This window comes from the organism of the source record quoted next, unplaced genomic scaffold, assembly GCF_019419815.1.
Source record: "Pyrus x bretschneideri cultivar Hongxiangsu unplaced genomic scaffold, Pyrus_bretschneideri_v1 Contig11, whole genome shotgun sequence".
NCBI classification, from domain to species: Eukaryota; Viridiplantae; Streptophyta; class Magnoliopsida; order Rosales; family Rosaceae; genus Pyrus; species Pyrus x bretschneideri.
In genome coordinates, this window is record NW_025999402.1 from 655,842 (window position 1) to 727,930 (window position 72,089).

At 36.3% G+C, this 72,089-nt stretch overlaps 4 protein-coding genes across 6 annotated transcripts in view; 1 reads left to right on the top strand and 3 right to left on the bottom strand.

Annotated features, from left to right (window-relative positions):
* Nucleotides 1–6,218: 6,218 nt before the first annotated feature.
* LOC103931084 (short-chain dehydrogenase TIC 32 B, chloroplastic) lies at nucleotides 6,219–11,586 on the bottom strand. The gene is made up of 8 exons (XM_009340498.3): nucleotides 11,153–11,586; nucleotides 9,841–10,072; nucleotides 9,575–9,654; nucleotides 9,309–9,462; nucleotides 9,142–9,220; nucleotides 7,586–7,670; nucleotides 7,329–7,375; nucleotides 6,219–6,599 (listed from the first exon to the last, which is right to left on the bottom strand). Exons 1-8 carry the CDS (start codon nucleotides 11,268–11,270, stop codon nucleotides 6,417–6,419), a joined length of 978 nt encoding a protein of 325 aa, XP_009338773.1. The 5' UTR covers nucleotides 11,271–11,586; the 3' UTR covers nucleotides 6,219–6,416.
* Nucleotides 11,587–57,460: 45,874 nt separating this feature from the next.
* Nucleotides 57,461–60,366, top strand: LOC103931081 (ADP-ribosylation factor GTPase-activating protein AGD7). 3 transcript variants are annotated; one of them, XR_007254221.1, is made up of 4 exons: nucleotides 57,461–58,300; nucleotides 58,394–58,483; nucleotides 59,268–59,853; nucleotides 59,955–60,366. XR_007254221.1 is itself a non-coding variant. In XM_048573553.1 (4 exons), exons 1-3 carry the CDS (start codon nucleotides 57,476–57,478, stop codon nucleotides 59,754–59,756), a joined length of 1,404 nt encoding a protein of 467 aa, XP_048429510.1. In that variant the 5' UTR covers nucleotides 57,461–57,475; the 3' UTR covers nucleotide 59,757; nucleotides 59,952–60,366. The 3 variants fall into 3 exon arrangements, 2 of the variants coding, with proteins under 2 accessions (XP_048429510.1, XP_009338772.2); XM_048573553.1 differs by having other exon boundaries at nucleotides 59,268–59,757; nucleotides 59,952–60,366; XM_009340497.2 differs by having other exon boundaries at nucleotides 59,268–59,757.
* A 107-nt stretch (nucleotides 60,367–60,473) lies between these two features.
* On the bottom strand, nucleotides 60,474–64,000 carry LOC103931080 (cation/H(+) antiporter 20). Its single transcript, XM_009340494.3, has 4 exons — nucleotides 63,642–64,000; nucleotides 63,319–63,517; nucleotides 62,336–63,150; nucleotides 60,474–61,915 (listed from the first exon to the last, which is right to left on the bottom strand). Exons 1-4 carry the CDS (start codon nucleotides 63,819–63,821, stop codon nucleotides 60,794–60,796), a joined length of 2,316 nt encoding a protein of 771 aa, XP_009338769.2. The 5' UTR covers nucleotides 63,822–64,000; the 3' UTR covers nucleotides 60,474–60,793.
* An 805-nt stretch (nucleotides 64,001–64,805) lies between these two features.
* Nucleotides 64,806–72,089, bottom strand: part of LOC103931079 (cation/H(+) antiporter 20) — an 11,347-nt gene continuing 4,063 nt past the window's right edge. The window contains 2 exon segments of the mRNA XM_009340493.2: nucleotides 64,806–65,480; nucleotides 65,799–66,695. Coding sequence (XP_009338768.2) covers nucleotides 65,085–65,480; nucleotides 65,799–66,695 — 1,293 coding nt within the window. The 3' untranslated portion in view covers nucleotides 64,806–65,084.

Below are 72,089 nucleotides of genomic sequence, written 5' to 3' on the forward strand. Positions count from 1 at the left end.
GCTCTCTAAATTTTTCCAAAGATAATCCCTTGGTCATTAGATCGGCCACCATCTCTTCGAAGGGTATGTAGTCGACCTTTACCTCTCATATCTCCACTATATCTTGTATATAGTGATATTTAATATCAATGTGTTTTCCTCTAGAACTATTTGCTCTACTTTTTATCAGAAAAATGGCAGGACTTATTATCACAAAACATATTGACGGGCTTTTTAAGTATACCTATATTTAAACTATCAATAAAGCGTTTAGTCCCATACTGCAATACTTACCGCTGTGCCACAAGATATATATTCTGCTTCCATGGTAGACCTTGCAACATAGGCCTATTTCTTACTTAACCAAGAAACAGTTGTTCCACCAAACAAGACAATGTTACCACTTGTTGACTTTTTGTCATCCAAATCGCTTACGAAATCTGCATCACAATAACAAACTAAATCTAGATCACTTAATCTGAAACAAAGTTTCATACCTTGAGTGCCTTTTAGGTATCTAATAATTCTCTTTACTGCTATCCAAGGTTGCTTTCCAGGGTTTGATTGATATCTACTTACCAATCCAACTGCATGACATATGTCAGGTCTTGTGTTGGTCATAACATACATCAAACTTCCAACTGCTTAGGCATAAGGAACATTTTGCATATCAATGATGTCTTGCTTTTGTCCCGGACATATATTTTGGAAAGCATCATTCCTTTACAAACAGGTATACTAATTGGCTTGCAATCTTGCATATTAAATCTTTTAAATATTTTATCCAAATAATTTTGTTAATCCAAATAGAGCGTTTTGGCATCTCTATCCCTAGTAATTTTAATTCCTAGAACATAAGATACTTCTCCCATATCTTTCATTTCAAATTTGGATCCCATATATGACTTAGTCTTTTTAATCATATCTATGGAGTTACCTGCAAGTAAGATGTCATCTACATATAATGACAACATACAGAAATTATCTTGGCACTCCCAAGAGTAAACACAATGATCTAATGGATTTACTTTATAGCCCATTTCCATAATGGCTTGGTGGAATTTTAAATACCATTGTCTTAATGATTGTTTAAGGCCATACAATGACTTTCTTAATTTGTAGACTTTGTTTTCATGTCCTCTGACATGATATCCTTTTGGTTGAATCATATAGATGTCTTCCTTCAAATCTCCACTTAAGAATGTTGTTTTGACGTCTAACTAATGAAGTTCTAAATCCATTCTAGCAACTTCGTAATATGGATGTAAACTTCGTAATTGGAGAGTAAGTGTCCACAAAATCTATGTGGGGTTTCTGAGTAGAACTCTTAGCTACAAGTCGAGCCTTAAACTTATCTAAGATATCATCTGATTTGTACTTCTTACGAAGTACCCACTTATAATCGATGGGCTTTCTTCCATCAGGTAGATCAACCAATTCCCAAACTTCAATTTTTTTTATGGAATCTAGTTCTTCATTCATGGCTGGTTGTCATTGTTCAGACTCAAAACTATCAATTGCTTCTTTATAATTCCATGGGTCTGGATCTCCCACTAAATGATCTACCTCCTCAAGATTGAAAACAAAGTGATCTTTTAGTCTTCTAGATGATTCCCTTTTTCTTTTACTCCCACTAATTTTTATCATTTCTCCCACTATTTATATCTTCCATGATAATATCATGATTATCATCCATGTGTGTGTCATGATCGACCATTGTTATGATCATCCATGTTTATGTCTCCCACTTGATCATTGTCAATGTCATGATCATGAGACAAGTCTAAATTACAATGGAAATCTTGATCTTCCATATGAGAATTTTCTTCTTCTTCCAAAGATTCCAATTCTTGTATATGATAAACCAAATTAGTAGTTTCAATAAAATTAGCATCTCTACTTTCGATCAATCTTATCTTAAGATGATAAAACCTATATCTGACACTATTATCAGGATATCCTATGAATTCACATTCCAAGTCTTTGCATATAATTTATCTCTTAATGACTTTGGAATGAGGACATGAACCTTACAACCCCAAACTTTTAAGTTTGATAAATCGGGTTTTCGTCCATGCCATAATTCATATGGAGTCAATGGCTTTGCCTTTTTATGAACTTTGTTCAATATATATGCTGTAATAGACAAAACTTCACCCCAAAATTGTGGAGGTAAGTCAACATAAGACATCATAGATTGCATCATATCCATTAGAGTTCAATTTCTTCTTTCTGCAATTCCATTTTGTTGCAGTGTATAAGGCATAGTATAATTATGCCTAATACCATTCTCTTTGCAGAAATTATCAAAGGCTTCAAATTCTCCACCTCTATCACTATTAAGGTTATTTATGGATCTTCCCAGTTGGTTCTTTACTTTCGCCTTGAACTCTTTAAATTTGTCTAAGGCTTCATTTTTATGCTGCAAGAAGTAGACAGTGTCCATAATAGAAATAATCATGGATGAAAGTCACAAAATATTTCATTCCTCTATGAGTTTTAGTTCTCATTGGTCCACATAAATCTATATGCACTATCTCAAGTAATTTATAGAAGTCCAATGCTGAGAAAATGATTTTCTAGTCATTTTTCCTTTAATACATGATTCACATGTATCAAAATCATGTGCATTTACTTATGGCAACATTCCATTTTTACTCATGCATATCATTTTATTTTTATTTATGTGACCTAAACATAAATGCCATAAATATGATAAACTTTGAACAATAAAGACAAGGGCATACTTGGAAGAAATACTTTTATTAATACAAACTTAGTACATATCATCGACTCTTATTCCCCTTACATAAATATAACCATTTTTCTCAATAGTGACAGGCACCATTCATGAACCTTGTCTCAAAACCTTTCTTTTCTAGGACAGAGACAGTGACAAGATTCGTTCTAATATTTGTTGCAAGTTGAACATTTTTAAGCACAATGGTAGACTTACTATTGTTGATCTTGCAATCTCCTTCACCCAAAACATCAACATAAGTATAGTTGCCCATGTAGAGACAATGTTCTCCTAGTGCTTTCTCCTTGAAGTTGACGAAGCAACTTTTGTCCTTGCCTACATGACGAGTTGCTCCTAAGTCTATCCACCATTTTCATCAATGAGTGCTTTGGAGACAGTCAAAATCAGTTCTTTAGGATTTTTGTTATTCTTGCGTCGTTTTGGGCACTTGTACCTAAAGTGACCAATCTCTCTATAGTTGTAAAATGCACTCTCTTTTCCTTTGAACTTGTTCCACTTGCGGTGTCCAAACTTTTTGAAGTTTGGGCACTTGTTACTACTATGGGGCTTGTGCATGTGTTGCTTGTTTTTCTGAGAATCTTCCGCTATGAGGAGGTTGGCTCTGCCTTGTCCAATTTCCTTTATCCTATAATTTTTATGAACTTCCTCAATACCAACATTGCAGGCAATGTATCCATCATTAATTCCACTTGACTATAAGTCATGGAAGTAACTACATTGTCCTAAGAATTTGGGAGACTACCCAGAAGAACACTAACTTGCATTTTATTGGAAACTGGATGGCAAGCATTGGCTAAGTCTTTTGCCATTACCTTCACTTAGTAATATGATCAACCATAGAATCAGTTTCCTCCATTTTTGTCCCATTGTATTTCTCAAGCAATAACTGAATGTATGTTTGAGATTTGGGGCCATACTTCTTTTCAAGTACATCCATGATTTCTTTGGCCGAATCATATTCTTCATAGAGATGTATTAATTTATCTTCCATGTAATTTAGAATTGTGGCCTTAGCCAACTCATTATCTTCCACCCATTTATTATAAACTCGAGAGGGCCCAAGCGGCCCTCGCCCTTGATAGTGTATAAAGTCTTGTCATAGGTTAAAAGATAAGTGATCCTTCTCCTCCATATTCGATAATTAACATTGTTCAACCTCTCTATTTTAAAAACTTTGGATTTGGAAGATTTAGTTGCCATAGCTCAGAAAATTACAAAACAAACACAATACTTAATACAAACTTAAATACAATACAAATACAAATACTACTAGTGTACTTTTAATTATTACAAGCCACAAATACTAAATGTTCTTAATAAATTAAAGACTAAAAAAATAAAAATAAAAATAAAAGATAGAAACTTATTTATTTTTAGTAGTAGATACCGCACACACTCACAAAGGCTTTGTCCAATCAGTGAAAGATGAGTACTTGTTTAGCCGATCACATCGATAGAAGGCTTGTGGATTTCTTGCTTGTCTACTTGGCCAGGTGTGATCAATTCTTCCTTTATTTTTGTACACAAAAGCAGTCTCTTCTCGTCTACTGGATTCTTTTTCAATTCTCAGTGGTCTTGGTCCCCTTAAATTTCTTGCACTTGAAATTTCTCTTTGTGCCAAATCAAGATATATAAAACTGTAACGAGTATTATATTGATCCAAATAATTAAGCACCTTGACTCTAGAATTCCGAAAATTAAACCCTTGCTTCCATTTTTGATCTTTGTGACTATTATTCAAAGTATTCCACAATCAACCTTATGAGTGAAATTATTGGGGTAAATAGAATTAATATCACCTGAGTTTGAATGGAAGAGAGCTACCAAGGTTGTAGGAAAAGGCTGCAGGTGGCTTCTCGAATTGAGCCTACTTGAAGATAAGCCCACCTTAAATGACCAGCGAATTTGACTTTCTGATGGACAATAATCTTTATTATTGTCTCCTAGTCCTTCACATGCACTATCATAGTGCTCAGTACTAAAACAAAATCCCCTATTTCTTTGAACCACGAAATCTTGAAAAATGGAAGAGTTCCTTCCTTGATTTCGACTTTGTGAATCACGCTTTTCCTTCTAAAACAAGATGCGATTGTTCCCCTTTCTAAAGAAAATTTGTCCCGCAGCCTGGTGGGAAATCACAAACGGTGAAAACAATTCGTCTTGAAGGAAATCGGTGTTGTCGGTGTTGTGTATTACCGCTAGAGGACGAGACCACGGTTGGATGAACACGAACATGCTACTTTCTGCTATGGGTCAGTAGGGTGCTAAGGTGAGTCCACGGCGGAAGGCGAGACCACCGTAGAAGAAGGCGCGAAAATTGCAAGTTCAATCTCAGATTTGCAGTAGTCAGCAAATGATTATGAATCAATCGCGATGGTGCAGGTATGACTCTTGGGTTTTGTGACCAAATTTCAGGAAAAGGTTCAGAAAATATGGGTTCAATGGGACATTGCAAGTCTTCGGGTTTCTGTGCAGGTTTGGTTTTTGCAGCCAACGATGCCCACTGCAATTTTTCTAAGGTTCTAATAGGACTGAATAAACCTTCTGGATGTGATTCGTTCAAATTCTGATAATGGTAATTATAGTCAGGGAGTGAACTTAGTGAATTTGAACGCTGAAATGGTTCAAATGCAGATTGAGTTTTGTTCTCTGTCGAATGAAATGGTGTGGGGGAATATAGTTCGAATTGTTGGGTTAATTCAAGCCTGGGTTCAAGGGGATTGTAGGATGGGATTTCAGACAGGCTACAATGTTTAAACGTTTGGGGTATCTTTGTGGGTTTTGGGTTCTGCAAGAAATTTCTCAGATGCCAGTTTTGAACTTTCAATCAAAATCGGTTGAATATTTTCCTTATCCACCAATGTCCTCTTCCCTAATTTCTTCTCAAGTTGAAACTTAATAAGAACATTGTTGGATTCATTACTTGACGAAAAGGAAGTCTCAAATGTAGTTCGAGATGTCCTCAGATGAAAACTGGGCAAATTGTTTTGATTAATGAAAACCTGGCTCTGAGGCCAATGACGGAAATTGAGTAGTTCATAGGATCAGAAACGGATGTCGTTTAGACTATTGATCACAATATGGTGTGAAGAATATGAATAGAGAGTGAGAATGGAATGGAATGAATCTGACATAAAGGGATTTGACAAATATATAGAGATGGAAATAACCTTTCTAGAGGAGTTGTATTCTTCAGGGGAAGTTATAACTTTTCACGTTGAAATACAACTGTTCATATCCTTTTAGAATTAATTAATTAATTATATTTTTTTATATTATTTTCTTTATTAATTAATTAACTTATTTCACTACAATCATATGTATATTAGTACACCAATGTTATAGTGTACCTTCACATATAATTACACATATTATGAAAATCATGTTATCATAATCATTTATTCCAACAATTTTTACACTAAATCATCCAATAATTGGTATCCTTAAATAATTAACTTGATTGTTTGGCACAAAAAAATAATAATAAACTTTGATTAATATATGCATATTTGTCCTCAAGAAAAAAAATAGTCCACGTGTTAATCATTCACATTACCATGATAGAAGTACGTAACGACGGATAAGTTAAAAAATAAAGTATATATCGACAAATGACGAACAACAATCACTATATGACACCAGAAGCAATATATAAGCAGAAATCAAATGAAGTTTCTCATTCAGCTTTTGGAACGGAAGCTCCATCAATCAGTTTGTTGCTGAAGTCCCAAAGTTTATTGGCCAACTTTTCATCTCTAGCATATGAGCTGGGTTTCATCTCGTTGCAGTCGACGTAGTATTTTCCGGTCAAACCTTTCAGTTTTGGATCCAGAGCAACATACAATGTTGTGGCTGCTCCCTGACAAAGTGACAAAGTGAAAAGCGCGTACCATTCAGAAAATGCAGCATGCAAAATATATAGTCCAGGAGCCAAAGTTTTATAATACTAGCGTCATAATATAAGCTCTCAAAAATTGATCATATTGTTAGTTATAATTGTCAATGATGTATTCTCATATTTTAAAAATGCCACACACGCCAAGAGACAAATAGGAAAAAATTACTAATATAGAGCCAAAAAGAAGACTAGCTATGAGAACACACAATAAAGAAGGACGGTGGAAATCTTTTTTCAAAAGTAGAGAGTGATTTTAACATATGCCTTAATAAAAGTGTAGCAAGTTGTATGTTCTTTCATAGTTCTTACAAGATTCAAAGGAGATTGAGTTCAAGCTAAGATAAATCATAAGAATTAGCTCGGATAGTGTGTTTAATTTGAGTTTTGAATCAAGTTCAAGAAGAAGGAGAGAGAAGAAAATATAGAAGTAAAGAGTTGTTGTGCCACAAAAGAGAGAATGACCGAGATAAGATGAGGTTGAAGTATAGTATGTTGGCCAAAAAACGCTGAAAATCACCTACAAAAAATGCTTTTAATGAACTTGTTATAGGGGTCAAGACACATTAACAAAGGGGATTACATTGAGTTGTTATGGACACTTAACGCCCACATTGTAGCCCCGCTATTGCAATTAACTGCCTTTTAACCGTTTAACCCCTCTATTAAAGCAAAGAGTAATTAGTTAATTACCTGAGGTACATTCTTCCACATCCAAAAGGTAAACAACTTGAAAGTTTCTGCGTAAAAATAGATGGCAGAAATTAATTAAAGGCATAATTCATTTTGTATGAAAATATCATGCGTGAATGAGATTTTGTTATTGGCATTTTAAAAATATAATCCTTCACTTTAAATATATAAAAATATAAAGAAAAAAAAACACTTGGAAAAATGCAATATATATAAGTGTAGATTGCAGGGGAATATGGGGACGTTAGCATGCGTACTCATCAAAAGTGTCGAATGCCTCATGAGGGGTGTCATTATGATTCCTGGGTGGACCGAGTTGACAGTTATGTTCACACCTTCTCCCTACACAGTACGTCAAGCAATCTGTTAAAATTTTGTTTACAACTTTATCGACATACACACGTTTAATTAATAGTAAGATAACGTAACATACAAAATAATTGTTTAAAAGTACATAATGATAGAAAAAGGTTTCTTGTTGGATTCTTTTTTTAAGAATCTTAGAGATCTTACGATTTAATCCGTTTATCGTATATCGTGTTTTCAATTTTTGTTAAGTACTATTTATATTTAATTTTAAAATAATTTTTTACTACACCATGTATAATAAATAAATGAGATCACGAAATCTTTATAAAAAAAGATCCGATGATGGTTTTCCCCGTAATGATCATACTTTTGAATATGGGGGTATGAGTCCATGGGACCCTAAAATTTAATTTTTTTACCCTTTTAAACTCTGTTATGGACCTCTCTAGTCCAGTATTTATTTGACTTTTCATTTTTTTTGGTAATCTATTTGACCATTTTTTTTTCCTACAGACTGCAAAACATTGAAGGCTCTTAATTTAAAGGTACCAATCTCTTTGGATCTACTCTTGTAGCTTGTCACTTCAACGCCAGGGAATATTTTTTAGAGTAGGATTCTCTCTTCTCTTATTCTCATTCTCTTCCTTTCTCTCCTTTCATATATTATTTTTTATCTTATTATCTCTATAAAAAAAATTAATATAAGATGTTGATGTGGTTAAACCGTAACCGTTCAAATTAAAAAGAATGGAAGGGGAGAGAGATTAGGAGGGAAGAGAATCCCTTCCCCTTTTTTTGGGGCAAAATGAGAACGACAAGGCTATTTAATGATAAAAATTAGTTGTGACGGTTCACATGTTATAATATATATATATATATATATATTAAAATGAATTTTAACGAAAAGCTTCCGGTACTGTTTACTTTAACGAAAAATCACATTTTTACACTAAAAAGTCAATCCTGATACTATTCAATTTACCCTTTACTTTGTCCTTATCATTAAATCTCAAAGTTTTCAAATCTTTTTCATTAGTTTTTCTTATATTAAAATGATAAAGGTTGATGTTATTGAGCAATACACATTTTATAATGTAATTAGATTAAACTGGTAAAATAGTGTGATTTTGAGACTCATAATGTAACAGTATATATATGTCATGGGAGACTCATTACATAACGGTATGTATGCAGTTACAAATGATCGTGTTTGTACATGTGTAATAATTGCTAGGACCTTTTGTAGAGTGAAAATTAACGTAAGAGAATCTCGTGATTAAAAAAAAAAAAAAAAATTTTAACGAAAAATTTTCAGTACTGTTTCACTTTAACGGAAAAATCATATTTTTACACTAAAAAATCAATCATAATACTATTCACTTTACCCTTTATTTTGTTATTTTCAATAAAACTCAAAGCTTTCAAGTTTTTTTTTTTATTAGTTTTTCTTAAAAAATAATAAATAAAAAAAGGGTAATGCGCTTGATGTAGGTAACAAAATCACCTGCAATCGACGAGAGAGCTCATTGGCATGAAGTATGTTTGCTAATTTGGATTGCCCATATGCCCTTTTGTCTGAGTAACTAATAACACAAAACAAGAACTTTATGTATTGTGATCCAGCTGGTTTATAAATGATCACAGTGGATTACTCAGATCGTTACTTATTACCTGCTTCGATTATTGATCTCTTCGAATCGAATCCCGTCTTCATAAGAGTGTATATGAGCAATTGATGACAAGTTCACAATCCTTCCTTCTACACCAGTAGTTCTAGCAGTATGCTTCATTTTCTCAAGTAGATGGTTTGTTAAGAGAAAATGACCTGTAAAATAGGTAATTGGCTCAACTTGAATAAAATAACTAAAAAGGTTTTTATAAGTAATCATCAACGACATCTGATAGATCTCAACAAAAATATGAATCATAGTAATTACCAAGATGGTTGGTTGCAAATTGCATCTCAATTCCATCTTCCGAAAGCTGGTGTGGGCAGAACATAACACCAGCATTGTTTCTGCATTATAACATGAACCAAATTTTATGAAAGTGAATAAGATGCAGAAATGGAACTGGTTATGCAAAACGCCATGGTGTCCCTTCAGTCCTTTTTAGAGAAAAGTTTGTAACCAGTTCTGTTTGTGTATATTTTTTTCTGATACGGTGACTATTTTAATGATCAAAGAGAGAACGAGATGATCACATTAAGAGGTTGAGCGGGAGATCAAGAGCGCTGAAGCTATCGACGAATGCTCTAACAGACTTGATAGAGCAAAGGTCAAGTTTGAGAACATCCACTCGTGCAGTTTTATTTTCTTTGAGAATAAGTTGTTTAGCTTCGTTTGCAGCCTCAAGGTTTCTAGCAGCAATGATGACATGGGCTCTGCGAAGTGCCAACACCCTTGCAGTCTCAAATCCAATCCCACTTGCCCCTCCTGCATAATCCAAGAAAGAGGCATGTTCGATAGCTCTTTATATACATATTACCACAGTTAATAATTTCATTTTTCTACAAGATATTCTTAAACTACTCGTATCTACGAGGAGAGGATTGAAACTTGGGTGCAAAAACTTGGCCAGAGTATCTTAGTCAACCGGCCCTAACACATTATCATAGTTAATTTCATGAAAAGTTATTTCATGTTTATTGTGCCATGTAATTTTGTTCCCACCTAAAATAAATGGTGCATGGTAAAGTTTTATGTAAGAGAACTACAAAAGGACGAAATAGATAGATACTCGTATACAGTCGATGATATGACATATTTTTCTTGTTGCTAATGATAAAATTTTAATGCAATTTATCTCTAGACATGACTATCTAACTAGATTTAGTATGCTAATTAATTACTGAATGCATCTAAAACCAACCATGTGTGCGGACGAAATAGATAGATACTCGTATACAGTCGATGATATGACATATTTTTCTTGTTGCTAATGACAAAATTTTAATGCAATTTATCTCTAGACATGACTATCTAACTAGATTTAGTATGCTAATTAATTACTGAATGCATCTGAAACCAACCATGTGTGCTTAGACTATTACTCTCAAATTGGGGATAAATTTGTCTACACCTGGAATGTCACAATAAAGATATTCCCAATTTACTTGATTATAAATGCGTGATTTACTTGAAATACCGTAATTAAATCCCACAATATAAGAAAATTCTCCAAAAGAGACCAACAGATCAACATCCTGTGAACATAAGGACAAAAACAGTGACCAAATATAGACTCGTATAGCTGTCTAAGATTTACTGTGCTAATTAGTCTCTAATAGCGACAGGAGATAAACCTTACAATTCCTGGAATACCAGCAAAATTTACTTACACAATAACAACATTTCAAAGTCAATTAGCACATTCTACCATACATACATGAATATGCACTATATATTATCTTTGCAGACGTGATTGACTTGAAATACTATCGTTGCATCCAAAGTGCAAATAAAAACTCTCCAGAGAAAAACATAAGTGAAAGAGGAAACTGCAGATAGACTGACCAGTCACAATAGCAGTAAGGTTGGATGCATCAACTCCTTCAGTAACCTGCTCAGCAGTGGAAGCTGATCCAAATCCACTAGGCCCTGGCCTTCCTGTCACCGACGAAAAGATGCCCATTTCCTAAAATCCCAGAAAACAACCAATCAGAAACTCACACAGAAGCACCGAGCTCTTTCGTCCCAGACCAGAATCTGTGAGAAAAAACAGAAGGGGTCTGTGGTTCTTTAAATGGAAACAAAGCAATGGGGAGGGCCACATAACAAGGGTGGCTGCTCAGAGGATAGGATGAAGAAAAAAGGAAGGAAATGCATGGGGAATAAATATCAGCATGGAAGGTTGAATGTAGGTAACAAATATTAATACTCCCAACAACCCCTCAACAATTTGCTTTCTTTTACTTTTACTATTTCTGAAGCTCTTTGGATATTTTGGTAAACTGCAAATTCATCAATTAGGTCAATTGGTTTTTCTTGTGATTCAACCATAACTCTTTTGAACACTTGATGACTAAAGGTGTGCCGTCCTACTTCTAAGTGGGACAGTCGTGGGGGCATGGACAAGGAAGAAGGAAAGTGAGTAGTCACATTGTGTGATATGGGTATGAAACCGAAACTACCCAGCAATGCCCACTATTGCTATAACTGTGGAATGATCTTGATCCAAGCTGGTCCCAGCTTGGAAAGATAAAACATCATCAACTTTCGGTGGGGATAATTTTTTTTCTTTCGTTGCTATTACTCAAGGTTCTATAAGACATTAGGTACTAGTCAGTGGTGGATTGAGGCCTAACGCCTAGACGGTTAGACGGGCGCTTAAGCGCAATGGCGTAGCAAGGAATTATTCGGTGGGTGGGCTAGTAGTTTTAATCTTTTGTTGTGTACATAAAGTAATAATTTGAAGTAATAAATTTATACTATGTTTTCTAGGCTTTTAGTCTTCAAAACTTTCAAGTGAATAAAGGAAGGAACCATTTGTAGTATGGAAGTTTTAATTTATTACAATTAAATTATAATATTGGTTAAAGTGATTAATTTACTTAAATAAGTTTATTAATAAAAAAAATTAACAATTTATAACAAAAATTAATAATTTGGTTGTTAAATGATGACGTGGTGAAGGAGTTCGTACCTGCCACATCATCATTTAATAGCCAATTTGACAGAAGACTTAACGGAGCTATGCCATTGCAATATTATAATTTAAGTGCCTAAGCGAACTTGGATTAAGTAAACTATTAAATTATATATCGTGTAAATAAATGTCTATTTATGCTTAAAAAATACATATTTTGTCACTCCCCGATCCCAACATACGTCGAGAATCGACACGTGACAAGGAAAATAACGTTCGTTGAATACGGTATAATCGACTGAATAAACTACTTTAAATGATAAACCAAATTAATATGAAGGTGACTGAGTTCTCCACTTGATATTTACAAATATGTACATTTCAAAAAGAAGTACAACCTTCGCCAGACTAAAAACAAGTTCAAGGTGCTCAAAAGAAAGTCCCAAAATAAAAAGTACAAGAGTGAATCAAGGGTAACCTAACGCTCCAAGTCTCTGATACCGCACTGCTACCCCCACCTATGAACGTCTCGAAGTCTACTCAACCTGTCACCTATATGGCCAGTGCCTACACCATCGAAATGGTACATCGGCAACCATCAACACAATATAAGCTGCGTAGCTCGTGTGAGTGACAATAATACCAAGTATGTGAGACAATTATTAAAAACCATCCATCAAACACAATTTATAAACATTGAATGTAATTCCTTGATAATAATCAATACCAAACCTTTGAAACTCCGAATGAGCCACCCGGACATCCAAAAGTTCATTTGAAACAACTATAACATCTCACACCCATATTCACATACACACAATGAAAGTAGAATTAGGGTGACACAGTTTATCCAAAGCCTACACCTTTGCAACTATCTCAAACCAAACTCAATGAACTAAGGTAGATACAATCCTGGACCATCACTCAACGGGATCGCGGAGTAAGAGGGATTCCGGACCATCTCTCAACGGAATCTGAATGGGTACGATTCCGGGCCATCACTCAACGGAATCGTGGAAAGCCAACACCCATAATGTACAACGGTTCAAAGAACTGAGACCAGCACAAGTTACTTCATTTACAAAAGCTCAACCAAGAGAAGTAAGGCATAAATACTAACTTTTAGAACGGATCAACGAAACGTAAATGAAACAATATCGAAGCATTAAATCCCCAATGGGTTAATGACCCACCACTAGCCCTCACATTTCATCACATCATGCCAATCAAACAATTTACATCATATTTCAAAATGTAATTATCAAATCTCATTCCATAATCTTAAATCAAAACTAGGTATTAACATAATAATTCAATAGAAATATATTTATAACACTAAGTTACACCCTCACAGAGTAGTAATTACAAAAGCAAGGTAACCACTAATATCACATATATTAAAGTCACTCACCTGGAACCCACGCTAATGCACCTTAGCATGAGAGTCAAGGCATCACGTTCTATCACCTCCTGGGGCAGAGTCCAATTTGGCTGGGAAGGCCCTCAAATTGGCTCGTACCCAACGAAACCCTAAGGTGGGTGTTCTTCAATTCGGCTTCTTTGGTGTTCCAACGCCCCAACCACCAGTTGGGTCTTGTTCCTGGGTCCAAGGGAAGTTGAATAAGGGTGATGGTGAATGGTGACACTCATCGGAATCACGAATCACCGTTGAGAACCCCTGGGTTCTCCGGTGGAGTTCTACCTGAAGTAAGCCTCAAACAAACTTGATTTTTGGTGGAGATGGAAGGAAGAAGATAGTCAAGCAAGTTACAGGTGAAGTATACAAGAAGGTCAGCTGAGAACCGGAGGAATTGGCTTGAAATTAGCAGGTTTGAAAATATGTTAGTGAAGCATACGGGTCACTAACTAGGGGGGGAAAATGTCCACTTCTCACCTCCCTCAACGGTCCTTTTATAATCCCAAAAAAAAAACTGATTGGTCCCTTAACAAAAAAGCTAACTTAACCTTTACCCACATGTGGGAATTTAATAATTCCCACAATCTAAAGTTCACAATTCAAACGTCCGTAACTATACCGTTATAATTCGGACTCGCAAACGGCTTTCGCCTATGTATTCGTGGGTTCGAGATCTATTAAAAAAAATTAGTTGTAAATTCCAAATGTCAATGAGAGATAAAGATTGATTATGAAACTTCCAACTCGATGCCAAATCAATTTCCAAACTTAAAATTAATGGAATTAAATTAACTAATAAAGATCACGTAATCACGAAATACGAATTTAAAATACGGGGTACATAATGCATGGTGAAATTCCGGGGATGGGATTTCACATATTTGTACTGGGACATATAAATTGAAAAAAAAGGATGACATATATATTAGAAAGTATTATAACATATTGAAAACATGGGCAACCAGAATATAATTAATAAGTGTTCATCAAAGTATTCAACTAGTATTCAATAAATCTCTTATAGTTGTATAAAAACACCTAAATTGAAAAAATGATGACATATATATTAGAAAGTATTAGAATATATTGAAAACATGAGCAACCATAATGTAATGAGTGATCATCCAAGTATTCAACAAGTCTCTTACAATTTATTTAAAAAAATAAAGGGTAAATCTCAGTTTACTACCCACATGTTTCGTGATTTTTAACATTTAGTACATCAAGTTTTTTTTGTCCCAGAGTCATGCCTTAAGTGTAAATTTTGGGACAATCTCATACATCCGTTAGTCAAACTGTTAAGTCTCCCGTTAACGACGTGGCGCTTATATGGACAATGACTGGGCACCACATGTCAATAGTAGCCCACTTGAATATTAAAAAAAATTTAAAATTTCAAAAATACAAACAAAAAAAAAAAATCTCCCTCGTCTCCTACCTCCCCTATCCCCACCTTCCTTCCCTTCCTCTGCAACCCGCACCTCCTTCCCTTCCATCTCTCATCTGCAACCAGCAACACCTCCACCATTCCTCTGATAACCCCCACCCTCTTCTTTCTCCTCCTTCTCCTGCAACCCAACCCTCATCGTTGGCGGTCCACAGTCAACCCGTCCCCAAGCCATGCGAGACCAGAATCTCCCCCGACCCTAGAGACAAAGCCATTTTCCATTTCATCCAACGATTTCATAAACCCAAGACCCATAATTTTTCTTCTCTCTCTGAGGCCCTCTACTCGAACCCTAACCCTCAAATTTCTCAGCAAAACCCCGGCTTTCTTGGAGAATCACGAAGGAAATGCAACATCAAAAACTAAAGCAACAACAACAACAAGCTCTGATGCAGCAGGCTTTTCTCCAGCAGCATTCTCTCTACACCTTGGCCTCTTAACTCCTCCTCAGGTTCGACCTTTCTTTCTCTGTCTTGCTACTCCAATTTCCCGTCCTCCGACTTCGATTATGTTTTTGGGTTTGATTTTGGTGTTGGTCTTCCATCTCTGATTGTGTTTGTGTGTGATTGCAGTATGAAAGCTAGGGCTAGTTGAGTTCCTCTTCCTTCTCGTGTTTCGGAAGTACCGATTCCGTAAGATGGGATTTTCGGGAAATTTCCTTTTGTGGGAAAGTTTTGAATTTTATTGTTTTGGTTTTTTATTGCTTCTCGATAGTGAAAAGGTGGAGGGTCGGGGGCGATTTTGGTCACTACTACAAAATTGGCTTATTTTGTCGGTTAGTGGTGGCAGTTTTATACCATTACTGTCAAATAAAATGTTTTCCAACAACATGTTTAAAAAGTGTCGGAAAATAAAATATTACTATTGGTTATGTCCAACAAGAATATTGAAGTGGGCTCTTAACTCCATTAGATACATTTAAAAAAAAAATTAACCAATTCTGGTGGATATATCCGACATGAGTAAGTAATGTGTCAAATTTGTCAATTATTTTCGAATTTTTTATACTAACTCTGGCGGTTATAACCAACACAAATTTTTTCAAATTTTTTATACTAATTCTAGAGGTTAATAGTGATTTTAATGTTTATAACCGTCGAAATTTTGGGTCCCAAAACCTAATCTTTGAATTTTTTTTTTTTTTTTTTTTTTTTTTTTTTTTGCGATTTTCTACACATGCTATCTCGAAGTATATACAAACATATTGACGGTTGGATCGTTGAAACTAGTTTCGTAGAATGCATATCCTATCAAATTGATAGATTTAACAAACACTTAGGCCTCTTTTGGCATGCCATAAAGACCACCGAATAGTATTAATAGTACAAAACGGTTGTTTGGTGAACTTCGTATTAAATAAGCACCGGATTATTTAATCCAGGCCCACTTATTTTATACACCTCCCGCCCGCTTGTTTATCCCAACCAAAACCTTTGGTGTGCATTTGTTTGGCTTCACTACCCTTCACTGGACTGGACTAGACTAGTTTCTAATGCAATCTCATGTTTTTCTACACCAAGGACTAAGTTTAATGGTATTACGTGGGACTCGCGTCGACTAATTCCTTCGTTAGAAGGTCTTAACAAGGCCCCCCAAATACGAGAGGACTAGCTAAGACCATCCTCTTCGTGCTCGCTTGCTTCTTCCTGCTCGCTATCCTCGTCCTACTAGCTCGCCATGTCCTGCTTAACTACTTCAATTTCCCCTTCTGCTCGTCCTAATTGCAAGTTTCCCCTTCGATCTCTCTTTCGATTTCCCTTTCAATTTCCCCTTCTGGGTTGTTATGAAGTCTGGGTGCGTTTCATGATGTTGTTGTATGGATTTGATTTCCCCTTCTGGGTATTTTGTGATTTCCCTTGGTTCAGCTTTCCATGCTTAAAGTCATCATTGGCAAAGCCCCAATTTCAAAAATTGGTGAGGCTGTGAAGAAGGAATCGAAACCTGCTGCCTCCAAATTTGTGGGGTGATGAGGTTTGAATTTTTAACAATTTTGGGACATTTAAGTTGCTGATTAAATTTAAACAGTTAGGTCACTGCTTTCAATTTAAATTCTTCAATTCAACTATGGAAACAAACTGAGACAAAAGGTTAATCGAAAAAGGGAAAAAAAGCTAGAGGCATTCATCGAGCTCGTGGTGTGGTGTATGAGGTGAATAAAGAAACCTAGAAAAAGTATGAGATAATAACCTTTTATGTTTCTCAACTATGAATTTTCATCTTTTCCCCAAAAAAAGCCTTCCATTTTCTTCCCCAAGTCATTATTTCTCAGCATTGCAGAATCTAGGTTTTGTTCTTTATACTCTGTTTTGGTGAATTATGAAAAAAAATTCTAGATGGGTATTTGTTGTTGTAGTGATTGATTGGTTACAAAGAAAAACTAGAGAAGGAGGATAATTTTTGTAATTTTTTTGTGTCTTCATGGTGGCTTATAGTTGAAAGGGTAGTTTGTTTATGCAAATTGCAATGATACAGTGCACAAAAAACTCGATATTTTCTTTCATTTCCAAGCAATTGCAATTAAGTTTAGTGTAATTTTATCATTTGATTTAATTGTGGGTATTGTGCAGTTGAGTTTGATGCTTCAATTGTTAATTTGCAATTTCACTAATTTTTATTTTCCTGCTTCTTAATCCGACACTACACCAAACGCTTCACTAAGCTAGTCCAGCTTAGTCTAGTCTAAGCAGTTCAGCTTAGTCCTTGAAGCTAGTCCAGTCCGAGACAGTGCGGTGCAACAAACGCACCCTTGGATAATTAGTCGAGTAGAATGGCTCTCCCGCTTACTTCGTCCCTCTCTATCGCTTCTTCGTCCCTCTCCTTCTCTCACATCGCCTGCACTCTCTTGTCTGGATCCCAAGTTCATCTTCGCCTTCTTCTTCTTTTCTCTCTCTGTTCCTCCCTTCTCCTTACACACGCACACACACCTCCCACCTCCTCCGTTCGCCTTCGATCTCTAACAAGTGACAACAAAACCTTCCATGGGTTGAAGGAAGAAGAGGATGATTTGAATTCTTCCGATCTAGGCTCTGACGAGGAAGGGAGCCGAGCTCCGACAAGAACGGGGATAGCAATTCGGATCTGGGCTCCAACGAAGAGCCTGTTGGTTTATTACCATTGAAAATATTCAATTTGGGATTTTAATTTTGGTTGGTGAATCGATGAGTGGGTTCGTATGGAGGGTGGGATTTGATAAGTTATAGTAAATATTTATGTAAGTTTGTAAATATTTCTGATATTATTTTCGGTATTTTACTATTTGGAAGAGAATTACTTCGGCGTGGGACACAGGTTTACTATCAAATCTTGTTCTTATGTTCAATGCATCTAGTTCTTATGTAGAAACCCTAAATCTTGTTCTTAAGTTCAATGCATCTAGTTCTTTAGCATGTATTTTCCGAACTTGTTTCTTCTTGCCAAATAACAAAAGGCATGAAATTTATTATGAATGCTTTGTGAATGAGTTGCCTTGCTGAGCATTTTCACATGCTCTTATTATGCAAGTTGTGTTGGCAGCTAATGACTTGCCTTCTATCAATGATGTAACTTACACTGAATTGATTGAGATTATATCAATGATGTAACTTCCCTTTTCTTATTCAGTTCAGTACCAAACACTATAAATAATACAGTCATTATCTGATACTGCACCAAACGCCGAACTAATTTAGTCAGTACTACCCGGTTGCTATTTATCCTATCCGACAGAAATAGTCAGTACAGTCTGAGCCGCCAAACAAGGCCTTAAGAGTTAATGTTATACTTCCATTAAGTATAAAATAAGATTTATCCACTAGTGTAAATATTTTAAATGGAAGATCGAATTCATTCATTGCATTCTTATAGGGTCGAGGAGTGTAGTTGTAAATCATCAAAATCGAAGCTAAAATAACTGTTAAATTATGATTTTTCGTTTATCAAAAACTTTTGTTCGGTTACCTAATCTATCAATGTTGGTTTTTTGTAATTTTTTACATATGCGATCTCAGAGTATGTACAAATAAGTTTGATGGTTGGATCATTGAAAAATGTTTCGTAGAATGTGTATCGCATCAAAACGGTAGATTAAATAAACACTTAAGAGTTAATGTTATACTTCCATTAAGTATAAAATAAGATTTTGTGGTATCCATTAGTGTAAATATTTTAAATTGAAGATCAAATTTATTTATTGCATTCTTATAGGGTCGAGGAGTGTAGCTATAAAAAATCATTAAAATCAGAACTAAAATAACTGTAAAATTGTGATTTTTCGTTTATAACCGTCGAAAACTTTTGTTCTATTACCTAATCTCTGAATGTTTGTTTTTTGTGATTTTTTACATATGCGATCTCAGAGTGTGTACAAACAAGTTTGATGGTTAAATCATTGAAAAAAGTTTTGTAGAATGTATATCGCGTCAAAACGGTAGATTAAATAAACACTTTAAGAGTTAATGTTATACTTCCATTAAGTATAAAATAAGATTTTGTGGTATCCACTAGTGTAAATATTTTAAATTGAATATCAAATTTATTCATTGCATTCTTATAGGGTCGAGGAGTGTAGCTGTAAAAAAATCATTAAAATCGGAGCTAAAATAACCGATAAATTGTGATTTTTCGTTTATAACCATCGAAAACTTTTGTTCTGTTCTGTAATGTCTAAATATTTGTTTTTTATGATTTTTTACGTATGCAATCTCAAAGTATGGACAATTAAGTTTGACAGTTGAATCATTGAAACTAATTTCGCAGAATGCATATCTCTGTTAAATTTGCCTAAATTTTGAAGTGGGAAAAGTAATTTGTGCTAAATTTTTACTTATGTTTTTCAAGTATTGATTAGACAATATTTAGTTTGTGTGATGACATTTTCATTATACAATTATCTTTTTGTTTCTTTATCGCATATTTTACATGGGTTATTATCTATTAAACCAAACAATTATTTATTTAATTTTTAAAATCGTAACAAAATTTTGGAGGGGAATTTAAAATTTTGGGAGGGAATTTAAAATTTTGGAAGGGAATTTTGGATGGATATTTGCTGCCATTTTTTTCTGTTGGATATAATCGACAGTAATGAAAATTTTCTGTCAGTTTATATTTTTAAAAATGTTTCTGTCGATTTTAACCGACAATATTCCAAAATAAAACCCCTCAATCTCTTTCTTGCGCCGGTGCCTTCTCCCTTCCCCCTTTTCTCCTCTCCTCATTTCCTTCTCCTTCTCTTCTCCCCTTTTCCTTCTTGCTTCAATCACCATGGATGAACAATTCAAAGAGCAATATTCTGAAACCAATACGTTTTAAATTATTTGTATTACGTTCAGTTTGTGTTTTAAATTTTGATTATGTTGTTAAATCGAGTTTGTATTTTGAATCTTAACTTGAGATACCTTATCAAATATTATGCATAAATTGAAAATTGGTCTTTGTTTAGAGCTTTTATGTAGGTTTTGTTTTTGTAAATATGCATCACCAATGTTTTTTTTTTGTTATTAACAAATAGTCCAATTCGTACTGCCAATTTTTACGATCCGCCATCTCCTCCACAGCATCCACGCCAGCAGAACGCACAGCAGTTGAGGCAGCTGGCACACGCAAGACCAGTGAAGAGCTGAGTGAATACGGTTGCACATTAAGGATTTACCTTGGAGCAACACTGGATGCAGGCCATGCAGCAGCATTTGTTCCATATTGCGCCACAACACTTGAAGCTGCTCTCACAAAAATTTCAGCAGCTTCCGGGAGTTTTTTCTTTTTTCTTTTTTACAAATTGTATAATTAGTAAAAGATTATAAACATAATTAACAAACTTATATATATATATATATATATATGAATATATGTTTTATTTTTAGTATTATTTATTCAATTATTAGTTTTTGTTTATGTTTATTTAAATTGTCCTTTTTATATTTTTTTATTATTAATATATTTGATGTTTATGTTTATTTAAATTCATTTCCTGACGCTGGCAATTCTGTTGCTTATTATATCCGCCACTGCTTCTATTTTCTGTTGGATTTTGCTTAATATCCGACAGTAATATATGTTTTTTGTCAGTTATCATAGTGACACTAATAAATGGTTTTGTAGTAGCGGGTCTCGTGGGGCGTAGGAGAGGAATGGTGGAGGTGTTGCGGGTTGCTGAGGAGAGAGGGAAGGGAAGGAGGGGGATGGGGGAGGTAGGAGATGGGGTGATTTTTGTTTTTTTTTTTTGTTGTATTTGTAAAATTTTTAATTTTTTTTAATATTCAAGTAGACCCCTATTGACACGTAGCGCCCAATCATTGTCTACACAGACGTCATGTCATCAGTTAACAGAAGACTTAACAGTTTGACTAACGGATGTATGAGATTGTCCCAAAATTTACATTTTAGGTATGACTCTGGAACGAAAAAAACTTGATGTACTAAATGTTGAAAACCACAAAACGTAAGGATAGTAAACTGAGATTTACCCAAAAATAAATTACAAAATAAAAGTTATCTATTTTCTTTCTGAGTGAGAGTCGCGACCTAAATGTGTATCTAGGTAAGTCTATGTGAGTTAGGCGGGTGCCTAAGTAAGCCTAAGTGTCCTAGGTTAGGGATTAATTAAGATAATTACCAGCCATCTAACATCTTGACGACAATTTTTTGCTTAGATCGATGCAAGGACCACCCCTCCATTATTTTCCTTGGCAAAGGATGGAAACACAGGGAAGTAGGTATATTTTAGACTATAGCATGTTTGGCACTATTTTGAAACAGTTAAATATCGATTTGATTATGTTTGATTGTGTTAAGAACTTTTTGGAATAATCTATCCTTTTGGAAATGCTTTTTAAAAAGCAATTTGCTCAGTAGCAACACTTCTGTTAGATACCCATCGATATTTTCAATAAAAATACAAGTGCTTCTTTCTAGAAAAAACACTTGAAATGTTAGTGCTTCATTTTTTAGAAGGTACATAGCAAGCGCTTCTTCTTGGAAGCACTTGAACTATTTATTTGAATTTTTAAGCACTTTTAACTTTTTATTTTAAATTACCATAAATATTTTGAATAATCTGAAAGTGTTTTCTTAGTTATTAAAAATAATTATTAGTACTAAAGGGAGTAGAAAGGGGTCGAAACTATTACAATAATTTATGGATGATGAAGTTTCAAACCCAAGATGTATGGATGGAAACCCAGCACCCAACACCCAAATTATTTTAAAAACACTTTCAAACAAACAATCAAAAAGTCCTTATTTAACCACAAATATAATTATTATACACGACGATTAAACAAATGTACATAGCACCTCTTATCACAATAAGTTGTACTCCTCAATAAAATTGTTGCATGGACGGGTGACTTGTCCATAAATTTTTCCTCCTAAAGAAAAAAATGAAATTTGCACGTCACTTTTGATAGTTTCCCTACCATTCGAGAGCCCCTTTCAACCATTTGTTAGTTGAATTGAAAGAACATATGTACTAATTAATGTCTATCAATAATGGGGCTGAGAGCAATATCCTATGTGGGTCTAGCTCTCGTAATGTGTCACTTAAGTTTACATTTAGTGGCCGAACTGAAAGAGATTTTATAGTGGTCATTACTTTTCGTGATGATAAGGACACGTTTGCTTACCAAGAATTAGTACGAGGTGAAATTGAGGTATTTTAATTTTTACCTTTCCCTTGTTTATTGATGCATAAGGTCTTCTACAATGCTTCACGCGAGTTTCATATTTTTATATATAATGTTGACTTTGATTTCTATAACACAATTGTTGAAGACTAACGAAGTGTTTACGTGTTAGTAATTGAAATCAATTTACAGAGTTGGATTCTGACTATAAGATACTTCTTTGTTTACTTAACTTTGGAGAATCAAGATGTACATGGATTTACATGAATCTAGAAATCCAACTCTTCATTTTGTAGAAATTGAACTCCCTAGATGAGGCCTATGAGGGAGGCATTTGAATTCCGACACATATGGGGAATTAAGACTGGATTTCTTTTGCCAATTACCCTCATTTGGTTCTTACTATTCCAGCAGTGCCCTTCATTCCACCAAAAACTCACAGCGCTGCTCAATTGTTGGAAAATGTTTTCTATCAGTTAGACCATAAAATAATTTATTTATCAAAAAAAAATCTTTAATGACCAAAAAAATTATAAGATAATTTATTAACCATAAAAAGAGACTGTAAAACATTTATATGAAATATATGGGTAAAATGAATAAAACTAATCGAAACCATACTTCCAAACTATCAGACAAAATGCATTGTAAGCCTTATCTGAGATACAATACTTCTAAATATGTAAAGTTTGCAAATAGAGACCAAGACTAGCTAAATGATCTGCTACAGAATTTGCTTCCCTAAAAATGTGAGATCATTGGATAACCTCAAAAGAAGAAGCCATCCTTTGGATGTCTTCAATGATTGAATTTAATTTCCAAAACTCCACTCAGACCTTGAACAACATTGATCACTAATTTTGAATCTACCTCCACTAAAGTTCGAGCAAATTCCTTTTGTCTTGCACATTTCAAAGCTTTCCTCAATGTCATAGCTTCTCTACCCCCGGATAATTGTCTCCTCCAGATTCATCGCTCCAGCAATGCCGCTTTGTTTTCGACCCCGTAATCATCATAGTTAATTTTGATAAAAGGAGAGTCCGGAGGGATCCATTTAATCAGTTTAGAAGGCTTCAAAAACCTCTGTGTATTATATTTAGCATTAGCTTTATAATATGATAGACCTTCTGTAGCAACGAGTGTAATGTACGAGCATGATTAGATTGTAAGTTTCTAAACATAACAGCATTTCTATCACTCTAGATTTGCCAACAATTTAACAGAGCTTTATTCACCGCACAGACCTCAACCGACTTTGAATTCTGTAAAGTTTTCATCCAATCTAGAATATAAATATACGAATTTGAAGTTTCATTAAAAGGATTATCAGGAGCTAGGCACCAGACATCTTTAGCATACTTGCAACTAAGGAAATGATTTTGTTCTTCTTCAATCACACCACAGAAAGGACACTTGTTATCTATATCCTTGATGAATCTACTTAAACATTTTCTTGTTTGAAGTCTGCTTTTAATTAAAAGCCAATTAAACATTTTAACTTTAGGAGGAATGGTAGTTTCCGCTCCTTATTTTGTCTTACTAAATGTTGCTAAATATCATGCTGGATCCAGGTTGTAGACTTAACTGAGAACATACCATTAGTATTAGCACCCAGACAAATATGTCTTGAGTTCTCTGTAAAAGAATAGGGATGCTGCAAATCTTCCTAGTCACATCAAAGTCTACAACCTGATTTAGTTTGTTTTTATCCCGGCAGTTATTTAAAAACCAACTTAGAGGTCCTAATTTAGAGAAGACCTTCGGTTTCCAGGGATCAAGTAAAAAAGTGGTAAGGAAAAACACATTGATGGGTCCGAAACAAAATGTCACTGCTGCCATCACCCACAATCCATCTCATCTGAAAGGCCTAATATCATCGTTGCCCGCGCCATTAGCTGATGGCAAAACTTCCGATCTGTCTTTATCACGGTCCATCATGCCCAGCAATCTGGAGCTGTCTCCAAGTGGTTCAGAATCGCCAATGGGTTTCCTCAAGATTAACGTGGGTGGGGCTTGGCGTGAATCTCACAAAGTTGGGGGTAGGGTTATTATCCATGATGGGGATGGGTGTTTTGTTGTTGCCTTCTCCAAGTCATTTAAGCATGTCTCGTCGCCCATTCACATTGAAGCTCTTGCAACTCACGAAGAGTTATTGTTGGCTTCGCATTTGGGAATCAAAATTTGATACTTGAGAGTGATTCCCTCCAGATCGCAATTGCCTTGCAATCGAGTTCTCCCGATTTGCCCTTTATTGGTCACATTGGGGAAGACTCGAAGGCTTTGCTTCATGAGATCACTGGAGCTACTGATGCCCATGCGCGTCGCCACGCCAACGAGGTTGCTCATCGCCTTGCTCAATATGCCCTTTTCCTCCCCATATGAGTGTGAAATTAGTACCAGATGAAATTTCTACAAATAAAAAATTTAACTTTGCATAGTAGACTAGTCAATTGAGCTAGTCAACTAGTTACAGTTTATTAGTGATAGAAAGTGCAGTTGCAAGAACAAATCCTAATTGACTAGTATGTCCAACTATTCAGTGTATGCCCATATCAACAACAAATCTTAAACTTGAACACATTCACATATCAGTTCATTATGCAAACAACAATGACAAAGCAATTATGAAGTAAGATATTCAAGCTCATCAGTCAACTAAGCATAGATTAGTCAGTTAATCAAACGCAAATCTACGAATCAAAATTAGTTCACTACAAGTTATCCTAGTCAACGACGTTTTAATTCATTGCTCATAAAGTAAACTTAGTCGCAAACACATATCAAATAACAACTCATAGTATGCATGAAATATATGTTAGTAAATAAGATATGCAAACAAGTTTAATAGACAAAGAACATAAGAAGTTTTTGGCCAGAAAAAAAAAAAAAAAAAAAAACCCACCTAGACCGGATACTCTATACTAAGTCTAATCCACTAGTATAAACAAGATTCATACAAAGTATCCACAAAAGCTCAATTCGTAGATCCTAATCTACAAAGAAGCTTATACCTTTGTGCAACATTGCCTTATACAAGAAGAGGATTCCTTCGGTCTTCACAAAGTGGCAGCTCCTCTTGAGCTCTTTACCTTATGGCACCAAAATGGAGTCGCCTCTAGTCTTCATAAGATGGCAACTCCTCCTGAACTCTTCACCTTGTGGCACTGAGACCAACACCAATAAATGCACATGATATGATAATGATGATAATGTGCAATTTGGATTCAATGACTAGTGTGTTTCTTCAGTCAAACAGAAAAGAAGAAATTGACGAGAATAAAAAAAAACTAGTCAATAAGCAGATTTGAAACTTGAAAACTTGACCACAAATTTAATGCAAAACCATGAAGAACTATGCAACCCTATTATGCAATGATTGAGTGTTTAATGCATGAACATGGTTTTATGGTTAAGGTTTCTAATGAGGAACACAAGAGGCAATCCAAGGCTTTAAAAACACTCTTTGAAAATGTAAAATTTTCTAGCCAAAACAATTGAGCATATCAGAAGATTTAAACAAGCATTTTCAGAGATAGATTTATAAACATTTAAAGAAGAGTATTACCTAGAAAAATGCTTTGATGCTCCTAGAGAGATCTGAGATTGAGAGAAAGAAAAAAAAAACCCTCTAAAAATATTATAAACTTTCTCTCCAAGAAGGAAATGAAATCATCTAACCCCATTAAAAGAAAACCTTTAATTGCTGCAAACAAATTACAAAGAGACACTTGTCAAATGTAAAAGCAATCTGACTAGGTCAATGGTGAAAAGCTCAATCCCGTATAAAAGGTGTCAGTCAACCCATGTGGGTTGTCTTAAATTGCATGCCTAGCTAGTTGGACAACAGTGAGAAATTCTGACAAGACAAGGTCACTAGTTGAAGTGCATCAGTAAGTTAAACCTGAAATGCATATGCATGAACATACCCTTGAGGTGATGTGCCACAACTTGAACACTTATTCCCAGCAGCAAAAGCCCATAAGAAATATTCTAAAAACTAAATGGAGCATGTGTGGTACAATTACAATATTGACAAGCAAAGCCAAACACAAAATTCTAGACTTCACAATCTCCTCCTTTGGCTTTCCTTGACAAAATACCCCAAGTCTAAAACTAATTTCACTCGCCCCACACTCAAGAGAAGAACCAAGGAACAAATCCTGCACAACAACTCTTGACAAGAACAAGTGAAATTTATCGTGGGTAAAAAGCTTGTAAGGTATGTAACACAACTAGAATTTTTCTCCCCCTTTTTGCCATGGTAAGACAAAAACAAGGTAGAATATCGCACACAAGATCCAAATTTGCAGCAAATACACAATGCAAGGATGGCAAAAGCATAGCAGATAACAAATAGTAATATATCATATGAGTACGTCCAAGCAAAGTGTAGTAACGATTAGACTAAAAACAAGTAAGCACAAATCATACAAATAATCTCAATTAAAGCACAAGTTATGCAACTTAGCACGAAGTCCTAAAAGAAGAACCACTCCTCCAAAATTAGTGCTCTCATAAGGCAACATGACTCCACCGTAATACCCAGATGTGAAGATGGAGAAAAAGACATAATATCAACACAAAGTGATAGAATGATACATATGTGCAACTACAAGAAAATGAATTATTAGAGGCAATTTTATTTGCCTCTATTTGCTATTATTAAGGGCATTTATTATCAAATTCTGCCTCTTAAAACAAGGAGGGGCGGATAAATGATTCGCCCCTAAAAAATGTGTAATACCCCGTATTTAAAAAAAAATGATTATATATGTGTGGGTGTGTGGATAGTTATTTTTAAGTAATGATTTTATTAGATTTGTTTTATACAAGAATCTTCTTTCAATATGTAAAATAGTCTCAATGTAAAATCCTTTTTGCTACAAAATTATTTCAAAAACTAGCTAGCATCACTACAACAAAAATGGACTATGGATACAAAATTGAGGACACAGATGAGTAGTTTGTGTCCCTTTGAACACTAATAGGGTGGAACAGTGCACATTTTATAAAGGGCATCAAGTATTGTGCCCAAATGTAAAAAAAGTTGACACAAACACATTATTGGGCACGAAAACCAAGACTTTTGTGCCCAAATGTCCTCCAACTTTCACGTGACCCTTTAATATTAGAAATGAAAATTTAATATTAATTTACAAAGACACGATAGCAGTTTTCGTGCCCTCTAATTTAATATATTTAAATAAAAAGTATGTTCTTTGTGTCCTCTACATATTTACTTTTTCCTATTCCACAATAATAAGATTGTTTATTAATTTCAAACTGACACAATAATACTTCCGTGCCCTTTGTTTTAAATAAAATAAGAATACCACTCTCTCTTTAGACCAAAAAAAAAAATACCACTCTCTTTCTCTTGTCAGTCTTCACTCTTCTTCTCAATTCCTTCATTCCGCCTCTCCTCTCTCTTTCCCTTCCTTTTCAACCCCAGCATTTCCTTTCAATTCCTCTCGCCTCTCCTCTGTCTCTCCCTTTCCCAATCAACCCAAGCCTCTCACCAACCCCGGGCTCTCCTCGTCAACCACAGCCTCACTTAAACTATCCTCCATTTCTTCCTTAATCATCTTCTTCCCTTTCGTATCCTCTCTCTTCCTCTTCTCTTTCACGCAACAACGCCGCCATCCACTAGTCACCAACGGCCGCCAAATTATACCTCCAAAATTATCTTCCGGTCCTCTTTCCAACCCCTAAGTTTGTTTCTACAAATTTGTAACCGAATTTTCTCAATCTTAGATCTAAGAAACGGTGACCGCGGGTTTTCCGGCCAATTTCTGGACAAGCCTGCGGGAATTGGACCTCGACCTAAGAGGTAAAAATGATCCTCTCCTCGTGGGCTGTCCTTTAATGTAAGTGCTTTTCCAAAATAGAAATTTCAGTTTTGGGATCAATTCTAGATTTCAAATTTTAATTCCATTATAGATGTCAATTAGTATTGTATCCCATATCTGAAATGTTGTAAATTGCTTCTGTTGATCCCAGATTCAATAATCTGTGATTTTTTTATAAGATATATGTATAAGATTTGCTAGTGGGAACAAGAAACTTAAAGTCCTTTAAAAAAAAAAAAAAAAAAAAAAGCAAAGCACAAAAATAACGAATGGAGTATTGGTAGTCCATCCTGTGGGAATGGTTTTGCATTCGACTATATTTGTCTTGGTTTCTGATGAGTGATGGCAATATAATCCATGTGTACCCGATGAATATTGTAGTCTGTTAGCCGAGTGGGTCTTTTAGTCACTAAGATCAAGCATGAAATGATTGATTGCGTTTGAAAATTTGTATGAAATGATTGGTGGGTTTTGGAATTGTTGACGGAATAAGTCATGGGTTTATGAATTTGGGGTTTATATGTTGTCAGTCTCTGGCGTATTTTGATTTTGTATGCATTGGTATTAATGGTGGCAACTGGAAGACCTATTTCTCCAGTCCAGATGAGCTATTGGACAACGACAGAGTTGCAAGGAGGACAACTTCTCACTCCTCTCTTCCTCTTAGACTTAGATATAGTGGCAAGGCTCTTCATTTTTTCATTATAATCACCCATTCCACTTCCAAATAAGTCATATTTTTGGGTATTGTGTTTATTCATCTGATTGTTTTTTAGCTTTTAGCTCATTTGTTTCTAATATAGGAACTGGGAATTGTTCAGCTGGTGGAAAAAGTGCAAAATGCTTTGTGTTATGTTTCTATGAAAATGGGATTTTTTTTATTTATTTTATTCTGGATTTGATGGGCTCTTTTCTTGCTTTGGTTTTCAGTGGGAATAGTTGTGGTTCACGTTTGTCTTTTAGCAACAATGGAATTTTCATTTTTGTTGTTGATTATTTTCTTTCAACCAGTTATGTTGATGTTCCTTGATCTAGTTTTTTTTTTTTTTTTGTACTTTACCAATTTTCAGACCGTTAGTGGTCTGGCTCTTTGTTTAATTATGCTAGATTTTATGATTGTTAGTGAGTCAAGGAGTGAAGCTGAGATGCTGAGAAAGATCGGTGCACTATTTGAGTATTTTTTTGTGGAAACTTGGAGAATTTACTTCGAAACATATGAACTTTTTGTAGATCATATCTGTGGTAATGTAAAGTCAAAATGAAGATGATAAGATTTATCTATGATGAATTTGAACCTTGAGCAATGAGCCATGTAACCTTATGCAAAGTCTTATAGGACTGAACAACGTAGTAATGCATTTTTAAGTTTTTTGTTTGAAAGTTTTGGTCATTGAACATCACTGGAAATATGTGGTAGTTTCCCCTCTTGTTAGTTGTGTGAGCTGCTTTATTTGTTTGTTTTTTTTTTATCTTGAACACTTGTAAACTTATTTTTTTATGAGGAGCGCTTGTATACTTTCACTATTAATCTTCCGCTTCCGTTGTTGGCTGTTTTGGAGGGTTGAGTTGTGATATAAGAATCATCTTTAAGCAAGTGGTGGAAAGGCCCCTGAAGCAAATAAGAGTCCTCCCACAGGTATTTCTTTCTTTATCCCTTCATTTTCTTTGCTCTTGTAAATTGTGTGGTTTTTCTTTATCTTTGAATTTGATATTTATTCATGACTTTTGTGAGAGGTTCAAATATTGCACATGTTATCTTCATTAATTCGTTTCTGGAGCAGCAAAGGCTTGATGAAGTGCAAGGCTTGTTGGGGAAGATGCATCTTTCCGAAAATGTTTGTTTTCAATTCTTTTTGTATTAGAGATAAAATATGTAACATTATAATATATGTTTGTGAGATTGGAAAGTGAAAGTTGGTTTCATGGCTGTAGGTTGTTTTCATTTTATGAAAATTTAAATTTTTGCATTTCCTCAATTCAGTTTGAGTTTTTTAAAATTTTATTTTATTTTTTTTTTTTTTTTTTTTTTTTTGTGTTTAATTCCTGTTGGCACAATTATAATATAAGTGTCAATATGGATGGAAAAAGTCTTCTGATAAAGTTGTCAAAAACAGGCACAAATAGTGGTCCATTTGTGCCTACCTTTTTCAGCACCAAACGGTGTATTGTGCCCTTTTGGAAATGGTGACGCCCATAGAGGGCACATACACAAAGATAGCAGCTGCATTGTTGCTATTGGTCTATGAGCACAATTGTTGGTGCTTTTTGGCCTCAAAGGGCACATATAATTTATTGTGTGCAGTGCTCATATTTGTTGTAGTGTATTATTTTATGTTCATATGTAATTAGAGATATTATTTAGTTTGAATTGGAGAAGGGAATTATAATGAGTTTGGCTTGATTTTTCTCACAAGGGCAAGGTGTCATTTTGACAATCATTACAGACTAAAGAGTAAGTATTATTCATCACTCTAAAATAAGAGGTGGAAGTCAACATAAGGGTGAGTTGGCAAAGTTGATAATCAGGAGGATGATATTCACCACTCTAAATAGAGGAAGATGACAACTTGTTGTGGTTAGAACATTTCACGTGGCCTTTGATGCAAGAAACATCTTGCATGATATTCATTAGTTCATGATTAACTTAACACTTGTTGTTTTTCCATTGGAACACATATCATTCTTAATTATTAGGTTAACATTTGGTGTGTTTCTATTGGAACACGTATTAGGGCTAATGATTAGCTTAACATTTGTTGTTTTTCTATTGGACCACATTTCATTCTTAATGATTAGGACAACAATTGTTGCTTTGTTATTGGAACACATTGTATGGTAATGATTGGCATCACACTTGGTTTCTTTCTATTGGCACACTTGGAAGATTTTTTTTTTGGAGATGAAGATGTCATGCAATCTTTATAAAGGAATGAGCAAGAACCAACAGAAGGGACATGGAGAAAAAGAGAGGAAGAAGAAGAAAACAAAATGAAGAAAGAACCACTCCAAAAAGAAAGCCATTCTCCCTTTCATATTACCTCCTTATCTTTCTTTTACATGTTCTTAGGGCTTTAAGCCATCTTTCATTGTATTTGTAAGTCCCTTATATATATAGTGAAATACAATGAAAGCAAACCCCAGTGGATATAGTCGATTTGGTGAACCACTTAAATCATGTGTTGCTTATGCATTTACATTTGGAGATCATTGCCATAAGATGCACTTCCAACAAACTATCGAAAATCTCTATTTATTTCCCTTGAGAATGATGTACAAAAAGTGTGAGACAAATCCTAGAAAAATATATGAGACCTTACCCAACAAATCTCCACCAAACTCACCGTCATTTTCATCTATCAAAAGAAAGATATCCAAAAAACTAAAAATTTGTCCAACCTATTTAACAGACCAAAACACCATCATCCATAGATTATATCATAGTACTTTCTTCATGAGAATTGTTTGTCTGTCTCTCTACCGTGATATATCCAAATTTCAGGAAAATCCAACGATGCAATCGTCCAATATGTTTAAAATACCAACTCAGTCTCTAATCCTGCAGAAAACTGGACAGCCATGTTATGAGCACCAAAACCCCCATTTTTATAGCTCCGATCAAAACGCTCCTTCACATTGTTCCCTATCATCTCATCTTTAATCTATCCAAAAACCACAACAATCCAATCTATGTGCTGACTTGTACCCCAGTTCGAACAGCTGATGTTCGGTTGAGCTAGCCTTCTCTGCCAACCTCTTTGCATGGCCAACATCTCCAGTTTCTTTCTCTCCCTTTCATGGAAGTTTTTCAACAATCCGACTCCTATTACATATGTAGAATTTCAGCTATATTAAAGAAGAGGAAGGGAAAGTGCTGAAGGAAGAAAGAGAACAAGAGGGAGGAAATGAAATTAAAACAATAAAAAAACGAGGAAATGGTAACAAATTGCTTATCATTTACATTAAAGAGTATTATTTTGTTAATATTATGATTATATTACTCTTGTTACTAATCAATGTTGAAGCTTGCAGGCTTGTTTGATAAAATGTGAGTATTGATATCTATGTGCACATGACATATAAATATGCATTGCAAAGCAAGAAAATGAATTGTGTTGTGTCTAGTACTCACTTGTGTAAAGTGTTTGAGTTGTGAGAATATTCAAAGGATGAAGTTTGCCTTGAATATAAAAATAATGAACCTTATAATGTCACGCGTAGGGTGCAGGGCTTAAGTATACAAATTGATGGATTATAAAAATAATGAATCTTGTATATGTCAAGTATCAAGGGAAGGGCTTGAATATACAATTGGGCGTCGGGGGAAGTGCATGTATAATAAAGTGGAAACTGAGAATTTAATTACAAAAACTGGGTTTAAGGGATGAACGGGAGTTAATTCATATTCTAAGGTATTCGGAGCTAAGTGGTACAAGCATGGTATGGGATGTGCAGGCTTGGGTGTTTTAGGTATGTGTTCACGGGATTAGAAGGGAGTGAATATATTCATGCATCTCACTTGCATATATTTTATGCATTTGAAAGAATTGTTACAATTTAATTATTTTTAATTGGTAATTCTTGTTGTGAATTAATTTGTGCACCATAGTTATTCCGCTGCGTATTTGATAAATTTTATGTAAGATTTTGTTACACGATGTATTGTGTAATCGTTATAACTTAATTTAATTTTTCCACCATATCTTGGTTGTAGAATTTATTTCTATAGCTAAAATATGAATCACATCCTAATTCGTGAATAGTCTTTATTCGCGGGTCACGGCGTGACAAAAGGCGTTGCAAATAGAATTAGAGGCAAATATTTTCTTATATCCGCCCCCATTGTTTTTACATACGCATCTAATGTTTTCCATGACACGCTGGAAATTAGCACTTTAAAGGCAGAATGTTCCGTCCCTACTTAATATTTTATAATTATAATATAAAAGTACCATTTATTAGCCAATATTGCATTTTGAGAAATTGTTTCAATCGGAAAAGGTTTTCTTTCCACAATTAATAACCTACAAGAACTTGATAAACAAAACCCAGAAGAAGCTATTACCAGCAAATATGGGGAAAAAAATTCCGATTTCATTTCATTAGATACAAAACATACATGAACATGATAGATTGATATTTGAACTACAAATCCAGTACATGAACATGATAGATTGATATTTGAACTACAAATCCAGTAGTGTACATAAGGCTTTGAACAAAATTTAAAACTAAATCTAATGAAGACCCATTCTCTAATCCGAACACACAACTGATGTAGATTAAATGTCTGTCTTTCATCATCCCAAGTCAAAGCACAAAAAGTTACAAATTTTCAATACATTTTGGAGAGATGTTATTCATACCATGTTTTTATACCACATTTCTATACCATCTTAGGTGGCATCTGATGTGGACAGCCACATCATTTGAAAAATTTGCAAAACCTACCACAATCATTATTTAATTTACTTGTTTTTTTAATTATTAGGTTAATAAATAATGAACTAAATTTAAAAATTTAATTAATTCAAATGATGTAATATTAAATAACAATATGTAAAGAACTCACCAATATGAAATGAGCAACCACTCTTAGTACTGGTTTGGTAGTGTTTTTATAAAAAGTGGGTATAAAAAAAGTTGAACTTTGGTAAACACATAAAAATAGCTTATTTTCACAGTTTTGGGTGAAAAAAACTGAAAACATGAAGCATGACACACCCCAACCCAGAAAGTTCACTTGGACCCTGAATCGAGCTGTGCTGGCCGACACCTGGAAGGTGACGAAGCCATAAAATGTGATAGTGTATAAAAAGTGAATGAATTTGAATCTAAAAGTGTCTAAATACCAGAGTGCGCTATGAGTGGGAGCGAACCCATTTCACACGCGATGTCAGAGCATAAGTAAGGTACAGTAATGTGGGTAAGAATCATACCCTCAAAAATATCCATCAATACTAAGATTCGCCACAAATTCTTGTCGATACAAACTCAGCAGCTAAAACCTGGAAGGCACCAAACAGAAGGTGTGAGTAAGCAATAAAACCAAGCTTCCCAAAGTTACTACCTCTCTAAAAGTAATGCCCCTAAATGTAAAACCCGTATCGTTTTCCATAAGACAGTACAACATATATACATATATCCAAACCATACTCAAAAATGACCAAAACCACGGTTTGCCATCAAATCCACCATACATTAATAAGTAGGCCAAGTGAACTAAATCAATACAAAGGGATATATCAGTCAGAGTCATCTAAAATGACATGTACAACTTATCCGTATCTCATCAATCATGGCTAGCATATAAGTCGAAGTCACCTATAATGACCTGTGCGACTTATCCATATCTCATCAATCCTGGCTAGCATATAAGTCGGAGTCACCTATAGTGACCTGTACGACTTATCCATATCTCATCAATCCTGGCTAGCATATAGCTCAATAAGCATACCTGCACACGAGTCGGAACCACCTAAAGTGGTCTGTACGACAGGACTGGGTGTAAATAAATACGCTCGAGTGCTACGATCACGTGAAGACTGGGCGAATAATCGCGGGTCACCTACGAGTCGGAACCACCTAAAGTGGTCTGTACGACAGGACTGTGCACCTACCTTGGATCCAAGGTGAGCGTAAGGTGCGGGAGGTGAACATCACGTGAAGAACTGTGCCCTGGCCACGGGAGGGAGCACTAACACCGGGGTGCAGGTTTATGAGCTCTCAATGCATCTCAATATAACATGTGCAACTCATGGCAACCAGTACGACAATATCGAAGTTTCCTAACTCATAACTGTAGTCATGCTATAACGCAATCGATTCAACTAGTACCATAAACTCACCTGAACTTACCTGGGTGTCCTGAGTTCACCTTTGCACTTGAAAGCATTCCCAATAATTATATGCAAGTAATATACATATGGATATATCATGATGCAATCTACTACTCAACCATGTCGTAGCATTTTCAATTATAAACAATATGGTGTGAAGTGTACAATCAGTAACGCCCTACTCCCAAACTACTTATTTTCAGGGATAATTATCCATGACAACCCAATTAACTCTAATTTAACTAACCAATTCACAAAACTAAAACTTGTCTTTACCAATTTCCTTCGCATTACTCAATTTCCCAAGCAAGGCTTTTGTCTCAAATATTTTATGGCTGCATCTAACGTCTCGTTAGACTGCCTACGTACCCTAAATAGGGATCAAGCCATTCGTAGTTCATATAGGTACTTCAAGCATTCACAATAATTATATGAAGGTAATATACCTAACCAATTCAAAAGTGTCGATAGAACTCTCCATAATATGCACAATAAAAAGGAAAAGATCCACTCACCTGGAGTCCACGCTATACTTCTCTAGCGCACGCATCGAGGCGTCCTGAATAATCGGTCCCTGTGGCCAATTATCAAATCACATCTCAGAACTCTTATCCGCAGAATACATAATTCACATAAAACACAACCTCAATGACATTCTAAGTTTGATACCCATTGACCACAAGTCAACCGTCGATCAAAGATCGACGGTAGGGTTTACAACCCTGTATAACCTGACCCGGAAGATCCGCATATCAGATTTCCAATCCTCAACTCCCAACGATCCACAATATGTTTCTAGAATAACATATTAAAATTTCATTACGATCCAACGGTCAGATCTCCGCCAATTGCCTAAAACAAGTGGCCGTGAACATTTATTTTACTAACTTACAAATCCAATTCAAGAAGATCCGTAAGTCGGATTCCCAATCCGTAAATTCCTATGATCTTTAAATATTATGTATTATAATGTATCCAATTTTGATGACGATCCAGCGGTCGGATCATCGATTCACATTTTTATCAAGTAACGTATCATAACGAATTTAAGTTCCAACGATCAACCTACGTCATTCAAATGACAAAACTGAATTCAAAACATTCAATATAGCCTAAAAATAGTATTGGCGGCTCACTGGCCACGCGCCGCCGCACTCGCCGCCGCGGATGGCGGTCGGCCGCCCCGACTCGCCGGAAAATCCAACTATTTCCAAAAATTCTCAAACTTCACAGAAATGAAGATCTCAGTGAGTGGAGAAACTTTCATACCTTCCACGAAGTCCAAAAGTGGATGGAAGATGGTCAATTTTGCCCACGAAGCCGGCGGGTGCCTAAAACTTCCCGACGTCAATTCGTCGTCTACGGTGGTCCAACGGGGTCAAGGTTGGTTGGGTTTTTCTCCTGGGATGATGGGCTACAAAGCCCAAGTGGTGGCATCGGCCATCGCTTTGCCGATTTTCCGGAAAATCGAAAAGGGTGGCCGGAGCACCATTGATTTTCGTCAACTTTCGTGGCCTCAAACCGCCACATACCATGGTTAATCAAGGTGGTTCTTAGGTGGGTTTTGTAGAGGGGAATGAGAGCTTCAATATGGTGGTGGTGGCATCGAAAAACTCCACCGGAGTTGGCCGGAATCGGCCTTGGAAAATGGGCCCGCGGTGGTGCGGGTATGGGTGCACAGGAAGCTTTCCCCCTTTTTTTTTTTTTTTTTTTTTCTTTTTTTTTCTTCTTTCTTTCTGATTGGCTGCAAGCTTCACTTCTCTCTTCTAATTGATTCTTTGTCCCTTTAATTTAATTGGTCCACTAATCCCACAAGGTGGGAATTCAAATATTTAAATAACCAATTTCAAACGTCCATAAGTATACCGTTATAATCCGGACTCGCAAACGGTTTTCGCCTATACGTTCGTACCAATGAGTACTACGAGGATATGCTAAAAGAATAAGTCCCACATCTCTTGAGTCGATGGTCAACGGAAGTCAAAGTCCTTGCCTCTAGGGCAATTTTGTAAATTCACGCTTTTAATATAAAATAAAAACGTAAAATTTGAAACGGGTTGTCACAAAGCAGCCAAAATAAACTTATTCAACCTGGGTTTGATCGTTTTCATTAGTAACAAACAAAATATATAAAAATAAAAGTTTTATAAAATAATAACAAATAAATAAAGGAAAATAATGGGAATTGTTACCTTCATGAACACGAGGAAAGAAACAGGGAACTCAGAAAATAAAATATCAAAATTTTAGGAACCCTGAATCATCTCCTAGTCTTCGATTCAATCAAGTAGCTTGGACCAGGAAAAAAAGAATTAAGGAAGAAAGAAGGAAGAACGAAAGGAAAGCTGGTGAGAAGAAAGAAAGTGGTGGAGAAAGTGAAGGAACGTGGTTGAGACAGTGAAGAAATGGGAATGTAAACGGCGATTTAGGGTTTTTAAAAGTTAGAAGTTGGATTACATGCTAACTCTACATTTAATAATATAAAATTTTGAATTACAACAGAAAATAAACATATTTTTTCAATAAAAACACAAAAATAAATAGTTGTGGCCAATATTTTCGGATTTGGATCCTCTCCGGATCCTCTTCCTGGGATCTCGGGGATCAAGATACAAGGATCGTTCATTAAAGATCATGCGGTCATAATAAATGTTTTTTTACTCAAAATGAGATTGTTTTACTTTTAAACATATAAAAAGCATTTAATTATGACCACACGATCTTTGATGAACGATCCTTGTGCCTTGATCCTCGAAATTCCCAGGAAAGGGATCCGGAGAGGATCCAAATCCAATATTTTCACCCCTAATGTCCCTAAATTAATGCAGGCAATTTAATTCGCCTCAAGTTTGCATGTAATCCGCCCCTAATGCATTTTCACTAAATTCGCCTCTAATGTTTATTAATAGGGGCAATTATTTTTTTCCGCCCCTAGTATTCTGCCCCTAATAATCACTTTTCGTGTAGTGATTTAGTGGTGTCAGCATAAGTGATGACAATGTAGTCATATGGTAAAAACCCGAGAGATGTGACTGAGATGATTTCATATCAAAAACAGATAAGAGCATTTCTTGCAAATTGACAATCCCAAATGACCTAAGGAGCCTAAAAATTTTCACTTTTGACAAGAACCAATTACTCGACAGACAAGAAAACATGTCCGTTTAAAAATCATTTTGTGCAAGAGCACACAACAATGTTAAATACTTACAATTGAACTTGTATTCAATCAGGATTTTAAGATAGTTTATTAAAATCCTTAGAAATCCGGGTGGTGGAATTTTAAAGAAGTTTATAACATTCTAGATGTATTCAATTAGAATTTGTTTTAAAGAATTTAAAACATTGAGGAATTTGAGGGAATTAAAGAGATTTTGGAGTGTATTTTAAGTATTCACAAATCTCACATTTTCTTCTGAGATTTCGAAAGAATTGAATAAAAATTTTACATAGAATCTTTACAAATCAATTAAACTCTATCAAAATCCATGAATTTATAAACCCATTAAAATCCCTTAAAGGCTCCATTGAATACGCAAAAGTTGAGGAAGTTGATGGAGTTAAAGGAATTGGAGAAATTTTGTAGTGTATTTTAAGGATTCACAAATCTCACGTCTTCTCTTGAGATTTTAAGAAAATATAAATCTATTAAAATCCCTTAAAATCTCAATTTACACGCTTAAAATCTCAATTGAATACATCCTAAATTTTCCAATTGCTTTGCTTCTCTCATTTCCTTACCTGCTAAGTGCACATACCAAGTCTCATTTTCTGTCCGTCCAAACACTTTTGATTGCAATTTGATCATGTTATTGGAAAAGATGAAAACACACGTTACCCATTCATCAAAGTGCAGTTATTTCCATCGTTCATTAAAAATAGAGAAGGGTGCAGGGTGGTGTTGGTATACGGGAAGTTGCAGAACTACAGGCAGGATGCATGTGAAGTTACTTCTAACCATTAATTCATCCATCACCCCTCCCATCTTACTCGCCTACTTGACGAGGCGAAAGTGTTATCAAAGAAAATGATTTTCGTTCTTTTTAATTTCTCACACGATTTTCTTATTTTTGTCCAGAATAAATAATACAAAAAGCATTTGCTTCTTTTAATATAAATAATACCGTTTGTTAAAAAAAATCAAACAAAAAAATTATCATAATTAAACAATATTATTTAGTCAATTAATTGCAGCAAATAAATAGATATTTCATAAAGAATGATGACGACATAGGTGAATAAAGCTGAAGTTTCACCATAAAACCAATTGATAATATAAAGGATAATCCTACTACTTATAAGCCCAAACAATATACCTTATTACCTGATGTTGTACTCTCAACAATTGAAATCATCTGCTAGGCAGTATAGATCCGATCGAAACTCTGTTAGCAAAATGTATCTGTTTTATTAAAGAAGATCCTGAATTTAAATTTTATGGACGAAAATAGATACATGCATAAACATTAAATACTTGTCAAATTCTTTGATGGGCAAGACAAAGAAACGAACTGTACATTCATTGTCAAGCGTTGCTATAGCTGTCTGTACACATTTAAGATGCCACCATTGACACTCACTTCCAGTCCTTTGAGGGCCAGTAAAACTCCACATGGGATTGGACCCTGCAAAACAGATTAAACAACAGTGACTGCTATAAATGTATAGAGAATGACTGATAATTTGTCACTATTAGTTGCCCATACCCAAACGGTGAGGAGAAGCACTTGGATGTCGCACAAACACAATCGGAAACCAACATTAATTAGGGTTCATCTGGTGTATTTCCCTTTATTTATAAGTGAATGATATTAGATTCGAATTTCGTAAATAGAAAGTTTGAAATTAATTTATTCATTCACTCTTTAATGTAAATATATCGTTTGTTACTCTTTCTTCTTCTAAAAACATGAGTTTTCAAGGCTGTTTTATTATCCGAAAATGTATTTGGTATGCAATTTGAAACTTGAATTTTAATAAAATAAAAATTGGATTCGCACAAACACAATAGGAAACCACAATGAACGACTGCAACCTCTCTTCTCGATTGGTATACTTGCACCTCCACATTTGAAGTCAAATATAACTTTATAACTTTTAACTTTATTTCTTAGATTGGAGATAGCTTAAGTAATAAACATAAAAGAAAAAACTACCCGCATGACAACTTTTGCTCGAGACTTAAAATCAAACTCACAATAAACAAAGTTGTAAGAACTGTTACAACCCTAAATCTTTACCACCACCAAAAGTCAAAGCAACGACGCCATAGAATTTACCGCATATCGCCATAAAGAATTTGTGAAAAATTTGACGAATTTGTAAAATAAACTCCTATTTAAATAGACCTAAATTGAAGAAAGATATTGAGAGCATGCTTGTGCGTACGAAACATTCTTCAAAAACCACTTTTATCAGCAAGGAAGTTGTCCCTTGCCTCAGGCTTTGATTAAGTATTTAAATCAGCATTCTACCTAAATCAACGACTACATTAATGGGGTTTAAATCAACGACTCCATTTGGAATTTTCTTTTGAGTCAGTTTTAATAGCAATTATCGAGATTAAGAGAGTCATCAAGTTTCAGGAAAAATTCTTTTTACACTTAGTGTCTCGCCACTCAATACTACAATCTGGTGGTATTCATCTTTACTTGAAAATGAGAGGTTTTAGGTTCGAATCTCATGGATGGCGAATTCGATACCAAATTAAGTTGCCCATTGTGTGACTTAGCCAAACTCTTCCTCCCCTTACTGTAAAAAATATCGATGTATTTAAAAAATAAAAATAAAAAATAAAATAAAAGTGTCTCAATACACCAATAATTTAAAATTTTAACACAAATTCCTAGTTTTGCATACATAGCTTTCATCCAATAAAGTATGCGTATAGAGTTGGAATTAATATATCTACCAGTCGGATAAATTATACATATACAAAAACTCAGTTTGCTTAGTATTGTTTTTTATTGTTCATGAACAGTGGGTTGACGAGTTTGCCCTTTACTTGGTACTCATTTTGAGCTTTTTAACGTGTGTTGAACAGTAAATTTACTTATTTGCCCCTCCTATACACGTGTTACTCATCGTGCAAGGCAAGAAGGATGTAAAAGCCAGGGCTCTTCCATTTCTCAAGACCCAAACCCCCGGCCTCCGTAAGAAGGTTCATCTCTCTCTCACACCTTTTTTTTTGTCAATTTGTGATCAAATTTCCTTTGCATGAATGCTTCTCTAACAAATTTGTTTCGGGTTTGATTTTTAGATTCTCTTTTCTTTGTTCAAATTTTTGTGATTTTAATTTTAAAAATGTGGGTTTTCTTTGTTCAATGGTATGGTCCATCTTAAGTTTTTTCACCAGAGATCTCTGCTAGCACTGCTCCTCTCTCGGACCATGTACGACTCATCATCAAGTACTCAAGGTATCGATTCAACTCTGAATGTCCCATGTGAACTGTTTTCAGTTTTTCATCTTGGGTTTTTTTAATTGCAGGAAGTTTGCTTCTGCATAGTCATCGTTTGCTTCCATTTTTCCTGCTTTGGCTTCAAATCGAACAACTAAACCCCTCTACCACTCTCAACACTTTCGATTCCATCCCCCAAGTAAGATTAGTTAAACCTCTATGCTACCATTCCATGTTTTGAATCTGATTCCAAAAAAAAAAAAAAAAAAAAATCCCCAAAATTTCTTTTTATTTTTATCTCAGATTTTACCTTTCCTCAGTCCCCTGGTGTTCCTTTATTTGATTTTTTTTTTTTAAGATTAATTATTGATATTTTGTTGACTTTAATTGATTCAAGCTCTTTGTTTGGATGCAGCTTTCCGATTACGTAACTTACAGCCCCAATTGCTCGAGGGGTTGTGGAATTTGAAATGTTTTGAATGTAATGATTTAGAATTTGAATTGTTTTGAATGAAACCAGGTATCTTTTTATCCATTTTACTTCTTTTATGGAGACAATTGTTAATTTGAATTTGGTGGCTGATTTAAGAGGCATTTTTTTCTTAATTGCTTGAGGGATTTGCTGCATATTTGTGTATTTCAATGTATTTATTATGGTTTGTACTTTCTCTACCTTTCATAATGGGAATAGGTATTCTAAAGTTATTAGATACATACTATTTGAGCAAGATAGAGGAGATTGTTGATAATTTTAATTTTTGATAGCTCATGTCATATGCTATTTTTTTCATCGCTTCAAATATAGATTGATTACTAAAACACATATACTGACCATCCTCCTTTTTGCAAGTCCTTTTTGGGATGTTCCACATTGGCAAAGTTAGACTCACGACAGGAATGATACTTGGCAATAGCCTCGAGGGTAGCTTTGCATACACGTGACCAATGATCATTTGATCCACAACGGTAGCACATGTCCATTTCAATAGAAGTCGATTGAACGGTGGTTTTTTCCCTTGTTCTTGAAGTTTGGGGCATTAGGTGCAAGGAGTTAGCGCTTCTGGGTCAAATTTCCTCCCTTGAGTGGACCTTGGCTCTGTTGACCTTGGGCCCATGGGTGGGCTTGCCACCCATTACCACAGCCACAACGATTTTTCCGTCATTTGTGACTGCTAGAATTGGTCGCATGCGCTTCAAGCAAAGCGTTCGAGCCAGTGGGTCAAGCTTGATGATTTCTCATCAAAAGCTGGTTCTATTTTTCAGCAAGAAGTAAAACAAAGATCAAATCCAAAAATTTGGTGAACTTCTATGCCCTATATTGTTGCTGCATGACAATATTGGTGGCATGAAAGGTCGAATAGGTCTTCTCCAAGAGATCTGCATCTATTAAGTCCACTTTACAGAACTTAAGCAGTGATTGAATTCTACAAACTTCAGAGTTGTATTCATTCACAGACTTAAAGTCTTGAAAACGTAGATGCTATCAGTCGTGTCGTGCTTCAGGAAAGTAAATGTCTTTCTGGTGATTAAAACGATCAACCAGAGGGTGCGTGGGTCCTCCTCAGCAAAGTACTCGGTCTGCAATGCATTATGGATGTGTCTTCAAATGAAGATCATTGCAGTAGCTTTCTAAGCTTCATCGACGGGGTTGGTAAGTTCCTTAAGGGTGGCTCTAATACTCTTTGCAGTAAGATGGAGCTTCATGTCTTGAACCCACTTCAAGTAGTTTCTTCCAGATACTTCCAGAGCGGTGAAATCGAGCTTGCTCAAGTTTCATGTCCCTAAAATGGAGGGTACAATAAAACGTGGTTAGTTATATGGTAATTCATAGACATGCATCGTAGAACATTTGGGTTATATGGACATGTATTGGTTTAATTTAAACATGAAAGCTACAAGTTTCATGTGGTAAGTTTTGAATGAAAACTTCGGGTTTCTAACCCACTAAATATGAAACTACATTTTCAATTTAGTTTTATGAACGATTAGTTCATAAAGAGAGGTTCATGTAAGAACACAGAATTCAATATGAAGATTTAAGTTGCTTCGGGAACTCAAGTGTGAGGGCTTGGGGACCATGAAAGGATGTCAATAGCTCAAAGTAGAAAAATAAATTATTGAATCGTTAATGTCCAAAAGTGATCTTCAGGTCAATAATTTTGGATTAATTATCAGATCAATGGATTGCAGGTCATTTTTAATTAATTCAATAGATTAAAACCAAATGGGGTCGATCGTGGAAGTAAAATAATGACAGACGAGTCATATTAGCTTCGGTTGGTGATAAACTAAGTGATAATTAAATTAGAATTAATTGGTATAACCTAAAGTACCCCAAAAAAATATTTAGGTATGCTAATTAATGCGGGCATTCCAAAAATTGGCTTTGGGTCAAAAGAAATGACGCGACCTAGCCAAAAAATAGATTGGTAAAGACGTGAGGACAGGCCATGTAGTTCGGCTGTAAGTCATTGGGCCTCGAGAGGGCTGCAGGCCTCTGGGCTGTGTGGTCTGGGTAAGCTGAACATCAAGTGATGTTGGTTTGGGCCAAAAACAAGGCACAGGTGCAGGGAAGCCCAGCCGAGGCTGGGTTTCAAGTTTTTTGGGCTGGGGCAGGTCAAGCCTAGGCAGCGCAAAGGCTACTGGCGAGTTGGGCCAAGGCATGGGCGAAGCCTAACAAGCAACAGGCTTGCTGCAGGTAGGCCTGGACATGGGACAGAAGGTCCAGCAGCTTTGGGCTACTGATGTTGGGTTAGGGACACATAGGATAAGTCCAAGAAAGCTTCAGGCCTTCTTAGGTTTGGCTGGGGTTGCAGGCTCGTGAGTTCCTTTCCAGGCCGAGGGCTTGGGTTGTCTTGCATTAGCAGCAAAGCCCAAAAGGCTGCTGCCGTGTTGTCCAAGGCGTCAAACGACGTCGTTCCCATGTTTGCTCCAAGCGGCTGGGCTGCAGGCCAACTACGATGGTCAGCGATGGTGCCTGCGATGAACTGCAGCCATGTCGTATAATTCCCAGTTTTTTTTTCCAACTTTTCTAGGGTTTTAAGAACCCTAAATTGCTTCTAATTTATTTATATGCTTTGACTCACAAATTCCACATACCAAAATAATTGTTTAATGCATGATATATATTGGCAAATATGTGAATTATATACAATATATCGAAAGGAAAATATAAATATAGGGGGTTCATGCATCATGGGAAATATTTTCATGCTTCGTGGATGTTTCAAATATCTTATTTTATTTTAAGCGTACCTGATTAGCAGAAAACAAATAAAAACCTTTGAATTTTGTAAAAGAAAGCCTCCTCCTACGATCCTTCAGTTCCTTAGCTTTTGGCAAGAACGTGCTGATAACATGTTGTAGGCCTATTTGACTGAATTGTACTTAGGACTAGAGAGGGAGAGAGGCCAGCTACAAGAGATAGAAGAGAGATTTAATTGTGAGGTGTGTGTTGTATCACCCTATTGTGCCTTTATTTATAGTAGTATGATAGGTTAAATCCTTACCCTAATAGGATTACAACTCCAATAGGATAATATCTACTAAAAAGAATTTTCCAAGGTATCCCTAGATACACTAGGATTTACACAATCACATTTCAACTTCGGGGCTTTACTGACCCTTGATCTGGGTCGGGACAATAATGTTAGCTACATGCCATCAGTTGGTTGGTGGCGAAGAGGTTGAAATCAATTAAAATTTAGTTTTAATTTTAATTTTTACATTTTACTGATTAAAATTCATATATTCAAAATCGATTAAATTATATAGGCACAATTGTGAACTATGTAAAAAATTGATAGATGTAACGACCCGTCTCCAATTATTACGATTTTTATAATTTTTAAATGTGAATTTACCAAAATGCCCTTCGAGGCAAAGTGTTAACTTTTGTTGACTGTCGTGTTATGTCACGTAAGGTTCATTTTTTTTGGTGTATCATCGTAGTACTCGTCACTACGGACGCATGGGCGCAAACGGATTGCAATTTGGAGTTATAATGAAAGGGTTATTAATGTTTAAAGTTAGGGACGAAATGGTAAATTGGTTGTTATTCTGGAAGGCTCCAGATTTGTTGGAGCTTTGATCCGGAGCCACGTGTGGGACTGAGATAGAAGGAAAGGAGAATGCAGGAAAGAAAAAGGGTTGGAACTGGCCAATGGGAGAGGAGAGCAAGAAGGGGAAAGGAGGAAGGAGAAAATGAGGGAATCGAGTCCTTTTGAAGACCCGTGACCCGACCCGCGACTTCCATGGGTTCTGACGGCTTTTCACCCATTTTTTTGGCAAATTACACCGCCTAACCACCTAAAACCACCTCCACAACCTTTCATATATTTATTCCACCCCATATTTGGTGAGATTTGGCCTTGAAAATGAGAGAACCCGCACGGTGGGATGTAGCGGTTTTGGGTTCGAATCACCTAAATCCAAAACTAATCACATCCATCTACACCACCAATATACTTCCCTTGAGCCTAGAAACAATGCCCAATCATTGGTTAGAGCATCGGAATCGATTTGAGGACGAATCAAGAATCACCCTTTATAGGGTTTCCGACAGATCGAAGGGAATTTTAGGTGTTTCCCGGCCAAATTGGCCTTAGTCACAGGTACGAAAGTTGCTCTACTCACTGAGATTTTCATTTTTGTGAAGTTTGAGAATTTTTAAAAATAGTTAAATTTTCCGGCGAGTCGGGGCGGCGCGTGGGCCGAGACGTCCCCTGACCTTCCTAGGTTAAATTTGAATAGCTTGATTCCATTTGTGAGGTCTGATTGATGAATTTTCGTCATTTAAACCTAGTTTCATTAAGGTTCGCTACTTGATTATTATAGCAATCGACGATCTGACCGTTGGATCGCCACCAAACTTTGATACATTATTGTCACATCCCGGCCCGGGGTGAATCACTTCCCGGGCCCACTCCACCACCGTAGCACGATATTGTCCGCTTTGGGCTTACCATTCCCTCACGGTTTTGTTTTTGGGAACTCACGAGCAACTTCCAGTGGGTCACCCATCATGGGATTGCTCTAGCACACTACTCGCTTAACTTCGTAGTTCCAATGGAACCTGAAGTCAGTGAGCTCCAAAAGGCCTCGAGCTAGATAGGGATGGGAATATACATATAAGGATCACTCCCCTAGGCGATGTGGGATGTTACAATCCAACCCCCTTAGGGGCCCGACGTCCTCATCGACACACTCGCGGCCAAGGTTAGGCTCTGATACCATATTATCACATCCAAGCCCGGGGCGGATCACTTCCCGAACCAGCTCCACCACCGTAGCACGATATTGTCTACTTTGGGCTTACCATTCCCTCACGGTTTTGTTTTTGGGAACTCACGAGCAACTTCCCAGTGGGTCACCCATCATGGGATTGCTCTAGCACGCTACTTGCTTAACTTCAGAGTTACGATGGAACCTGAAGCCAGTGAGCTCCCAAAAGGCATCGAGATAGGTAGGGATGGGAATATACATATAAGGATCACTCCCCTGGGCGATGTGGGATGTTACAGTTATAATACGTAATATTTGAGGATATTAGAAACTTACGGATCGGGAATCCGACGTACGGATCTTCCCAATTAGGACATGTAAGTTATATGTTCTATTGATAAGAATTCTAAGACATGATTTGATAATTGTTTTAGGCGCCGATCGTTCGTGAGGCCTTGATGTTGTGCTAGGGAGTTGTAGCACGGACTCCAGATGAGTGGGCTTTTGGTTTTATATATATATACATATGTATACTTTACGTTTTTCCCACAAATTGGTTTAAAAGAAATGTGATTGAAATGTCATGTCATACTTGTGTTATATTTTAGTATATGCATTTGTGTAGTCATGTATAATGTTGCATGATGCTGCGGAGCCCAGGTAAGCTACAGGTGAGTACATTATGATGGTAGTGGTTGTGATGTATATGGTTATGCCTGGATGCATTTGGTACTCATTATCCTGCACCTTCGTGTTAGTGCTCCGTCCGAGGTTAGGGCTAGCCTTTACGTGATCGTTTACCTCCCGCACTGTACGCTCACCTTGGATCCAAGGCAAGTGTCCAACCTATCGTACAGACCACATTAGGTGGTTCTGACTCGTAGGTGTCTTGCGATATTTCGCACAGCCTTCACGTAATCGTAGCACTTGAGCGTATTTATTTATACCCAGCCTGTCTACAGACCACATTAGGTGGTTCCGACTCGTGTGCAGGTTTAGAGCCATACATGTCATGTTGAGTAACTCCTACTGGCATATCATTTTACATTGATTTATTTCACCTGGCTTACTTATTTTATTGTTGAGATACTTGACATGGCATATACTTGGTTTTCACTACTCTCTAGCATGATTTCTATATACGTATGTATTATTATTTTCTGGAAAATTATACGGGTTTTACGGCGAGGGGTTATAATGTTTTCAAAAGTTTTTTTATTAAATACTTTATTTTCAGGCTCACTCACCTTGTTTTTGCGCCCCTCCAGGTTTTAGTTGTTGGATGTTCGTATCGACGAGGATTTGTGGCAAATCTCAATATAAGTGGCTACCTCTGAGGGTATGATCCTTACCCACACTATTGTACTTTACTTATACTCTGACATTGCATGTGAAACAGGCTTGTTCTCGCTCGCAGTGCACTCTGGTCCTTAGGCACTTTTAGGGTTAAATTTATTCACATTTTCCACATCACTATACTTCATGGCTTTGTCACATTCCAGGTGTCGGCCAACACAGTTAAATTCGGAATCCTAGTGGACATTCCGGGTCGGGGTGTGTCCGTTTAGTATCAAGCATAAGTTGGGCAATATTGCGTTCATCACACACGTGATGAAAGCATTCTAGGTTTTTGAGCTTAATGTTTGGATCTTGCCACCTCGTCGAATACGAAAAATGTGTTAGTTTTTCCTAAGTTTTAGGTAGTTTTGTCGACTTGTCGACGTTTTTGAAGAGCACTTTGGCGAATGTCCTTAGACTTAAAGTGAAGAAATCCCTGCCAAGGAAAGATGTAGATTTGAGGCAAGTTGATGGCCTAAAGCAGGGCTAATGTATTGGTAACTGTGTATCATCGGAGACTATACTAACCAATTCCATCCTTATCCTTCGGCCATCAGTATTAAACCTTTAAAGATTGGAAATCCGAAATAGTTTTGATTCCTTGATAGTATCCGTTAGAATACCACCTATTAAAATTCCTGTGAAGTCTACTTTTGTCAAGACTCTAGAAATGTCTCATGTGATGATGGTGTGGTAGCACTCGACGGAATCACATCTTAGGAAAATCACTTTTGGCCCTGATAGCTCTAATAATTTTTTTTATGTTACTTTTCGATCATCCAGAAACCTTGTTAGCTCATTCTTAAACTTTACCTTTCTACTTTTGGCCTGAGACAACCATATAATTGTTTAGTCTTTCGGCATAATTCATCATTTTTGAAATTGTCCGACTCTTTGATATTTTTAGTCCGCATCAGCTCTGTTCATACCCTCAGTTTCACTTCCTGGTAATAAAGGTATTTTAGTTGATTTTGAGTCACTCATCTATTCCCCATATCATTTATGATGTTGATAGACTGTCCAAGAGGATTACTTAGATGTTGAAACTTTCAGTTTAGACCATCAGTTCTTGAATCACCCAATCATCATTCCATCGAGCAAATCGTCACAATAGGTGATTTATTATTCCTAGAGCTATCGTTGTAACAAACAATTGTGAATTTTGAGTCGAGGAAAATTTAAGTTTCCGTCCGTCAACCCTCCTTAAACCATCGTTCAAGTTGAGTTATCTTCCAACTCTTTCGTTGCAAGCACATGATTGAGTTAGATATTTTCACATGTTTAAACATGGAAATTGTATATTCAATCCAGATATCTTGTACTCTAGATTTCCTGGACTTGTTTTGACCCTCAAATTCTTGAGCATTTTTTTAGTCTTCTCGATATGGGTTATCACTCAATCATTGAAGAATTCACAATAGGTCGACTTGGCAAATGTATGCGCCAGTTTCATATCGATGCTAGCAGAAACCATTAAAGTATAATCTCCTTACGAGTTTATCAGATTTACCAAAAAGAATTCCAAGAAACTTTGAGGATTGAGTAGTAATTCAGCATGATATTGGTGAAGGTATGAATATAGGTTATGAGCTTAGTGGTTGTGACGTTAATTTTCAAGTGTGGCTCGAGATTGCAATTGTCATTCAAAGAATGTCGTTAGAGATATGGTTTCTCTAATTTAAGCTTTCAGATTTTATACCCTTCGATTTGGAGAGCAACTATAGTGATTAGCCACAAATGAAGCTTTTAGCAATATGTGTTCGTCTCTACGTATATTTCCATTGCTTCACTCCAGGGTCACATTGTTGTGGGAATGTGAACGTCAAAACACTTCAAGCAGCTGGTTTGGTGTGCTCTAGGATAGTATGGTATCGTGATCGAGGCATGAATCAGGCGACCTAGGCATACTCGCACATGAGAAGCAAAACGATATTTTGGCATCCTTGGGAAGAACTCCCTAGCTTATTGAGACAACAATAGGTGATCGGCATTACAGGTTGTAGACTATAATATCGATGGCTTAATTGTTGGGTTCACTAAGCAAGTGGGCAAGACGACTCATCTACAGCTACATTTATTAGTTAGCTATGGTTCGGACTCATTCTCAAAGTTCTTGACACGACGAATGTTTGGTGAGGTCCATTTTCATTTTTGGTTTGATTTTTCTTTGTACAAACCACATTAGGTGGTTCCGACTCGTGTGCAGGTTTAGAGCCGTACAGGTCACGTTGGGTGACTCCGACTGGCATCATTTTACATTGATTTATTTCACCTGGCTTATTTAGTTTATTGCTGAGATACTTGACATGGCATATACTTGATTTTCACTACTCTCGAGCATGATTTCTATATACGTATGTATTATTATTTTTTGGGAAATTATACGGCTTTTACAGTGAGGGGATATAATGTTTTCAAAAGGTTTTTATTAAAAACTTTATTTTCAAGCCCACTCACCTTTATTTTTGCGCCTCTCCAGGTTTTAGCCATTGGATGTTCGTATCGACGAGGATTTGTGGTGAATCTCAGTATAAGTGGCTACCTCTGATGGTATGATCCTTACCCACACTATTGTACTTTACTTATGCTCTGACATTGCGTGTGAAACGGGCTCATTCCCGCTCGCAATGCACTATGGTCCTTAGGCACTTTTCAGGTTAAATTTATTCACATTTTCCATATCACTATACTTCATGGCTTCATCACCTTCCAGGTGTCGGCCAGCACAGCTCGATTCGGAGTCCTAATGGACATTTCAGATTGGGGTGTGTCAATAGATGAGTGTTTAGAGACATCTTTTGGGTGTAAACAGATTTTTCCTATCCTTTTAAATCTATACTACTTATTAATAGAACACTCTTTGTCAACTAAAAAATAGGAAAATACTATTATACCCTTCAATGCATAACTGAAAGAAAATATTAGAAAAGAAAAATCATGGGCTTTAAAATAATTTCGTACAATTTTTTTTTCTTTCTTCTCTCACTCACATGTCATTAAAGCATGTCTTTAATTTAAAATAAAAAATAAAAACTTCCCACTCGACGTCTTCTCTTTTCTTCTCTCCTTCACATTTCTCTCAAATTTCTCTTTTTTTTCATTATTTTTTTTCTTTTTAATTCTTAAGTATTCTCACACAGTGTGTGAGCTTTATGTAGTTAAAATAATGAGAAGTTTTGTTATTGGGCCTAGTCCTAATAAGGGGACCTAAAATAATCTACTTGTCCCATGGTGACACTCCTAATCAAGGCCCATTTTAGCATAGTCTAAAAATTTTATTCTACACTTTTCACAAATATATATTTTTTAAATATAAAAAATTTGGAGTGAAAAATGAAAATTTTGAAATGCCTATAACAATTCCCTATTTCTCAATAATTATAAAGAGTGTAAATTGATTGGATTCAAATAATATTTGTGTTTTGGTGGTAGGGTTATTATTTCACATCTTATAATATGAGTCAATAACATTGTTGATATGTTCAATTTTAGGAATACATATTTTCTAAGAACGATTTAAAATATAGTAATAAAAAAATATTTTTGTTATAATTTAAATGGAATAATAACACCACCAAGCCATCAAGTGACTAGTATTTCGGTACACTTAAAAAAAAAACACTTGTTGATATAGGATCTCTATCTATTTTCTAAAGATATCATAACAACTAAAAATAACAAAATGCAAGTCGTTTGTAGCTCTATTGGTTAAAAGCATTCGCTCTTGCACCAAAATCCCATGTTCAAATCTCCCTCTCTGTAGTTTAGATAAATTTAGGGTAAATTACATAAAACTACCTCAATTATTGGGTCATTAACAGTTTCATACCTCATCTTTAAAAAGTTTCAATGTCATACCTTATCTTCGAATTTTTTGCAATGTGATACCCTTCGTCAATTGTCTGTCAATTCATCTGTTCAATGTTGACGTGTCTTGAGGCAAGGCCCTTTTTTATTAAAAAAATTAATTAAATATTAACTAAATATTAAAAAAATAAAAAAATAAAAAACCTCACCACACTTCCCCGCTCCCATCCTACCCCCCAACCCAAAATATCCCACCCAGCTCACCCAAATTCCCTCAATTTTCAAATTCAAATCCCTCTTCTCCCGGAAGAAGAAATCCAGTCCCTCCTTCACTGCCGCACCCCACCCCACCTTTGCCCCCACGCACTTGCAATTCCCCTCCTTCCACTCACGCGCCCAAGTCGCATGATTTGGGATTTATTTTTGGGGAAATATGAGAAAATGTTTGACCAGAGGAAAGAGGGGAGAGAGAGAGAGAGAGATAGTTTGGTTAGGGGGCGAGGAAGATCGGGACCGTTAATGGAGGGTGAGCTGGGTGGGATCTGGAAGATGGAGGAAGAAAGGTGGCGGTTGGGTGGTGAAGATGGAGGAAGAGAAGCAGCAGTGGGATGGTGAAGGAAGGTTTGGGTGCATGTGGGGGGACATGAGTCGATGGGAAGTTTGGGGGGAGGGGGATCTAGGTGTGGGTGGTTTTTTTTGGTTTTTTTATTTATTTTTTAACTATTAGTTAATATTTAATTAATTTTTTTATAATTTTTTTTTATATAAAGTGGGCTCCTTCTTAAGCCACGTCAGCATTTAACAGAAGAATTGACAGACAACTGAGGGAAGGTATGACATTGCAACAAATTCGAAGATAAGGTATGGCATTGAAACTTTTTAAAGACAAGGTATGAAACTGTTAATAACCCAATAGTTGAAGTAGTTTTATATAATTTACCCGTAAATTTAATTTAGAATATTCTATCATTTGTAAAAAAATTTAAAAAAAATTAAAACTAACAAAATGGCGCTAATAACATCAATGTGCTCATCAACTTGGTCAAGAAATCCATATAACCCAATATAACCATACTATTCTCCTCTCTGTTGGTGACAAATTTCCCATGCGAGTGTTTGTGACTCTTGTCAGTTTAAAGTGTCTTTGAACACCTTAAGAAGGCATCAGGCTCTTTTAAATGAGTTGTTAGTTTATGTAAGGTGTGCCACTATTGATTAATACCAACAAAAAGATTGAATGATGTTAGTATTTGATTGTAGACTTGCACCACAAGTAAACTGAACTTCTAATCAAAAGACCGTGCCATGGTTGGGTTAAAATATACGTTAAGTTATTTTCTATGCTTTGTTCTATAAAGGACGTCAAATATGTTCTTTAGGTATGCCAAACGATAACCACAAATTGATTGGACCTTGGTTCAACTCAATTTGCAACTCTTTATGTAATCACGGAATGTATGACAAGTTATAGTCTATATGAAAATTAAAAGACATAAAGGAAATGATGTTAAATACTCATTAAATATCCAACAACAAAGTAATACCTCAAAAAATAAATACAAAATATAAGATATCGCCATATCGGGCAAGTTTAGACCTATTCGAGCAAGTTTTTTTGTTAGTCGAGGAAGTTTTTGCTAATAGTTGATGAAGTGTTGGAAGTTTTTGCTAATAGTTGATGAAGTGTTGTGGAATGAAGTTTTCTTACAAGAAATTGATACTACATGCAATGTAGCCGAGCTTACATAAATACAATTATAAAGGTGCTGAACTACAAAAGGAATTTGTATAAAAGGTAGGCTACAAAGCTTTAAAGTCTTTTTGTGTTGTAAGTTGACTGTCATTATCTTTTGCCTTTCTACTGTCTTATATAGAACATACCTTTCTTTCCCATTAAAGTCTTTTACTCAGAGAATAAATTGCCCTACTCCCAGTTGTTGGTGTGATTACTGATAGAAGATAAAAATTTACATCGCAAATTGAGCTTTCATCATCTCAAACCACTGAAATGCCATTAGAAAGTCGCTTGTCCTCTGTTATACAAGGGCTCGTTTACTAATCCGTAATCAAAATAAGGAGAATTGAATTGATGAGGACTTGGATTGAGGGGGAATTGAAATGGGGTAGAGTCAGAATCAAATTCCTGTTAAAACTGTTTACTAAAATTTCTTGGTATCAGAGTAGAAATTATATTTACTTATATAAGTTGTTTACTTAAATACAAGAATCGGAATGAAAATTAATGTAATTACTAAATTACCCATATTCCAAGTATATAGTTTTTATATTTTTGATAATTTTTTTTTAGAAGACTACGAAAAAAATTTAAATAATTTTTTTTCAGAAGACTACGAAAAAAATTTAAAAAGAATTTGTACGGTTTATCAAATTTTTTCTCCGGATCCTCATCCCTAAATTATTTTTCTTTCTCCTGAAGCCCAAACTGCACCCCATCACCTAGTTCTTTTCAGCCATCCCCCAACTCTTTTCAACCTCCCCTTCTTCTGATTCTTCCCTTTTTCTTCTTGCTCCCTTCTGATTCTTCTTCTTGTTTTCTTATGATTCTTCTTCCCCATCAGCCAATTGTTTTTTCTTTCTCGTGAAGACCGCACCGCACCCCATTCCCCAATTCTTTTCAGCTTCTCCATCTATTTTCTCCATCATCTTCTTCTTCCCTTCTAATTTTTCTTCTCCTTTGATATTGGTCACTGCCCGCAGAGAAAGAGAGAAGCAGAGAAAGTGGTGGAAGGGAGACGAGATAAGGGTATTTTGGGTAGAAAAAAGGGATTCCGGATAGAGGCTTTCTCCCAGAATTCAACTCCCATCAATTGTTCGGAAGACTGAATCCGGGTATATTAGGAGTCTGATTCCCCATATTAAATGGATCCCACATACATTTCATTCCCTTTGGTAAACACTTGAATAATCGGGGAGATTAGCCATATGATCTTAAAGATGCAAAAGATGGAGAGACTGGAAAGAAAGTCTCTCCGATAACCTTGACGACGGAGATGTAAATATGGCAGATGGAGCACATCGATATGAGTTGGTGGGGCTCTGAGGTGGTAGTGGCATGCTGAGCAGGTCTACGATGGAGAGGACGTTGAACAAGGTGTTTTGCTGCCAAGGATGGATGAGGGAAAAGTTTGCGTTTTGTGGCTAGGGTTTCAAGGATATATATAAAAAAAATTATTTGAGCTCGTAACCTCTTCTTACATTTAAAATTATTCTTTATACCCATATTACTTTCTCTTCAAACCCAAATTTATTATCTCAAATTACCTTCACAACCCAAATTCAATGTATAAATGTATCATTACACCCTTCCAAAATATAAAAACCAAAAATTAGTGTTTCGCAACTCATAAATGTTCTAATTACTCATTTGTCTGCTGATTTTTCTTAATAAAAAAGTTAAAACATTAAAAATTATATATGTTTCTGCTAGTAACTATGCTTTGGAAAAAGCACTGCTTTTGTTACTAAACCTTAAAATATTGAAATCCAACGAAAAAAAAACTTTCATATAGCAATTTATGCTTAAGTTGGAAGATTCAAAACTTCAAAAACATCATCTGTTGGTCATAAAGAACTTGTTTTTCTCTATGAGAGCGTCTTATGATTTTAGCTAGATGAACATAAGATAAAAATTGCATGATGATAGAGTTTGATGTGATAATATGGTTTGATTATTGGGTTTAGATTTATTGATAAATTTTAATTTTATTATTAATTACATTGTATACTAATTAGTAATTATACAATAGGATAAAAATGATAATTCACTTGAACGTAAAGAACGTTATATGCAGTCACATAAAATTTCTCTCAATATTGCGTAGAATATTGCGTAGTTTTAGAAGATCACTTTTGTTTCTGAATGTCTCGTTTTGTACTTGGATAGCTTGTTGTGCTATCATATGTACTATTAACTAGTTTCTGAATAAAATATTTTTCCTACAAAAAAAAAAAAACGTATTAAATATTTTTATTATATTACAATATGACAAGAGAGGCAATTGGTTCAGTCTTGTAGGCAACGAAAGTTAACTGAGTTGATAAGAATTATTCTTTTTACTAAACCAAAGTCTAAATTTGAGTCTCATTATCAGTAATCCATCTTAATAGATGATCTGTTAAATAAAAAAAAGGGCTAAAACCTCCTTTGCAAGTCCTCAAAGAGGTTTGTTGTCTGTCCTATCAATCGCATTGGGGGTGGCCTCCCCTCCCCTAAATTTTTAGAATTTAAAAAAAAAAAAAACAAAATTACACCATTTTATAAGGTATTTGGTATATTCTGTATGGTTTGGTTCAGTTAAATTGACGACTTAAAAAAATTTGGATTGGTTTTGATTGCACTGATTCAGTTACAAAACCAACTAAAGGTATTCAGTTAGCGATTATATAACGAACCAAGTTGTTCGATTCGTCAAAATTTCGGTAATAATTTCCAAATGAAATCATAGTTGTTGAAATTTGTTTTTGCCTAAAAAATAAAAATATCATCATAAATACAAGACACATGTGATGCTACATTAATTTCGACAACAAAATCATTGAATGTTGAATGAAATGATGATGACTATGTCATCGATTTACCTTAGGTGAAAATCAACTTTACCTGTTCATCGTGATTTCTTTAGATAGTGATAGTTGCTTTGAATTATTTGAAGAGCGGTCTGATTTAATCATTCACTTGCACCATCGATTAGAAGAAAGAAAAATAAAAAATCGAACTCACACAAAGTACATTAAGCAACCAATTAGGTAACTCGACAAAAACAAAAAACCAATTCAGTAACATTTTGTTGTTGAAGACAAATTTGGTAAAATTCGTTATTTCCAAATTCATTAAAAATAAATAAATAAATAAAACAGAAAGTAAAACAAATTCACCGCACGTGCCACCCTTGCGATATGATGGAGATGCGTGCGTCAAACTGTAACACACACAGAGACAGGAGCGGTGGAGTCTGTCAGTTTTTAATCTTCCCTTTTTATTATAAAATGAAAACTAACGAAAAATTCTAAAATTTTTAGATTTTAATAAAAAGAATAAAATAAAAATGTAAGTAAATCGTGTCATAAGTGATTTTTTAAGTAAAAAAATGTTTTTAACCTTAAAAATAAACTGTAACAAGAGTGTTTCATTAAGGCTTCTATAAAAACGTGTGACGTTGTCGGTGAGATTCGCTAAAAACGTGAAGTATGTTAACTCGGTTAAAACTTCTGTCTAAATCAATCACGTGCGTATCACGTGGGACTGATTTAGAGGGCATATCAATTTTTTGATCCCATTTTCGTACACTCCGATTAGATCGGACTTAGAGAAAAAATGGCGGCGTCTCGTCGGCTCCGGGACCTGCAATCGCAGCCGGGGAACAAGATCTGCGTGGACTGCTCCCAGAAGAACCCGCAATGGGCCTCGGTGTCCTACGGTGTCTTCATGTGCTTAGAGTGCTCCGGCAAGCACCGCGGGCTCGGCGTCCACATCTCGTTCGTCCGATCCGTGACAATGGACTCGTGGTCCGAGATCCAGATCAAGAAGATGGAGGCCGGCGGCAACGAGCAGCTCAACGCCTTCCTAGCCAGCTACGGCGTTCCTAAGGAGACGGATATCGTCACCAAGTACAATACCAACGCTGCCAGCGTGTACCGGGATCGGATTCAAGCCCTAGCCGAGGGGCGTCCCTGGAGGGACCCACCTGTTGTGCAGGAAACCATAGGGGTTGGGAAAAAGAAGCCGCCTTTGGCCCAAGGCGGCGGCGGTGGAAGTGGCAGGGGAGGTGGTTCTGGGAACAATGGTGGGTGGGATAGTTGGGATGACGACGGTTTTAGATCGTCGACCGATTTGAGGAGGAATCAGTCGACCGGTAACTTTAGAGGCGGTGGTGCTCATGGTGGTAGTGGTGCTGGTGGATATGGAGGTGGGATGCCGGCCAAGTCGAGGTCTACGGAGGACATCACGAGATCACAATTGGAGGCTTCTGCGGCGAACAAGGAGAGCTTTTTCGCCAGGAAAATGGCGGAGAATGATTCGCGGCCTGACGGGCTACCGCCCTCACAGGGCGGGAAGTATGTCGGGTTTGGATCGAGCCCCGCCCCTTCGCAGAATCATAATGTGAATGCGCAAGGCGATGTGTTGTCTGTTGTATCTCAGGTTGCATTATTTTTTACTTATTATTATGTTTATCGTTGATTCGTGATTGTAGATGGAAATGCTGATAGTTTTCCGTTTATTTAATTTGAATAGGGTTTTGGAAAGTTATCTTTGGTTGCTGCATCGGCTGCTCAGTCGGCTGCAAGTGTAGTACAGGCAGGCACTAAAGATATCACTACTAAGGTATTTCTCTATTCATTCTTAATATTGTCAGATGCTAGACGATCGCTCTGCTACTGGCAGGCATTTGTATTTGGAAATTATTGAAATGCCATGTACCGCACAGCATGTTTAGTACTTCCCTTGAATGCCGTCAATGGCATCACTTTGTATGCGTACTGTGTTTCTTTTGGCTATGGTGGTATGTGTTTGGCACCCTTTGTTCTATTAGTTGTGTTTTTTCCTTTTCAAAATTCTCACATTCAATATTGTACAACTTCATGATTCTTGACTGTAATGTGTGCTTTTACTGGTATTCTTGGTTTCTGACCGTTTTGGCCCCTGACATTTGGGGCGATGCTGTTTAACTGTGATATAATTTGTGCAATCATCACTTTTGAGTTAGGAAACTCTAGCTTAACTTATCACCATCACCGCCGCCACCACTACCACACTCATCACCGTTCATCACCCCAATTAACACATAGCCAACACTCACAGTGCCGAAATGGATTCCCATTGGCCATCCCTATTTCTATTGTAATTGGTCAAGCGACCACTAAACATCACTTAAAAGCTCCGTTCCAGACATGTTTTATCAAAGTTTCCATGAAATTGTTCTAGTTGCATTTGTGTTATGTGATATACAACATTTTCGCATAGATTAATATTGACCCTTATTTTACAATAGACAGATAGACTGAAAGCTATATTTCTTCAATCACTGGTAATAATTTATATAGACCTAAAGGTTAGCTAAATTTCTGAAATTTGACAATGAAGTTGTATGATCAAACTTTTATAACAGGTGAAAGAAGGCGGCTATGATTACAATGTGAATGAAACTGTTAATGTTGTCACTGCAAAGACTTCAGAGATTGGACAAAGGACTTGGGGGATTATGAAAGGGGTCATGGCATTAGCATCACAGAAAGTTGAAGAGTACACTAAAGACGGAACAAACGGGAAAGCTGAGAATAACTGGCAACGAAATGGTAGTGAGCAGAATGGATACTATCAAGAGTTTAAACAGGAGAACAAAGAATGGAATTCTTCTTCCGTAGGGGGGCAATCATCAAGTGGGAATCTTAATTCTTACGGCTCTAGTTCTTGGGATGATTGGGACCAAAAAGACACAAGGAAGCAAGAGACTACTAAAGGAACGGGATCCAACAGCAATGATGGTTGGGCTGGATGGGATGATGGCAAAGATGATGGATGTGATAATGCTTACCGGAGTGCATCTATTCACAATGGGAAATCTGACTCAGCGTGGACTGGGGGAGGCTTTAACTAAGGTTAGTGTAATACGGGGAACTTATTTTTTGGTTATCTATAAGACTATAACCTTTTCCATATCTTACCTTTTTACCATGTTCCACCAGTATAAGAAGGTGCGTGTTATTTGTGTCTTGAATTGAATTTGGCTGAGATAGGTACCAATTTAGTTCGGAGTTCTTATACCTGTTTTGCGTTGTGTATATCATCCAAGTAGGAATCTCACGTGGTCTTAGCAAATACTGGTTGACTCATGTCGGACACAAATTAGAACTCAAACGGATGGATGCCAAGGGTGATACCTAGGACCTGGCTGATGGATATGGAATTTGATGGAGGCGGAAATTGTTAGCAGCTGGTGCTGACTGATTGATTGGTGATATATTGGAATTTAGATCCAATTCCATGGAAAAGACACTTGTTGAGGTTAGTTTATTTGCAGAAAAATTTTCTTCTCTTTTTCTTTCATCTTGAAAAGATTTTTATGTAACTTATTTGGGATTTTCGTCGTTTTCCAAAAGTTGTTTATATATGTACAACTATCAACGAGGAGGGTTATTTGCCCGATTCAAATGAGGTTCAAATTTGTTTGTGAGATTTGAGGAATGAAAATTTCCATTTGATTTGCATCTGTTTTTGTTTGTTATCCTTCTTTCGTGTTCTGATATGTGCTCGCCTTTTGAAATATCAGTCATAGCAATCATCTGAACAATATTTTTTCAGGTTAAATTATTGGTCGGGTAAAATTCTCACACTCCATAAATGTCTGGTTTACACGAGTAATTTACCACTATGAAAAGCACCATGCTGATCCCCACACTGCTCGATTCTGTTCGTTCTGTTCTACCGCTTATTTAACCATTTAACTCGAACACTACTTATCGCATGAATTTACGCCAAACCCTACTTATTCGTGGCTAATCACAAACTAAATTACATAGCGACAGTAAAACACCCTAGAACCCAGATTATTATTTCCAAATAGCTGATTCATCGTTTTTGGTCGTTGAATCCCACCGTCGTCCGACTGCTTTTTACACAGTACAACAGCATCCTTCATGTGCCGGTTCTTGGTGTTTGTATCACAAGAACAGAGGACGAAATCCCAGGTGATGATGCTAATATGTCTCCAATTTGTCCCAGTTCAGCATGCTCCAGCTGATGGCCAGCCAATTCAGAATTCTGCTGCTCCTTCCCCACGATAACGAGGTCGTATTCCCCACTCAGCCCTATACTCACCGCTGTCCCCGCAATGCCGCCTGTCACCACCTTCTCTATGTATTCCACTGATTCATTACACCTCCTCAACTCTGCAACTGCTGCCTCATCTAGTTCCTTCTCATGATTTTGCTCCAAGCTGTCCATAATGCATTTTACAACTGTTAAAATAACGCTTGAATGTGCCAATCTTCCACCAAATTCCAGAGCCTCGCGGTCGTCAGGTCCACCCAAGAACAAAACGCACACCCTCTTGGGAGTGGCGGCACCCCTCTCACGTCTGCTGCCAAATCCACGATCCACGAACAATGCCACTGAGCAATTTGCAGTGCTTAAGACCCTCTGATTGACCCTTTTCCAGTCATCCCCCAGATCCTCCATTTCCTTCTCTTCCTCTCTTCTCCATTGTTTGTTAAAAGGCAAGATGACGAGGGAAACCGTCTTCGCCTCTGCAACATGGAGAATATCCTCTTGCATTGTGGACAACGCAGAGATGGCTGTTGTGTGGCGGATGGTGACTTGACCGACTTGACCATAGGCCTCAAACGCCGCAGGGATTTGGTCCTGTGAGACCCCTCGACATAAGCGGCTGATGAAGGGAAAACCATTTTTCCGAGCTCGATGTACCATCATAATGGATGATGAACGGTCAGTGAGCTCAACAAGATGCATCACGTAAACTTTGAGCAGCGATGAGTGTTGTGAGGCAGGTGCGACTGACTCGATGAGGTTGATGAGGGAAGGTACACTTCCAGGTCCATGAACGCAAGCAAGGATTCGAAGGTCCTTTCGTCTGTGGGCGGGTTTGGTCGGAGAATGTTGTCCCTGTAAGAGACGGGGAGTTTGAGAAGCAATGACATCCCATGAGGGTTTGTAAATGGCCATCACTGCTGGAGTTGTCATGAAGGTGGTAAAAACTGCCATCAGGGTCAAAATAGCAAACATCTCATCGTTTAGAATCTGCAAAGCAAAACCAAAAGTTAATCCACTAAAGTGGAGTTTTCATTAAACAGTTAATCACACTTAGGAAGTGGATCTTCTTATATCATATATAGTGGGTTGGTATAGATTCTGTGCACCAATACTCCATTTCTATTAAAACGCCTGAAATCCGTACGAAAGGATAAGACTTTTTTTTTCTAAAGAGGAGAGTCTTTCTTCCTAGTAATCGGAACATCATTTTACTGTACAAATATTATAATTAGAATAATTTAATATTTTTATCAATTATCTAAAGATTATTTCTAGAAGAATTCTTGTGATTTGGATATTGTTAATTACTAAATGGCATCCAACTCAAAAGGATGTTTATAGAGATGATGTTATAAATTGTAGATTAATAATATCACGTAACGGTGTTACAATCGCACTCAAAATTACCTTTTTTTCCTTCCCAATGTTGAGAACAATGAGCTCCACCAAGCCTTTAGTATTCATGAGGACTCCCAGTGCTAATGACTCTCTTACTGGTATCATAAACAACATGGCCACCAGAAAAGTACCCAAAATCTTGCCAGTGCAGGACACAGATATGACCAAAGCCACCAACCCCCATGCCCTGAGCCCTTGAATTTTAGCAACATCAGTTTTTAAACCACTTGAAGCAAAATATAGAGGAAGAAGCAAGCCAGACACAAAATCCTCTATCCTTTTGGTCAGTCTGGCTGCAAACTCTCCCCCCTTTGGAATCGTTAACCCGAAAACAAAAGCGCCGAATATGGCATGGATGCCGATCATGTCTGTCATAAACCCGGATAACAGTACCCCGGCTAGGGTTAAGCAGATGTAAGCCTCATCCACTAGGTCATGATCGGATGAGCACCGTTTGGCAACCCAGTTCATGAAAGGTCGGACCAAAGTTAGCTGAAAAACAACAAAACCAACGCCGGAAATGAGAACCCAAATGGACACTAAGGGGCTTTTGTGGCTCCCGCCGGCTAAGGCCACCGCCAATGCCAGCAGGATCCATGCAGCTATATCGTTGAAGGCTGCTGCTGCCATCGCAGTTTCACCGACACGAGTTGTGAGAAGTTTGAGCTCCGCTAAGATGCGAGCGAGGACAGGGAAAGCGGTGATGGAGAGGGCTACCCCTGTGAACACGAGAAGCTGAGGGTAACCGACCTTGTTCTCTCCGTGGATGACTTTTCGGGTAAAGAATGCGAGACCAACTCCGAAGAAGAAAGGGAGGGAAATGCCTGAGATCAAAGTACTAAATATTGGTGTTAGTTTTACACACTTTTTTTAACTTCTCACACATTTTTCTTTATTTATGGTCATCAAAATGAATAAATCAAACGAAAACAGTTGACATGATTAAATATGGGTGTGTAAGACGAGAAAATATTGAAAAAGTTAAACCATGCCTGCGAGTGCTATGCTGATGGCTCTTCTGCCACTGCGGCGAATGGAGATCAGATCAAGCTCGAGGCCGACGAGAAATAGGTAAAAGAGAAGGCCAATGCTTGCAACGGATTCTAGTATGGGAGTGCTCCATGAAGGGAATAAGATCTCCAAGAAATCTTTATTCCTGCCAAGTGCGGATGGTCCCAACAAAATCCCACCCTGAAATACACAAACAAATTGAAAGTATAGCGCACACTCATCTCAGTTATATACAAATGACGTAGTTTTAGACATAAACACAGATTGGTGCACGACAACCAATGGATCGAGGATATGAACGTACTAATATCTCAGCAATGACTTTAGGTTGGCGGAGTGGCTTGAGAAGGAAGGCGAGGAAGCGGCTAACGAAGAGGATGAGAAGGGTTTGAACTATTAATAATGGGAAGGCATGGTGAAGAGGATTATCACCTTGCCAAGCTCCATCAGATGAAGTTCTCATGTTGGTAAAATTGAGTGCCATTTTGGTGGTGGCAATGTGAGACAATGTTGAAGTGAAGTGAACTGAAATGAGCAGCTATGATTTTATAGAGATATAAGAAAGTAGTAAGTGGTCTTAAGTCAAACCCACCACCTGATCACTAAATATAAATAAAATTGGCTCCAATGAGAAAAATGACAATTGGTTCTCCCACTAGTTTATCCAGATTTGTTTGTTTATTGAGTTAATCCAAAAAGAGGGAATGCAAGAACCCTCCGGTAGTGGTGGTGCCCCAAAAATAAAAGGAGGGAATATGATCTGCAAATAGGCAAGGGAATGTGATCTGTGGGGCAATGGAATTGAGCACGTTTCAATTGAAATTATTCGCAACGAATATGATTTGCAAATAGGCAAGGGATACAGAAAGTTTTATTTTCTCTGGAGGTATCACGGTACTTTAACTAGATGTTTTCGAATGGTTTGCATCAACTTTTGTAAGGCATACGTGAATTAGATCGGGCAAATGGTCCGTGTTTGTCGTATTCATGTCAAATCCATTATTTTAACAAGTTGTGTCACAACACCTTAATTATTATAACGGATATATACTTTACTAAATAATCAAATAAAAATTTCCTACAAATTACTCAATATTAACATCTGAATTAAATTTTTTTTTTGCTTATTTATAGTATAACGCTGTATTTTCAATTTTATGAACTATAATAACTGTTGTTGCTTTATTTTTTGCCCAAAATGCCAATTTTATAAGGGAGTTTTAATGAAACACTCCCGATACTGTTCACTTTTAACGAAAATGACATTTTTACTCTAAAAAGTCACTCCTGGTACTATTCATTTACAACACATTTTTGTCATTTTAATTAAAACTTACCCGTTTCATTAGTTTATAAACTATAATTACTACTGTTGCTTCATTTATAGTATGCTGCAGTATTTTCAATTTTATGAACTATTTATATCTTTTTGTATTTCTTTTAGTAAAAAAATTCAGAGCTTGAAATATGCACTAAATTAATTGAGATTTTAAAAATCTATGGACCGACCCTGCTCATGTTCGAAGAGAATAACAAAGTAGCTTTGTATAATTTCATACACTGATTCTTAACTATGTGGCTCTGCCGATGAATTCAGAGAATGAAGAAATCCTCGTAAGATAGTTTTCTTGAGCTACAAATCTCAGGAAACCCACTCTCATTCAAAAGGAAACTTATTCGACCGAAAAAAAAAAAAGAAAAGGAAACTTGTAACCACTTATTTGTACTTGTTAATTAGTGAATTAGGTCACACAGATTCCTTAGATATCTCAAGCACAGTACTGGAGGACTCATCTGCGACGAACCTTTCGTAATCAGCATGCACTACCTTTAACACCGGAGCCTCCACGGAATGAGCTACGTCATGTTGTTGAATCACAAGCACTGATGAGACCACATCATGGCCTGATGAAGCCAATATGTCTCCAATGGGGCCTAACTCTGCATGCTCTGCATGGCGGTCGGCCAGTTCTGCTACCATGCGTGACGGGAATCGTCCTTTGCCTACAATTAACAGATCATGATCTCCACTACTTCCCATTGCCAAAACCCCCTCCACAATATTATTGGCCACCTTCTCTACGCACTCTACTTTCCCATCCCACTTGCTTCTGAACTCAGCCACTGCGTCCTCATCCAGTTCCTGATTAGAAAAATATACAAATGATTAATACATACTTAAATAGTATAACATACTATATTTGTGTGCTGTGTGCTCCCAGTCTTGTAAATTGTACGGACTTGTGTTGATTTGACTGATTTTTTAGGGTATCACACCCATGCAACAAGGGTGAATTATTGTGAATAATCAAATGGACTAGGATTCAAATAGACCTCTGCAACTGTTTGATACCCCTCAGAGCTCAGACTACAATCTCACACGTCACGTCGTAGAAAGGGTATTGAACTGACGAGAGGTAAAATATTTTCAAATTGTTGGAACATCATGCAATATGCATACCTTTTCTTTCTTTCGGTCCATTTTAGCTGTGGAGAAACTATAGCTATTCTCGGTAGACTCGGAGGGAGAAGGCTTTAACATGAGACCATTACTCTCCAAACCCTCTTTCTCAACAAATTTCACAACCGTCACTTTAACTGTCGGGTGTTCGGCCATCCTACCGCCTAACTCCAAGGCCTCCCGATCATCGGGCCCACCAAAAAACACAATGCAAATCCGCTGGGTTCCGGTGTTACCAAATCCACGATCCACGAGCACTGCAACTGAGCACGGTGCAGTTTGAAGCACCCTCTGGTTGACCCCTCGCCAGGCCTGGCTCACAATCTCCGTCACTTCATGATTATCGCCGTCACGCCTCCATTGTTTGTGGAATGGCAAGATGATCATCGCAACCATCTGGTCTTCCGCCGTATGGCAAACATCCTCGTACATTGTGGACATGGGTGATATTGCAGTTGTGGGTCGGACCGAGACTCGCCCCAGTTGGCTGTAGGAGTGGAAGGCGGAAACAACGCCGTCGCTCCAGGCTCCTCGGCCGAATCTATTAAAGAAGGGAAAGCCGTTCTTTCGAGCCCGTTGGACCATGATGATGGAAGAAGATCGCTCAGTGAGCTCCACAAGGTGCATGAGGAAGAGTTTGAGTTGCGCTTTCTTGGCACTTCGGATGGACTCAATGAGGCTAATGAGTGAGGGCACATTGGCAGGCCCATGCACACACGCCAGTACTCGAAGTTCGTCCTTGAAGGATACAGTGGTTGACAGATCACGGAGCTTGCGATGAGTGCGAGCTGAGATGCCACGTGCAGGCTTGTAAATGGCCATCACTAGTGGACTTGTTATAAAGGTGGTGAAGAGTGCCATGAGGACTAGAATAGCAAATGTCTCATCGTTAAGCACCTGAGATTAAATTTAAAATAATTCATTAACCGAAGGTTGCAAAAGTTACCCTTTTTGTAGAAAATTTCATTTTAATTCTTGGTATAGATGACTTTTAGAGTAAAATCATGAATAAGATCAAAATCTAATTTTAGTCCCTTGATACATTAATAACCTCATTTATTAATTACATTTTGATTTTTTAATTATTTCTCTTTTTCTTCCTAATTTTCATTTTCATTTCATTTATTGTAATATATTTTGTTGTAAACATTTAAATAAACTAATTTTTTTATACAATATATTTCGATGTACTTTGTCTTCTTCATTTAGGTACAATAAAGTCATTATAATACATTTCAATGCATAGATTTAGGTACACACATTTTGGTACATATATTTCGATACAAACATTTAGATACATTAATTCAATATAATACATTTCGGTTCATACATTTTGATACACACATTTAGGTACATTAATTTAATATAATACATTTCGGTGCATGTATTTCAGTACTAACATTTAAATACATTAGTTCAATATAATACATTTCTATACACGCATTTAGGTACATTAATTGAGTCTTTCAAGTTTGAAGAATGTTAAATAAAATTAATAAATTAAAAAACTCTTTTTTGGTCAAAAAATAAATTAAATTTGTATATTAATAAATTTAAATATTGGGTACATCTTTGTTTACTACTCTCATGTTTCGTGGTTTTCAACATTTAGTACATCAAGTTTTTTTCGTCCTAGATTCATACCTAAAGTGTAAATTTTGGAACAGTCTCATACATCCGTTAATCAAACTATTAAGTCTCCCATTAACTGTAACGTGGCACCCATGTGGACAATGAATAGGCGCCGTGTGTCATCCATGTGAAAATTAAAAATAAATTATTTATAAAATAAATAAATATAATAAAATTAAAATAAAAAACCTTCATCACTCACCTGTTCGTCCTCCCCCCTCCCTTGCCCCACCCCCTGCAACCCAGAAGGAAGAAGAAGAAGAAGGAAGGAAAAAAGAAAAAAAAAACTTCATCACTCACCTATTCGTCACCCCCCTTTCCTCACCCCCTGCAACCCAGAAGGATGAGGAAGAAGAAGAAGGAAGGAAAAAAAAAAAAAAAAAAAAAAACCTTCATCACTCACTTGTTCGTCACACCCCCCCCCCCCCTTTTTTTCCCCACCCCTACAACCCAAAAGGAGGAAAAAGAAGAAGAAGGGAAGAAAAAAAAAACCTTCATCTTTCCCAAATCCCACCCGTGCCCACCCTCCCATCACCCACCTGTTCGACTCCCCCTCCCTTCCCCACCCCCTCACCCCCTGCAACCCAGAACGGAAGAAGAAGAAGGAAAAAAAAAAAAAAAAAAAAACCTTCATCTTTCCCAAATCCCACCCGTGCCCACCCTCCCATCACCCACCTACTTGTCTCCCCCCTCCCCTTCCCCACCCCCTGCAACCCAAAAAGGAAGAGGAAGAAGAAGAAGGACAAAAAAAAAAAAAACTTCATCTTCACCAAACCCCACCTGTGCCCACCCTCCAATCACCCACCTATTTGTCTCCCTCCCCACCCCCTCCCCACAGACCCGATTTGAACCGAAGCCGTCAAAGAGGATCCATCGGCGTCGTTAAGGGTATCGCAAAGGGAGCTGAGTGGGGTTGGTTGGGGGTGTCGCAGTCGATTTCGCGGGAGCGATGGGATGAGTGGTGCAAGAGAAAAAAATGTTGAGAGGGGGAGGTGGGTGATGGAAGGGTGGGCATGAGTGGGATTTGGGGAAGATAAAGGATTTTTTTTTTTTATTTTTTTATTATATTTATTTTATAAATAATTTATTTTTAATTTCCATGTGGATGACACATAGCACCCAATCATTGTCCACATGGGCGCCGTGTCACAGTTAATGGGAGACTTAACAGTTTGACTAACAGATGTATGAGACTGTCTCAAAATTTACACTTTAGGTATGACTCTGAGACGAAAAAAATTTGATGTACTAAATGTTGAAAACCACGAAACATGAGGATAGTAAATAGAGATTTACCTTAAATATTAATAGGAGACGTTAAATAAAATGCACATTAATTATTTTGAATTAAGGACACATCAAGGAATTATAATCAATATGTAATCTAACATCAAATTTATTTTAAATTTCAATCTACTTGAAGGATTAAAGTTAAAAAATCCCTATATTTCAAAAACAACAAATATTTTATTGGATGAGGGAAGGCCCAATACACATTACAACAATGAACAAACAACCGAATAAAAATTGGGGATGGCCAAAAACTCATTCAACAAAAAGATAGAAAACGAAAATGAGACCCGACTCATCCTGCAAAGGCAAAATGCAACTAATGCCCCACAGCCGCCACTACCACCTTGCTAGCAACCACAAAGGTAGTTGCTCTAAGAAATTCAACTCCGCGTTGGATTCAATGAAGGCATTGCAACACAAAAAAATTCAATCCACAACAAAAAAGATGCCCCAACCAAATTTTGCCACCAAAAACGTTGCATCGAAAGAGAACCACTCAATTCAAAGCACCTTCACAGACCCCATGCCAGCAAGTGAGGGGAGGATTTAGATCTGGCGTCCAAATTAGGTTAACGCTTGTAGTTTTGAGCAAAGGTTGTGGGAGGAATGGTGTGTGAGGAGGGGGAACTTATGAAGGAGATGGAAGATGATGGGTGTTGGGGGTTAAAGAATGGCAATTGTAGGATAGGGATTAGTCTACAAAAGACAAAATACGATGAAAAACACTATAGTCAAACTAAGATTTTAAAGGATTTTAAAGATTTTAAAAGTGATAGATTTGATAGGATTTAAGAAGATTAAGGACTCTTACAAAATTCATATGGATTTTTAAAGAATTTGAATGGATTGTGGTGGATTGTGGTGGAAGGATTTGAAATCCTAGGAGGTGAGGTTGGATTCTTTTTAGTCTTGGTTATATATAATTTTGGCTCTCAAATCCCACAAAATCCACAACTTATTGAAATCCTCCAAAATCTTAATTTTTTCAATACACTTGGATTTGGATGGATTTTAAAATCCTTTAAAATCTTTTAATTGACTACACCCCTAGATTTTAAAGGATTCTAAAATCCTTTAATTGACTACACCTAAATTTGAATGGATTTCAAAATCCTTTAAAGTCTTTTAATTGACTATACTAGGATTTTAAAGTCTTTTAAAATCCTCTCAAATCCTAGTTTGACTACACTTTGACGAAGAACGATGGGATAACGGCGAAGCATGTCAAGAAAACAAGCCATCCACGAAGGGCATGGCCTGAGATTCTAGAAAGGAAGGGGAAAAGGTAATTGTGAAGAAGAAAGGTTGCAACCAACCCCAAACTAAGAAAGGGGTCGGCGGCGAAATTGTCTTTTTGTTGCTCGTGAGAGAGAAGGAGAGGAAGCCGTGCTGCTAGGTTTTTTTTTTTTCTTTTCAAAAAGTAATTTGTTAAGAGTAAACTGCAAAAGTGAAAAGTAATTATATACGTTGTTGCATTATATATTATGCAACCAGTAGTTTTGATTCGTAATCATACGTACTATATTCTCTTGTCTAATATGATATTATGTCATGCTCACACGTAACGGCCAACAAATATCACAAAAATTTAGAAAATATAATAAGTGGCAGATACAAAGTTTGAAGATTTCAAAATATTATGGTAAATCCGAATTATGTTTCGGAAATTCCGAGACAAAACCGACTTCAAAATTAGTAATAAATTCCAATAACCCAAAAAAACAAAAATAAAATTAACATTTGATTTCAAAACTTTTTTGAATTAGCATTAAAATATTTATTTCAACCCGATCAGATCCGAGAAAATCACCCCATCTTCCCCTGAATAACCTTAACCTTTAAGAACGATGCGTTCATTTTCTGGAAAGGTCATGCTCCAACTTAAAGGACAAGGCTCTGCTACATACAATTACTATAAAGTATATAAAACATCCTCAAATAGAAAGTTATTGCCCGATAATTGATTATACAAACCTAACTTTTTTTCTCGTGGATTGACAATAAAAGCCAAGGCAGACGGGACAAACTATACCCAATATTCATGTTTTTAATCATTTCTAAACCTGTGTATGTCTCCAAACGAGGCTTTAAATCAAGATCCTCATATCTTAACTATTTATCGTGTATCATGTAATTACAAATCATTTAATTTTTTTAATTTAAACTTAAACACAAATAGTACTTGATAAAAACTAATCGCACAATATATGATAAACAGTTAAAATATGAGAATCCTAAGAGAATCCCCACAAAGTAAATCCGGATAGAATCGTCTTCCTTAAATCAGGATTTCCACAAAGTAAATCCGTATAGAATCCTCTTCCTTAAATCAATCCTTTAGTGACTGTATGTTTGTGATTAAAAAAAAAAAAAACAATTTTAAAAAAAGCGAGTGCGAGTGTGAGTGTAATCATTAAAGGATGCTCAATAACAAAGAAATGAAATGATGATATTAAGTTTTCACACTTGCATTACCTTTGAATATGCTGTTGTTGTTGTTGATCCTGATCTTATTAATAAATTAACAGATAATTGAAGCGTAAAGGAGTGATCGCAAAGAGAGGAGGATAAAAGCTGACTTCTTGTTTTCAAATGATTCTCTAGCATGGCCCCCTACCCTATGCCACCAGTACCTTAATTACCACGCTAATTAATATGATAAGATTACATAAAACTCTATTTGTCAATCAAAAGAAGGTAAAAAAAAATTATTTCATATTCTATCACAATAAAAAAAGTTAAAGACAATAACGTAGTTTTACAAAACAAAATTTTAATATTTTGTGTTTACACCTCACCTACAAATGATTTTTAACACTTCTAATTTGAAAAACTTAAAATAAAAAAATAAATAAAATAAATAATAAAAAAACTAATGAAAAGGGACTTGAAAACTTTAAATTTTAACCATAAGAACAAAATAAAGGGTAAAGTAAATAGTACCAGGATTGACTTTTTAGTGTAAAAATATATTTTTTTTGTTAAAGTGAACAGTACCAAGAATTTTTCGTTAAAATTCCTTAAAAAAAATTAAAAATTAAACCTCTTTCACTCTCTCTCTCTCTCCATTCCTCTCTGCCTCTCTACTTCAATTTTAAAAAAAAAAATAAAAAAAAATTCACATACTAGTATCTATGAGATCAACTTCAATGTTTGGATTAAAACTCAAAGTTTAAGTTTTAAACTCGTCCAAGGCTTGTCTAATCATTGAGCTAAAAATGGTTTTGGGTTAAAACTTATTTTTGGGCCAAAGTTAACCAGAAAACGAGCCAAGATTAATGGTTGGAACCCAATTGCTGACGTTGTCAGCCACTTACGAAAAGACCAACGACTATTTTTTATTATCGGATAGCCCACGTGGTTGAA

What these genes read in the sequence shown, in the direction of transcription:
- LOC103931084 (XM_009340498.3), bottom strand. Translation starts at nt 11,270, where the DNA reads ATGGGCATCTTTTCGTCGGTGACAGGAAGGCCAGGGCCTAGTGGATTT. An exon ending in CTCCCGCTCAACCTCTTAAT is followed by an intron (nt 9,655 to 9,840) that starts GTGATCATCTCG and finishes GTTATAATGCAG; the next exon opens with AAACAATGCTGGTGTTATGT. An exon ending in AGCTCTCTCGTCGATTGCAG is followed by an intron (nt 7,671 to 9,141) that starts GTGATTTTGTTA and finishes CGTACTGTGTAG; the next exon opens with GGAGAAGGTGTGAACATAAC.
- LOC103931081 (XM_048573553.1), top strand. Translation starts at nt 57,476, where the DNA reads ATGGCGGCGTCTCGTCGGCTCCGGGACCTGCAATCGCAGCCGGGGAAC. An exon ending in TGTTGTCTGTTGTATCTCAG is followed by an intron (nt 58,301 to 58,393) that starts GTTGCATTATTT and finishes TAATTTGAATAG; the next exon opens with GGTTTTGGAAAGTTATCTTT. An exon ending in CTAAAGATATCACTACTAAG is followed by an intron (nt 58,484 to 59,267) that starts GTATTTCTCTAT and finishes CTTTTATAACAG; the next exon opens with GTGAAAGAAGGCGGCTATGA.
- LOC103931080 (XM_009340494.3), bottom strand. Translation starts at nt 63,821, where the DNA reads ATGGCACTCAATTTTACCAACATGAGAACTTCATCTGATGGAGCTTGG. An exon ending in CATCAGCATAGCACTCGCAG is followed by an intron (nt 63,151 to 63,318) that starts GCATGGTTTAAC and finishes CTTTGATCTCAG; the next exon opens with GCATTTCCCTCCCTTTCTTC. An exon ending in ACATTGGGAAGGAAAAAAAG is followed by an intron (nt 61,916 to 62,335) that starts GTAATTTTGAGT and finishes TTTGCTTTGCAG; the next exon opens with ATTCTAAACGATGAGATGTT.